The 72,089-nt window shown below is 41.9% G+C and overlaps 1 protein-coding gene across 2 annotated transcripts; it reads left to right on the top strand.

The window, feature by feature from the left end:
- The first annotated feature begins 1,503 nt into the window (after positions 1-1,503).
- Positions 1,504-52,099, top strand: GIPC1 (GIPC PDZ domain containing family member 1). 2 transcript variants are annotated; one of them, XM_081316703.1, is made up of 8 exons: positions 1,504-1,556; positions 11,902-12,224; positions 12,494-12,679; positions 14,926-15,106; positions 29,395-29,507; positions 29,991-30,072; positions 30,297-30,433; positions 52,002-52,099. In XM_081316703.1, the coding sequence occupies exons 2-8, from the start codon at positions 11,952-11,954 to the stop codon at positions 52,029-52,031; spliced, it is 1,002 nt and encodes a 333-aa protein (XP_081172829.1). In that variant the 5' UTR covers positions 1,504-1,556; positions 11,902-11,951; the 3' UTR covers positions 52,032-52,099. The 2 variants fall into 2 exon arrangements, with proteins under 2 accessions (XP_081172829.1, XP_081172830.1); XM_081316704.1 differs by lacking the exon at positions 52,002-52,099 and having other exon boundaries at positions 30,297-32,963.
- Positions 52,100-72,089: the final 19,990 nt, after the last annotated feature.

The following is a 72,089-nucleotide window of genomic DNA, read 5'->3' on the forward strand; positions in this document are numbered from 1 at the left end:
AGACTTAGTTCTCTTGTGGCTATGTAGGGATTCTAGACTGATCCCCCTTTTTGCTCCATGCTCTGGTTCTGCTATCCCTTCTACACCTACGCAGGTTTAAAAGATATATTGATTTCATTGGTTTTTCTTTTCCCTCCCCAAATCTAGTACTAATTGGGACCTTGACATATGTCCATTCTTTAAGGTAGACCCAAGTAGAAAGCCAAAGTCATATATGTTAGTACTAATTTTGTTTTTAAAAATTAGAACATAGAAATTTGCAACTCTGAATACACTTTCCTTCCCCCCACCAATATCTTCATAAGAACTTGGGAGGGACATTTCCCAGATGCTTTCTCAAATTACAGTACAGTGCATTCCTGCCCAGGACTCAGATTTCTTACACCTGATTGTTGTCTTGGTTGCGGCTTTCTCCTATTCTTCAATGTTATTCCTTCTGTCCATTACACATATATATTACTTCATTTAAAGCCTTTTTATCCTACTCTTCTGTTCAATAAAGTTGCCCAGTAATAAGAATGAGCTGCTCAAAGCCAGGTCCTGACAGATGTGGAAAACTTTGGTTAAAAATATTTGGTTATCCTCAGGCCTTGAGTTAAACTGGGTGATGAACCCTTGTATAGTATTCTGCTTGTTAAATGACTGCTATTTTTTTCCGGAGTTTTTATGTTTCTCGTTTTGATATTTTTCTCTTATATTGTAAGCTGTCCAAAGTCATAGCAGATGGGGTGGCCTATGTATTAATTTTTAAAAAAAAAATAGAGGGAAATGTGTGATGCTTCCTATTTTATGTTCTCTCTCACGAGAGATCCTAAAAACCCAGCTTCACAAGCCAAATCTGGCTCCACTGAAAATGAAATTAAATCGCTGCATACGCGCCGCTTTCCTCTTCCTCCACAGCCCGCCCGACAAGCAGCAGGTACAGATAAGGCAGGGGTCTTCAGACTTGGCCCTTTTATGACTTGTGGACTTCAACTCCCAGAATTCCTCAGCCAGCGATGCTGGCTGAGGAATTCTGGGAATTGAAGTCCACAAGTCATAAAAGGGCCAAGTTTGACGACCCCTGAGATAAGGCGTCCTCCCTTGGCTACCTGGTTTTCTCCGGCTCGCCCTTCTGCTTTGTCATTAATACTCTGTTGACTGTAGCGACCGAATTGGCCGGTGGAAGGCTACGCAACCACAAACGCCAACTGGGCGTTGTGGTGATGTTTCCTAGGGCGAGACGTTGCCCCTATGGTTTTCCTTGATGGTACTTTCCGTCGTCCCCTTTTCCAAGGTGGTACATCCCTTTCTCTATTCCACGCCTCAATCCGCTCCATTCACAGCACCTTGGCGAGGGGAGGGAAGAGGCCGGAGGAGGGAAGTTGCCATAAAGCCCAGGAATGTTCCGGGCTCAAGAGAGCCGAGCTCGGTGATTAGCCAGGAAAAAATGCGATGTGCTCCTCAATTGGTTGGGAGGCGGCGTTTTAGGTCCCGCCCTCTCTTGAGGGACAGGCAGGCGGTGTCGGGCTGTAGTTCGGCTGAGGGACGGGCCCGGAGAAGAAACGGACTGGGGGGTAAGAAAAAGGGGGAAAGAGGCGGATGGTTTCACGGAGAACTTCCGAGAGCGGGAAGGGGCTTCAGGCACGAAGGAAGCGTTGGTGGGGCTAAAAGCTGGAGAAGGACCCGGGCGTCCGAGCATCCGTTGCTCTTTCCCTACTCTTCCCCCCCCCGCCCCCCAGCAAGCTTCCTGCGTGTTTGCACATGTCGAAAACCCGGCCGGGGTTGCTTGGATACTCAATCCGATGAAGTCCATTTGCCCGCGAGCATCTTTTGGGGACAACTGTCAGTCGAGGCGGGAACCAGGAATCGGGAGAGCCACTGAATGGAAGTTGTAGATTGTGTCGGTTTTTTGCACTTTTAAGTTTCTTTTTTCTCACGCTTTTAAGGGGGCGGGGGCGGGGCACGGATACGGATAAATTAAAGTGAGCGTCCATGGTGTAAATTCTAAGCAGATGTCACGGCCCTCGGATTACAGGCAGTGAATCGAGTTAAATCAAGGAGGGAATCTTAATTAGTGGCTCCTTTAATTAGTACCTACGTTCAAAATGTAGGGAATTTTCTGTTTAGCTTTTGTTGTTCCTCGTACTTGGTGGCGGGACGGGGGGGGGGGGAAGAGAAGAATGCACTGGCAATACTCTGTTCTCATTGATGGGAGGATTATGATTGACCTTCGTTTTCCTTTAATTGTTGGTGTAAGTATAGAGGTAACTTGGTAGCTACACCCAAATGCTGACTCGCAGAGGAAACCGACTTTCCTGTCTTTCCCAAGGAACTGAACAGAAAACCAAACTTAGGATTTGGGTTAATTTTTCTCAATGTGTTCTGCGCAGCTTTCCAAACTGTTGAAAATTCCCACTTCTCTTTTTTGTAGATTATCCTTTCACTGAATTCTGATTGGATTTGTAACATGAATTGCTAATCTTAACAAGGATTCCCTCTTATAATTATGCTGTTTCAGAAATTGAATAATGCGTATAGCCTAGTAGCCATTAAGCAATAATCCATGGTTTTATTTTACCCTGTATGCTAAGGTGAATTACATTTTATTTAGGTAAGGTAAATAGTACATAGTTCTGACTTCAGATTTCCATATCATTTGACCGGTATCTTACATCAACCCAATGGTGGTCAGACCCAGACTGTAGCCAGAACTAGACATTAGTTGGGGATTGTGGGTGATTTATTCTTGTGATGTCATGTTTTTAATCTCTGCCTGTATAGAGGGGTATGTCCTTCTCTCAGAATCCTTTCTGACTGGAGCACGATGTAAGTTGTAGTAAGTAAATAAATACACAAATAAATGTAACCTAACAATGGAATATAAAAGGACTAGTCGTCTACATCTTGAACAATCACTTAGCTTTTAAATACCAAGTTCATTATCTGTTTGCCAGAAAATCATGCAAATATCTAAAATTATTTCTGGAAGATTTCCAATAAAGATTTGATAGGGCTGTCAATAGTTATGGGGTAACCTTAGCAGCCTTCTGCCAAGTGCTTTTTTTTCCTTGCCTTCTCCTGTCATCAGTTTTTATCCATATTAACCTCATTAACCATTTAATGTTCTTTTCTATTTGTTATCATTCCAAATTCTTTGAAATTTTTAAGACTTTGAAGTCAGCAAAATATTTAGGAAAGATGTATCAATATGATATAACTTTCTAATAATGTGCGTGTTTTATAGCATATATGCTATGCTATGTATTCTTGTATGGGACGCGGTGGCTCAGGGGGTTAGGACGCTGAGCTTGTTGATCAGAAGGTCGGCAGTTTGGCTGGTCGAATCCCGAGTGCCGCGTAGCAGAGTGAGCGCCTGTTACTCGTCCCAGCTTCTGCCAACCTAGCAGTTCGAAAGCATGTAAAAAATGCAAGTAGAAAAATAGGGACCACTACGGTGGGAAGGTAACAGCGTTCCGTGTGCCTTTGGCCACATGACCACGGAGACGCCCTTGGACAAGCGCTGGCTCTTCGGCTTTGAAACGGAGATGAGCACCGGCCCCTAGAGTTGGAAACGACTAGCACGCATGTGCGGGGGAACCTTTACCTTTACCATGTATTTTTGCATATAGTTATAATGCTCCTAATGAGCTCTGTGTTCTATGCAAATGTCTACAAGATAGCTCATCTTTTCTCTAGTTTCCCATCCAATGTCTATTTGCTTGTCATGAAGAGGTCATTCACCATTAATCCCTGAGTAAAAAAAATACAACTACTCTAGCCCAGGGATATTATTTGTTATCTTTCCTCTGATAATTAAGGGAGCAACAGTTTAGCATGAGCTCAGTTGATATTTAGCCATCATTTTTAATATTTGTTTTTAAGTAAAACAAAAATAGCTTGGTTGAAACCCTGAAATGTTCCTTTCCTACTTTGCATCACAATAAGTTGGTATAGCTAAGACCTTTGCTCACATATGTTTTAATGACCTAGGAGGTCCTAGGATAAAGCCACAGCCATAATGTTCTTATCGTATTAGAGAAAATAACAAGGCTAACTAGGCTGCAGCTCTGCTGATAAGCAGTTGTATGGTAATTATGGAACAGACTGAATATAATAAAGGAAAAAGAATTTTTGTATTTCCATAAATATTCTGCCTAAATAATTTAAAATATTACTATTCTTTCACTTTGTTCTTAATATGTAGAAGTTATTTATTTGTAATATATTACTCCTAATAATTTTGCATATTTACAATTTCTGCATATTAGTAAGAAATGGTAGTTTTTCTATTTTGTGTTTATTAATGTGCTTATTAATAAAAATATGCATTGATATTGATGCAGTTTTATTAAGATCTGTTATTTCTCTTTCTTTATTCCTTGAGGAGTAATTAAAATATTGAGTCCTAAAGGAGTCACCTTGTTTATAAAATCTAAACGTTAGTAGTAATATTGGTCACAACATCTGGTAAAGTTACCAAGTTTTTAAAATAAGGATAGCAAAGTAGCATATTTCAAAGGGAATATATGTTCATGCACTCCTAACTCGGAAGGAAAAGCTCTTAAATTTAGTGAGACATCTCCATGTAAATAAGCAGGCAGGAATAGAATGCTGGGGATAGACAAAAACTAAGGGTATATTTCACTAATAGCTGGAGATGGCAGCAGAATGAATGTTTAAGATCCAATTGGATTGAGAAACCCATATTGAAGCAGAGTTTTTAAAAGAAGAAAATAACAGTTTTACTTAATACCTAGAACAGAGGTCCCTTTTGGGGTACCTTTTGGGCACCGGGGACCAGTTCCGTGGAGAGAGGTTTTTCCGAGGACCGGAGGGGGCAGGGTTTCATGTACTGTCTGCATCCTACGGATGGGGCTTTGCTTGTTTGTGCGGACCGGTTTCTGACAGGTCACAGCTGGTCATGGACCCCTGATCTAGAATATGCATTAGCCATAAAAAAGTGATGCTGGATGGCTAGTTATCTAGTGATCTCACAGCCATCTCTATTACAGATTTTAAGCAGGGACTTGGCAAACATCCTTTCAGCTGTTAATATAGGTAAGGTAATTCCTATTTGTCGGATTGATCTATTTGAAGCTTTAATTTGTTCAGAACTTAGAATTCTGAACAAATTCATTACAGATACATTTCTTCAATATGGAATGTCATCAAGACTGAGTGAACAGCTTGACAAGAAGTTCATGAAACAGTTCTTGATTTCTTTAACTTCCCAAAATTATATCTGCTTCAGGCACCCCAAATCTTGAAATTCAGGACTGCTGTATAGAAGTTGAAGGCTGGAGGCATAAATGTCTGCATTATGGGGGGATATGTCAACACTCTGTGTCTTCTGTCTACACCAATTAATTCAGCACTTTGGAAACTTGACCTGAAAAAAGTATTTAGAGTTAATTTAAAAATGTATAAATTCCTATAGTTCTGTTGGATTTTGTTTCAGAATGTGGATGTTGTTATGTGCAGTTTTTAGAAATTGAAGCAAAGATCTAAATTTGGCGAGAGGATCTTGGATAAAATGGGTTTAAGATAAGATCTTGGTTTGTGTGCCTGAGTTTAAGAAAGCAGCCAAGGAGGCTGTAAGTACAAAATACTATTTTATATCTAGGACCTTAAAATGGCTGGATATGTATACTGGAACTTGCAATATGAAATGAGACCAAATTCTGTTGGATAATTGTGATGTTATTGGAGGGTAAAAAGGCAGTGCTTAGATTGTGCAGTGCTTTCCCTGTAACTTGGCTGAATTCTTTATGTGGAACATAGTTTGGCTGTGTTTCCTTGCCGTCCCACCCTCTAAGGAACTCCCTGAAGCCAGTTTCTCTGCTTTGAATCAACTTGCATAGGTGTTCTCCACCCTGATTTGAGAATAGACAGATTGGAAGCTTTTTTCTGGAATGGAGCCTACTGTGACACTTGCAATTCTCACTGTTGGGGGGCACATAGCTTGCAGCTGTGCTGGTTCTTGTGTCCTGGTAATTTCTCAACAACAGTAACCATCTTTTAAGGAAGGAGTCATATATTTGGAACAAAGATGTGGTTTGCCTCTATTATGGTTGACTTTGATTCAACAGTATAGTAACATATAATTTGTTTTCTATTTACAACTGCCAACACAAAATCTTGACTGTCTCTGACATTGTTTTAAACATTGGTTTATTCTATCTGGTGGTATTTACTTACAAGCTGTCTCTGTGGTTTTTTTTTAAGTTGGTCTTTTCTTAACTAAAGGGAAGAATTCTGGAATCCTCAATTATTCCTTAGGAATTATTGTAAAGTAGTGATTAAAGGAACCCCCTGAAATCAGGGAATGCTGGAAAACATGTTTTAGAAATTCGTATTATGGGAATGATAGTGGTATAACAAAGAATGAAATTAAAATGAATGCTCTAAAAGTCTAAGAGAGTAAAGCACAGCTATGTGAAGCCTCCTTGACTGTTTAATGCAAATGTTGTGTCATTGATGCAGATGTTCCCAACCCAATTTTGTGGATCGGCATCAGTCTGTGGCATGCCAGAGACCAGGCTGTGCCCCATCCTTGGGATGCAGGCAGCACACAAAACCACACCCCCTCCAGTCTGTGGAAAAACCTCTCTCCACGGATCCAATCCCTGATGCCCAAAAGGTTGAGAAAAGGTAAAGGTAAAGGTTCCCCCGCACATGCGTGCTAGTCGTTTCCGACTCTAGGGGCCGGTGCTCATCTCCGTTTCAAAGCCGAAGAGCCAGCGCTTGTCCGAGGACGACTCCGTGGTCATGTGGCCGGCATAACTAGACCCCAGAGGCGCACGGAACGCTGTTACCTTCCCACCGTAGTGGTCCCTATTTTTCTACTTGCATTTTTGCGTGCTTTCGAACTGCTAGGTTGGCAGAAGCTGGGACGAGTAACAGGCGCTCACTCTGCTACGCGGCACTCAGGATTCGACCTGCCAAACTGCCGACCTTCTGATCGACAAGCTCAGCGTCCTATGGATAAGCCTTTCAGGAAAGTTTATGGTGGCACTAGAGGGGTTGAGGCTGTGAATGAGCATTAACTTATGTATGCAGAAGAAAAGTTTTGGCTGAGAACTCAAGTTAGTTGCAGCAACTGTTGTCTTGTAAATTCCAATGAGGAATAGAAGTGTGCACCTGAAAATCAATATATCAAAATAAAGGGATCGTGTTTGAAAAGAAGACAGGGTGAGTGAAAACTGCAAGTTATACATAAATGATAAAACTAAAACAAATAGATTAATTTGTTTGCCCTGTGTAAGATATGCATATACTGGCAGAAAGATTGTGGAAATATGTGATCTGTTGTGAGGAATGAATGCTTGTCAGGGAAGAATAGTGTATGTCTCTGGGAATGTGCTTTTGATCACTTTGCAAAGTGAAAGGGTATTGAGAAGAAATATACAGCAGTACTAAACTGAATGCTGGACAGAATGTGTGTAAATTTAGAAGGGATGGGGTCAAGAATAAATGAAGGATGAAAGAATGAATGTGGGCCGAATACAAAAGTGGGTGGCCAAAAAGGAAGAAGCGCTTTGAAGTAGTCATACAGAGAGATTGAATAGCACTGGGTTACAAAACAAATATATGAAAAAAAGAATTGATATATTTCTTTTTGGGATGTTTAAAGAATAAAAAGTGATCTATGTATGGACATGATGTGCATTAGCGATTGACTTTGGAATAAACCAGATTGAGCTATATTTCCCTTTCTTTTATCTCATGTCTTTCAGTTGCTATTCCTTTGCTTTGTTTATAATATTGATTACTATGGAAGGGAAAAGTGTATAGTTACATGTGTGTGTAAATGTACATGGTCTGGAACACAGACTAATAAATACAAGCCCAAATTAAGATTCAAACAATGGCTTCTTATATAGCGAGTATAAAATTAAAGCAACTACTTAAGAGTGAAAATGTAGCTATGCCTGCTAGTCTGTATATTTTTTTCCATTGTTCTAAGGATCCTTTGATGTGGTGCAGGAGGAGTTAAATATATTAGTACATAAGAATAGATCTCCGCTTTCAGTCTAGTATCTTATTTTCTTCTCAGAGTCACTGATTTGAGATGGGTGGCTATAGAAAATTTTACATCTAACCAGATGCAGTCAATATCTTAGTTCAAGTATATATGAGTAAGACAGAGTGAAAAATCTTGGACACTCCCACTGCCGATATGACATCTCTCACTTAAGGAAATGTAGCCTTTGACAATGAGTGAGGGGCAGAGGTTCCCTTCCTATAGTTTGTGGCATTAGGGCCAGGTTGGTCTATTCCTGCATGAGAATTAATTGCTCCACGTCATTGTTATCAAGTGATCAGCATTCGTGTGTGAACCAGCCCAGGCTACAAGAAGCAGGCCACTTATCTCGTGATTAATTATCTAAAGGAGGAACTGTAATTCACAGGAAAATACATGTGTTATATGTAACGAGTCCCAGATTAAAACCCAGGAAACGCCAATAAAAAGGCTCAGCAAATAGCGCGATTTCTTTGCTCAAACCCTAGAGGGCTACTGCCAGTCACAGAAGATGCTGTGTAGGGTAATAAAATACTCTAATCTACCATTATATCTCATTCAGAGAACTCCTTCCTGTGAGTTTCATCCATATAATTAAGGTTCTCTGCCAAGCCTATATTCTTTGAAAGATATGACCATTGTTTTTTGAGATGTCTCGGGTGTTCAATTTTGCTTGTATTCTGTAAATGTGGAATTATTACTTAACTGTCTAACTTCAACGTGCCTTCCTTCAAAGCATTTCTGTTTTTCAATTATGGTACTGCAGTTTCCGTACTGCTATAAGTGAAATGCAGTCCTTCCTTCGTATTTAAAGTGAAATCTTCTTCCTGTGCCTTGGCTGGTACAGTTTTGTGTTGATATTCAATGTTAAATATATATTTAAGTGCAAATCATTCTTTTGTCATAGTACTATAACACAAGGGTACCTATACTGCCTCTTATTCAATGCTAGACAACTCATGCCCCATTGGGACATTGTCTCAGAGATATTTCTTACCTAAACGGAGAAATAAAATGAGCACATGTGGGGGGGGGAAGCAGTGAGAAGCAGGAATGATTTCTGACTTCCTGCCAGTTTCCTCACTGAGTTTCCTTTTGGGAAGGTGGCAGGAAGCATCAGAAATCTTTTTTCCCCCCCGCTCTCTTTTCCTTCTCCTTCCCTTTCTTCCCTCTCTCCCCTCTTCCCTTCCTTCCTCCTTCCCTCCATATAATTTTGTCATTATCTTCCCTTCCTTCCTTCCCTTGAATGCATGAGACATGCAGTACAGTAGGGTGCATGGGAGAGTGTGTGAGAGAGATGCTCTGTCGGTTAGGTAGCGCGTGGGAGGGGGCACAGCACAGGTCAAGAAAAGTGTATCAGGTGTTATGAGAAGTGCTGCACAAGTTGGGGAGAGCATGTAAGGGGTGGTGCAGGTCATGAAGGGAGCCTGAGGATTCTTGGGAGTGCATGAGAGGTGTCATGTAGGTCAGGGTTGGTGTGTGTGTGTGGGGGCAGATCAGAAGGAGTGCACTGGAATGTGCCCAAGGTGCTATGCAGGTTGGGGAAAGTATGTGGGCCAGAGAAGGTGTGGGGCACAAGGGTTGCCATGCAGGTCAGGAAAGGTGGGTAGTGGTGCATGGGGGATGACTTCGGATGGGGAACAGTCTGAGACAGGAAGCGTGCGCAGAGGGTTTCCCTTCTGTACAAGGACAAGTATACTTCATAACTGGTTCACGGTTCAAGTGAGCTTTAGATTTTTATACTGTTAAACAAGCGCTTGATATGATTGGAAGTAAGGACCCAGAGTCTGGCAGTCATAATTCATCTTTGCACTTTTGTGACATGATGAAGTTCAGGTGTTGAGAAAAATCCATTTGCAGATAAAGTGATTCCATGTTATGCTCTTTATTTCTTCTTCTTCGAAACTTATTCAGATCTTCTTTTATGAGCATTTGATTAATCAAGAAATCTTTTAAGGCAGGTCACAGTTATAGAATTAAAACAGAAACTTATTTCTTCATCATCTGAACTTACTAGCTATAATTCTCATATACAAGTAGTCCTCGACTGACAACTGTAATGAACCCTGCCCATTACAGGGGGTCATTAAATGGGTCACCCACGTGACTGACTGACTTTACAACTTTCTTTGTGGCGGTTGTTAAGTGCACCCATTGTTCGCTAGGGACTACTTTTGCCAAAAAACAGAAGTACATGCCATTTTTTTAGCAAAAATGTTTTAAAATACAGTCACTCAAATAACTGTTATATTTTCAAATAGTCATTAATCAAGATCATCACTAAAAATGACTGTGACGTGTACCACATAAACACATGCACTTTTGAGTTTACTAAACTGTTTTTCCTTCTTTCTAATGTGTGAACATAGATAGACTCATTCCTTTAAGTTGGAATCTATGGCACTTGTGAAAATAATAAATGTGTTGGGCATATGTCCACTGGGCACCGTGATGAATTTATAGTTTCCATATATCATAGAAAACAAACCAGTTGCATGTTATGTTTTTGCAAGAATAGTTTTCATTGATTACGATGAGAAGCTTCTGAAGAAGAATTGAAGAAATATTAGTTCTTTTCTCAGGTTGATTATGTGCTCCCAGCCCACACATTGCCATATTATGTGACTGGTAAAATTTTATGCAAGTCTGTTGCATAAATCACCTGTGAATTTACCTGGCCTTACCTGATAATAATATAACTTACTTGACAATAATATAACTTTTTAAAGATTAAATGGCTTTGGCATTTAGGACCATCTGATTCCTGGGATTTATCAGCCCTTGTTTTGAAGGGGTGTCACAGCCCCAGATAGACACTTTGTACAATCTGGGAGTCCTCCTAGACTCACAACTCATTCCAGAAGCATGTGGAAGTCACAGCCAAGAGAGCTTTTGTGCTTTGTGTTGTGCACCGATTCCTGGACCATTCCAGTTGTTGATCACTGATGCTTAGGTCAACTCCTGAATGGATTACTCTAATTCTGTATACATAGAGGTGCCCTTGAAGAGCATCTGGAAACTGCAGTTGATGCATGAGTGATTATGTATGCTCCTTGTTTAGCATACATTACACCTCTTGTTATGTGAGCTGTATTGGTTGCAGTACCAGTGCAATACAAAGTTCTGATAATGACCTATAAAGCCATACAGGGCGTAGGACCGAGTTATTTGAGGGACCTCTTCTCCCCAGATATATCTACCCGCCCCATTAGATCTGACAGAAGAGGCATACACTGGATCCCATCTATAAAGGAATGTCATGTGCTGGAGCCCAGGGGGAGAGCCTTTTCTGCCATGGTACCCATCTTTGAAACATTACACCCTGGAGATTAGATTAGCCTGATCTTACCGGTCTTTTTAAAGGCCATGAAGACATTGTGTTTGGGCCTGTTTGATAATTATATTGAATGCTGTGATTGTATCAAGCACAGAAAATCACAAGTCCAGGCAGTAGTACAGTGTTCTTTAAAAGAATCTGAACTACTAAATTGTCAAAGCAAATTGGCGGTAGATAAGAGTCAACAGAATTCAAGGTGGCTGGCTTTGTGGGCGCAAAGGGACAAGACTGATGACACATTGGAACCCCTCCCTCAGGCTCAGCCTGGTCATCTACAATAAGCAGCTGAAAAGCTTTGTATCTCAGCTGCTTATTATAGTGGTTTTAATGATTTTAACATGGCTGAATTTTTTATTGTTTTCTGGTGTTATAATTGCTGTAAACCACCCAGTCATGTATGTGAAATAGATAGCTTTATATTTTAAATTTTAAAAGATTTAAAAGCCTTTAAATAAATAAATGTAAATATTAAATATATTTAATTTAAATATATTAAAGAAATACAATTTTAAAAAAATTTCACTGTAATTAATCTCATCCATATCTTATCTACCTCTAGGTCAATATCTTGGTAGCTGATTCTTACTAGTGGCTGGACGCATTTCCCTCATGCCGCTTGGACTAGGCCGCCGGAAGAAGGCCCCCCCTTTGGTGGAAAATGAGGAAGCTGAGCCCATCCGCAGTAGCCTGGGCGGGATGGGGGTGGGTGGCATGGCAGCCCTTCAGCCTGGACTCCCCCCTCCACCGGCCAGCCTCCGTCCTCGACTTGTGTTCCACACCCAGCTAGCCCATGGAAGTCCCACTGGTCGGATCGAGGGCTTTACTAATGTCAAGGAACTATACAGCAAAATTGCAGAGGCCTTTAATATATCCCCAACTGAGGTAAACACATCTTTTGTATTAACTGATTACATTGCACGTTTGGTAGATTTTATATAAGACCTGATCTATGGGGAAATAATTTTGGGTGAACTGAGGATGTTAATATATCTGCTTGTTGTCTAGATACATATCGTGGAATCTAGATGATTGCTGGTGATCAAAGGTCTCCTGGTCCTTTATTGCACAGATTAAGGGAACAGCTATATCCTGCACCCTCAATATCTCAAACGATATCAGATTCTTACTGTTTGTCCTTGATCTCTTTCTAGGTGATGTTCTGCACTTTAAATACCCACAAAGTGGACATGGATAAATTATTGGGTGGTCAGATTGGCCTGGAAGATTTTATCTTTGCCCACACAAAGGGCCAGAGGAAAGAAGTGGAAGTGTTCAAATCTGAGGAGGCCCTGGGCCTGACTATCACAGACAATGGTGCAGGCTATGCTTTCATCAAGGTAATTTTGAATGGTCACATATAGCCTCCTGCTGAATTCTTGCTTTGCTCTTTGGGGTGGTAGGATTCTGGGTTTCTTTTTCTCTGTCCATTGTTTTGCTTGCTCTGTCCTTCAAAAAAACTGTAGTTCTGAAAAACAAAGGTTTTCAATTGCTTATAGAAATCCAATCTTAGCTATTTTTTTTTCTTCCTTTTTCATCTTTCTGAGAAAATGTTTTTTTTTCAAAGTGAGCCAAAAATGATGTGATTTCATAACAAGGCCTTTCATGGATAACATATTTGCTGAAGGCGTGCGAAATTATCAGGTCCTATATTTTTTCAATCTCTGCTATACAGAGATAAGTGGGTTTTTAAAGTTTAAAGCAGCTACAATGAGGCTTTTTTGGGTCTGGTTTTAGTCTTTCTCTTTTTTTTTCTACTTCTTTTCAGGTAACTACTTCCTAATGAGCTTCTAAAGACAGGAATTATTTGCATTGACTTCATGGGCTTAATCCACACAAAAGACATTGTGATTACTGATTGTTGTTGTTGTTAGTTGTGAAGTCGTGTCCGACCCATCGCGACCCTATGGACAATGTTCCTCCAGGCCTTCCTGTCCTCTACCATCTTCTGGAGTCCATCTAAGCTCATGCCTACTGCTTCAGTGACTCCATCCAGCCACCTCATTCTCTGTCGTCCCCTTCTTCTATTGCCCTCAATCTTTCCCAGCATTAGGCTCTTCTCCAGTGAGTCCTTCCTTCTCATTAGGTGGCCAAAGTATTTGACTTTTAGCTTCAGGATCTGGCCTTCTAAAGAGCAGTCAGGCTTGATCTCCTCTAGGACTGACCAGTTTGATCACCTTGCAGTCCAAGGGACTCGCAGGACTCTTCTCCAGCACCATAGTTCAAAGGCTTCAATTCTTTGGCGCTCAGCCTTTCTTATGGTCCAACTTTCACTGCCATACATTGCAACTGGGAAGACCATAGCCTTGACTATACGCACTTTTGTTGACAGGGTGATGTCTCTGCTTTTTAGTGTGCTGTCTAGATTTGCCATTGCTTTCCTCCCAAGGAGCAAGCGTCTTTTAATTTCTTGGCTACAGTCCCCATCTGCAGTGATCTTGGAGCCCAGGAAAATAAAATCTGTCACTACCTCCATTTCTTCCCCATCTATTTGCCAGGAATTGAGAGGGCCGGATGCCATGATCTTGGTTTTCTTAATAAGTTTCATGCAGTAAATATATAAAACAGAACATGGACAGTCTTCTCATTCAGTTCTAAGTTGTAGTGTCAGGGAAAAGGAATGATATTATCCTGCTTTACCAGATATTAAGAAAAACATAGTTTTAGAAGATCTGCTGCCATAAATTCCTGGGGATTAATACACATTCATCTCATTCATCCGATCTTTTTTTTTCTAAGACTGTGTCTAAGGGCGTAGTGTTAGTGACATGGCCTTCTTTCAAGGTGTGAATTATTGTGGGGTTGTTGTTTTTAGAAGAAATGAGTAAAGTAGACTGGTTGGGCCACTACTTGTCTTCCCTGTGAGTCAGTTGTAAGTGTAATTATGAATCACGTTTCTCAAGTAGAAGTTGCAGGTTCAGCTCTGGATTAGCGTAATGCATAACCATTATTTTAGATCATCATACATCCTAAGGTAAAATAGAGAGTTGTTGGGCTGCAAGGTTTACACTTACTATTGAGCTTGATTTCTTTCTGCTCATATATATTTAGTAACTTGAAGGCCTGATATAGAGACATTCTCTGTGCAATTCAAAGAAATGCCAGGTTGTGCACAAAGCAAAAAGCTCCGTAACTAGGGTCTTGGCAAAGCTTTTACCAAAAAAATAACCCAGTAAAAGACAGGTATTCAAGAGAAGAGTAGCTCTTCCATTATGGTTGTTCTGATTAAATGCTTTGTCACTTAGTCAGGAGTGTGTCTCTTGTTTGGGGAACTAGGATTGTAAGGTAGAGGTCCCCAACCTTTGGGGCACCAGGGACCAGTACCATGGAGAAAGGTTTTTCCGTGGGCCAGAGGGGGTGTGGTTTTGAATACTGCCTGCATCCCAAGTATGGAGCTTTGCTTGTTTGTGCGGCCCGCTTGCTGGCATGCTGCGGACTGGGAGTTGGGGACCCCTGTTGTATGGAATGCTACTTTCATCTAGGTTTTTTGGGGGGGTTGCATTTCATTCTAAATTTTTCAAATTACCTAGCATCCAGAATTTATTTGGTTTGTATTTGCATAGTGATTGTTCACTTCTTTTGGCAGAGAATCAAGGAAGGGAGTGTTATTGACCGAATCCAAATTATTAATGTTGGAGATATGATTGAGTCCATCAATGGTCAAAGTCTCATTGGTTGCCGGCATTATGAGGTTGCAAAAATGCTCAAGGATTTGCCCAAAGGTCGCACTTTTACTCTGAAGCTGACTGAACCCCGAAAGGCTTTTGGTATGTATATATTAATAATGCTACTAATCTACCGATTGTTGAGAAGTGAAAATATGCAGCTATTTTTCTAATGCAATGTGTTATTGCACATTTTTATTTCAAATTGCCTTGAGATGATTTTATATAGGAAGCAATATGAAACTGGATTTAACATAATATTAGCTCTAAACCAGGGATGTCAAACTGCCGGCCCGCAGGCCAGATGCGTCATGCCAAAACCGCGTCTACCCCAGCTCCAGCAATGGAGAAAAAGTTGCCATACATCGCAACACTCATGTGACATGGCAAGTTTGACGCCCCTGCTCTAAACTGTCTCAGGTGAAAAAATAGGCAAGTCAGAGAAAAGCAAACTAGCAGTACACATATTTTCTCATTGACATTGTTTATTAAAGTTATAGTTTTGTCCAGATGAATTATATTGTCAGAAATGTTGTGATGGCTGGGCTCTTTTCAGAGTTGATCCTTTGGATCACCGGTTGGAAATGAGGAAAATGAACTCAACTGACCATAAGGTTTGCTTAATGAGAAAATTGACAAAAACAATTAAATCACAGGTATATAATATTTTTAAGAGCAAAACTGATCATTTCCTTGGCTTGATTTTAAGAACTTAAGCAGAGTCAGGCTGGTTAATCTTTAGAAAGTAAACCATATGGAAATAGTTGGGTAATAAGCAAGTTTGGGAAGTTGGAAAAATATTCTAGAAGGATACAGCGGCAAATCATTGTTGGTATTGTTGCCAAGAAAACTCAAGACTTATCTATTTTAAGTTCTGTATAAAATAGTGTTAACAGCAATGTGGAAGAATGCAGGGTGTCTAGTTTTGGATTGTTCTAAAATTGCCAGTAATTTGTTTGTAATATGTAAGTAATTTGAATAGTTGGCAAATTTTAGCAGCATAATCTAGGGAGCTCCAGGCATTTTTTTAAAAAAAATAGTTTGGTTGTAGATGTATCCCCTTAATTTATCTATGCTCTGTATTCTGATGAGTAAAGTTGCTGCTCTGTTCCAACTGCAAAGTTATATAATTTCTGTTTAGTCTTCTGTGTTATATCCATGTAGGAGCAAAAAGGCAGTATGTGATATAAAGCTTAAAACAGGGGTCTTCAAACTTGGCCCTTTTATGAGCTGTGGACTTCAACTCCCAGAATTCCTTAGCTAGGCACGCTGGCTGAGGGATTCTGGGGGTTGAAGTCCTCAAGTCATAAAGCCAGGTTTGAAGAGCCCTGGCTTAAAATAAGGCGAGAGATACAGATGTAGCAATGAAGTAGCTTCCTGATATATTAAAGTATTTGTTTTCCCTTCATTATTTCACCAGCACAAAGAACTTGGGTACAATTATACTGGAGTTACTCAAGACTTTTCTAACTAAAATTCTCATTAGGACTTGATTTTCAAAAATGTGGAATTGCTGTAAACACAAACATTTCAGCCCATTATGCTGTTTGTTCAAAACATTTTAAAGAATTCTTCCCAAATCTGAACGCACCTGTTGTTTACATGGGTATGCCAGTAGTTGTAGCGAAACTTACCAGGAAAGCTTTTTATAGGCCATCTTCTTCAGGGCTTTCCTCTGAGTTTCCGGTGTAACTCAAAATTAATATTTTTGAGAGCTTTCTTTGACAGACATTTGTGTTTCATGTTTTTCTGACTTGATGTTTTTTTTAGCAAATAAAACATTTTAAAGACTTAATTCCGTGGACCTTTCATGGCAGGTGAACTCAGAACTCTCTAGAAGTTGGCAAGTCTCTAATTTAATAAGATAAAGTTCATATGGAATGTGTGACAGGGTTCATTAACTTCAGTAAGCCCAAACTTAAATCATATTTTGGCTTGCAGTATATGAATGTCTGCTTTTGTGGTTTCTAGTTCACAGGTTCTTCTTTAGTGTTTTGAGTTGAACCCAGTCAATTATTTATTTAAAAAGCCATGATTACCAGCACTGTGACTTAGGGCAATGGATAACAGGGTAATAGATAACGTAGCCTATATTTGAGTCCTTTACTATTGATTATTCCTTGTTTTATAAACTGAACTCAGTCAAGGATGTAAATGTTGTTTACAACATTTACATCCTGTGTTGAAATACATATAGCTAGATTATCATCTCAGTAATAATGAGATTAGGAAAAATTGCTGCATTGAATTTAATTCAAGATGTCATTTTATGAAACAAATTTATATGGCTGCCCAGGTCACACATGGTGACTCTTAGGCAGCTTACAACATGGTTTATATCAAGGAACCTGAGGTAGTTCCTTAGTGTCAGTGAGTTATTTTTACTGGCACTCAACTTATAGGGCAAGTGGAATTTGCCCTCTTAAGCAGCATGTGGGCCACATCCACAAAACTCCATTACTGTGTTTCCATTCCCTCCCATTCCAGAGCTTGTAAACAAAAAATCAGGCAATCAAATTTTGCTACACCTACAGTATTCCCTTACCTTGCACCCCATACAGCTTTAATACTCACAATTCTATACTGTAATTAGTGGCTCTCTCTGCTGAAATATCAGCACTGCTCCCATTATCCAGCATATGAAAAGTGTTCTCCAGTTGGCAAGCCTAAGCCATGCATTGCATTTTGTCCCCTTTTTCCATCACATCATCAATAGATTGAACTTTTTTTACAAGCCTTGACAACATTATAGTTTGACTGGTTAACTATTTGTCCTATTAGCCACTAGTTGGGCTGGTTGTATGTCTTGGTTGGCATCTAGCAGTCATCTGGGTTCAGGCAGATGCAGCTTGAGTTTGAGAAAGGAGTTTAGCTGTTGAACTAGCCAAAGAAGCTGGAGCTTTCCTGAGAACAGCAGCCACTGGAAACGGAACGCCCAACCACACAGGTACAGGAACGGAGTCCTTTAATTATACTTTTAAGTGCTTGTGTTAAGCTTGGCATAGGTTTGTGAGTTTCAGGGCTTCACGCCTCCTAGGTTGACCAATGCAAGGAGCAACCAACCTGTTTAAAAAGAATGCATATAGAAATGTGAGTAGTGGGTTCCCTTGAAGCCAATACAGCACAAGGAACTCAAGAGACCAGACTGAAGGAACAGTTCCGTAGGAATTCTGCAGAACCAATTTTGCCGTGTCCAGCTTGGGACTGGGTATATCTTTTTTTAAATTATTTTTACACTACGTCTATGGAGATTCTAAGTCATCCAGGTCATGATTGTCCCAAAGGTGGGGTTCCCCCCCCCCAAAAAAAAGGCAACTAGACTTTCTTGGCCTTTTTTGTTCTTTGAAAAAGTTACATTTTTCATTCAAGAAGCTTCTTCAGTTCTGAACTGAAGAAGCTTCTCGGATGAGAAGCGAAACTTTAAAAAAGAAAGTACAGTTACTTTTTGGGGAAAAAAGCCCTTTTGGGACTTTTCCTGTAGTCTAAAATTTTCTCACTCGCACAAGATCGTCAGCTGTCTCATTTTTAAGGATCTCTTTTCCAAATATCCTATAAAACAGGGCTTTTCAACCAGTGGTACGGGTACCACCTGTGGTACATCGGCACCTGGCAGGTGGTACACGACCATCTTAGAAACATGGTAATGGGGGAGAGGAATGAGCTGAACCGGTGGCAGCACCGCACAAGTCTGAACGAGAGACGGCTGGAGCTGCAGGGCTCAGCGGAAGCGCCAGGATCAGCACCAGGCTCCAGCTGGAGCTCGGTGCTGATCCTGGCACGTCTGCTGAACCCAGAAGAAGCGCCAATCAGCTGGAATGTTGCAGCATCCCCAGGGTCTTGTGATTTACATTCAGATGCTTGGCAACTGATTCATATTTATGACGTTCACAGTGTCCCAGGGTCATGTGAAGTGACCAAAACCTGCTGCAACCACCCAGCAGAGGGGAGGGGGGGATAAAAACCAAACACCTCCCACATCTCCGCTGCCAATCCTCAACAGAAATGCTCACAACATTGAGGGGAATGAGCTGAACCAGTGGCAGCACCACACAAGTCTGAGCAAGAGACGGCTGGAGCTGCAGGGCTGTCAGGGCTCAGCGGAAGCACCAGGATCAGCGCCAGGCTCCAGCTGGAGCTCGGTGCTGATCCTGGTGCTTCTGAGTCCAGAAGAAGATCTGATCAGCTGGAATGTTGGTTATGACGGTCACAGTGTCCCAGGGTCATGTGAAGTGACCAAAACCAGCAGATGGGGGGAATAGAAACCAAACACCCCCACCCCACCCCCGCTGCCTATCCTCAACAGAAATGCTCACAACAATGAAAACCTCGGACAGGAGGAAGAGCGCCGCTGGGCGGGCAGGCAGGTGTCTTGCTCAGCTGTGGCTTGGGGGGCACTTTTTTCAGTGCCATTGTAACTTAAACAGTCACTAAGCGAACTGTTGTAAGTCGAGGACTACCTGTACTTCATCCCTTTTTTTTTTTGGTCATCAAGTTTTTGACACCTTGCTAGGCGACTGGTGGTACTCGGATGTTGCCATATCCTAAAAGTGGTACAATGGGTGAAAAGGTTGAAAATCCCTGCTATAAAACATACGGGGATATGTAGGGATCTGCTCTGGGAACGTATTTCCTCTAATTTAACCTTCAATTAAGAGCCTTGGTGGAGCAGTGGGCTAATGCCTCCTTAAGTAACACCAGCTGCCTGCAATTATTGCAGGTTCGCATCCCACCAGGCTCAAGGTTGACTCAGCCTTCCATCCTTCCGAGGTAGGTAAAATGAGGACCCAGATTGTTGGGGGCAATTAAGCTGACTTTGTAATAATGCCGCTTGGGGGGGTGTATGAAAGCCCTAATAAGCAGGCATAGACATAGAATGAAGGCTACTGCTAAGCTTGTAAGCCGCCCTGAGTCTTCGGAGAAGGGCGGGATATAAATGGAATTAAAATTAAATTAAATTAAATTAAATAAGTCATTCTTTGAGAATATCTTCCCAAATTAAGCTGTCAGTGGGTCATACAAATTTAAGGGAGGGAAAGGAGAAAGGTTCTTAGAGATCTTGCTATGGGACTTCAAGTACAAACGTTGCTTGTCTCTTACCATTCATGATAGAAAGGATTCAAAGGAGAAACAGTCCTGCTCTTTAAAAATGATGAAACAGTATGTAAATAATGCTAATATCTGAAGCGTTAGGTGGTGGAATGACATTTCTGGTACTTGATCAAAGACAGGAAGGATACAAAAATACGGATACTTTTCTCTTAAAGTTCTCTTAAAGTTGAGAAATCCTATAGTACATCTGCCCCATTTAGAATTACAATGCAGCAATATTTTCTCACCAGCAGAGGTCAGGATGGCATCATCCAGTAAGAAGTTGTCTCTCTCTTCCGCCCCCAACCCCCCTTTTATTCTGCAACAGAAAGAAATGTTTACTCTGAAATGGTCAGCCTTGCCTGGTAATAACAGAACGAGACATCCTGTTTCACGCAATCGGATGGAGCAGATACAAATAGGAACAGTCTTGAGTTGACTATGTTAGTGACATAGGACTATTGCTGATGAATGTGGCCAATACATTTTTAAAGAGGAAACCTTTGAGAGAAGCTGTATGCACATTTTTAATGAGCTAGCGAGAGGTTCCCCGAGGATGGGGCTCCAGCATGAGTCCAAAAGCTCAGAAGACAAAACCTCTGGTCCCAGTGACTGACCTAGATTGGATCCTGTACGTTTTTGAAAACAGAGCATCTCAAGACCCACTTCTCATCTTCATTCCCTTTTTCTCAGATAGGCGGGGGGGGAAAGTCAACGGTGAAAAAGAATTTTCATTCCCTTAAACCAGGGGTAGGTAACCTCGGCTCTTTTATGACTCGTGGACTTCAACTCCCAGAATTCCTGAGCCAGCATAGCTATGCTGGCTCAGGAATTCTGGGAGTTGAAGTCCACAAGTCATAAAAGAGCCGAGGTTGCCTACCCCTGCCTTAAACCTACATTTGATTGCCCTCCTCTTACTCAGCAGCATATACTAATACATGCGTGCACAGACTTTTCTTGGTGCCATGCTGATTACATTTGGGAATTTGGCTGACAAAGCCAGGGAAAAAACTGTGGGCCTCTGCTTCTCAATCTGGAACTTTTGTTAAGCCCTGAGGAAAAGATAGCATGGTTAGCAAAGGGTATAGTGGCAACCCATTGGGAAGAAGGATGGGGCAGTAGCGTATAGATGTCCCGCAGAATTCTGAGATGTGATCTACATTAGCTGAGTATGAATTGTAGCTTTGGGGTGAGGCATGCAAGAAGCTCCTTTGGTGAGGATGTGTGTATTTGCATGTGTTTATTGAATATTCTCAGGTGGTGCTGAGTGTCAATTTTTGCTGTCATTTAATTTCTCTGTCCTGGTTCTATTTGTTGTTGTTAGCTGCGAAGTCATGTCCGACCCATCGCGACCCTATGGACAACGTTCCTCCAGGCCTTCCTGTCCTCTACCATCCTCTGGAGTCCATTTAAGCTCACGCCTACTGCTTCAGTGACTCCATCCAGCCACCTCATTCTCTGTCGTCCCCTTCTTATATTGCCCTCAATCTTTCCCAGCATTAGGCTCTTCTCCAGTGAGTCCTTCCTTCTCATTAGGTGGCCAAAGTATTTGAGTTTTAGCTTCAGGATCTGGCCTTCTAAAGAGCAGTCAGGCTTGATCTCCTCTAGGACTGACCGGTTTGATCGCCTTGCAGTCCAAGGGACTCGCAGGAGTCTTCTTCAGCACTACAGTTCAAAGGCCTCAATTCTATTAGGCTAGTTATTATACAAATTATTTGGTCCTGAGTATTTTCTAGAACCTAACCTGTTTCATTTAATAGCACCTGCTACATGATCACTTTTAGAGTTGTGTATTTCTAGTTCACTCAATATTTATAATGCTTCCTAACACTACTTCTAGTTAAGTGTTCAAGTTTCTCAGTACATCTGGATTTGCTCTTCAGCTTATCCATCACTTCAGTTGGCCTCTACTATTGCAGATTCCTTCCTACTTGAGTGACTCATCGGATGGTTCTGGGAAATGTGATGGTTTTTGACTGTTCACTTTACTTCTTCATTGGCTGAAGCTATTGTGCTGTATGTGCATCAGTTTTTCACTATACTCCTGCCGAATGAATATTTGCTAGTCTGCAGGAAAATTGTGTTTATTGCTTCTTCATCCATTACTCCTGTGTAAAGGTGGTTAACCAGGAATAGAATGGATACCTTTTTCAAATGAAATCTCTTATACTGTTTGGTTTTTTTTAAGCTAACCAATTCAATCACGTCCGGGCAGGTATCTTTGACTGTAAGAGAATTGAGCTATGAAATGGAGGTGTAAACAGAGGAAGGCAATGGGGAACCTCGGAAGGAGGCAGAGAGAAACCACGCCCTGAACTGTATAAAAGGGGAATGCGTGGGAGGGCTGGTTTGCTGAAGGCAACCGTTTGAATAGCTCCTATTTCATGGTTCGTGTCTTGTTTTACTCTGTTTTATGTTAATAAATTTGGCAGGCTTAGTTCCAGCCTCTTGCCTTCTTGTAAAGGGGTTGTCCCTGCCTTTTCTGCAGGGCCGGTAGTAGGCTGGTACAGAACATATCTCTATACATACAACCATATTTAAATATATCTGCCTGAATATATATTTGCAGCAGTTTGTAAGCATAAACCAAATTTCTACATTTCAGTAAATGCCATAATTGTTTTAATAGAATCTCTGAGCATCTCATATTTTAACATTTTAAAATCTTCTTTCTCCTTTTTCCTCTCTCCTTTCCTTTCCCATATTCTGAGATGTGGTCATTCTGAATCTGGTAATTGATAGTAAATGAAAAGCTGGTGACTAACAGTGCAATGAAAAACTGGTAGCTACAGTCTGAATTAAGGCCAGGGTAAAAGTAATCAAGGGGAGATTTTCTTAAGTCTTAGGAGATACTGCCTGTCAGAGGGATCACATGTATCTGTGGAATATAACAAGGCCCCTGTAGCCATCATATGTTCATTCTGTGGCAGAGCTCTTCTTTCTGTGATTTTGGTTTCCTTGCAGCAGTGTCATCTTTCTCCATTACCATTTTTAACCTTCCTTTCATTTAGCCACTAACCCTTTACTAAAAGCAACAGAAAAATATCTTAGAGAAACCACAAGAGGAAGTATAGGCCTTCTGTTCAGATTCTTGCATCAATGTCTTTTAAACCAACCATGGGTTATTAAAGCAGCACATTATTTTTAACCATAGCAGGTCTTTTGAGTAAAACGTTCTCACCACAGGTTACATAAATACCGTATGTTAGGGTTAGAGGAGAAGTATTAGAATTCTCCCAAAATGAATTAAATTTGGATTCCAGCATGCCCAGTTTCAGACTTGCCCAGGAATCAATGCATTTCAATACACGTGGAAGCCGTTCCCACCCCAGCTCCAGCAAGGGTTAAAAAGTCACCATACGTCTGAACATGTCACAACTTGCCTTATACCAATCACATCTGCACACTAAACTAAAACCGAATAAGGTACATTTTGGCTAAATAAATATGTGAATCCCAAACATTGACCTAAGCTGTGATTCCGGTTTAGCCCCAATTATTGAGTTTTCAAAACAGCAATACACCACATTTTCGTGTAGTTTTCAGAGTAAAGCAACACATCACATTTTGTCGTATCCTTTGTTTCTCCCTTTGGATGAGTACTGTCCTGGATACTTGTTGGCTGTCAGTAAATTGCAAAGAAAAGTTGTTGCTTGGGTGCCCAGCTAACAGTAAAGGCAGAAACCAAGCCACAAATGTTATTGTTGACAAGTATGGATTGCACTGGTCTCCAAGGGGTTCCATTTTGTAGCAACAGCACAGAATTAGGGAACCAATAAGAAAATGACCAGGAACATTCTAGACCACGGGTGTCAAACTCGTCACATCACGTATCGTGACTCTTTTTGCATTGCCGGCAATGGGGTGGGCGCAGCTTCAGTATGATGAAACCGGCCCCTGGGCTGGCAGTTTGACACCCCTGTTCTAGACCAAACTTACATTGCTAACAGACTAAGGAAACACAACTCACTTAACAAACGTCTCTCTTAGCAGCATAAATTTTGGGCTCAATTGTTGTCGTAAGTCGAGGACTACCTGCACTGGCTTGTTTCGCTTGTGATATCTTCCCCGTGGCATGCTCTTTTATTAACTATTTTACGGTCTCTGACTTTGGCAATAGGACCCAGATTGTTGGGGGCAATAAGCTGACTTTGTAATAATGCCGCTTGGGGGGGGGGGCGAAAGCCCTAATAAGCAGGCATATACATAGAATGAAGGCTATTGCTAAGCACATTGGTTTGTGCTTAAATTGTAAGCCGCCCTGAGTCTTCGGAGAAGGGCGGGATATAAATGGGATTAAAATAAAATAAATAAAAAATAAGAAAATGCATAACCATCTCCTGGCATTTTGTGTCCTTTGGAAGAACAGATAAAATAAAAGCAGCATTACCGCTGTGCGTGCCTACACAAGCAAAGCACATAAATGGTGTTGACTTCCAATTCCTGAGAAGTGGCCTATTCAAGTGCATGATTAGTTAGTATACATAACACACCTAAAGCTCACGCTATGTTTTTCTCCTCTCTGGTTACATACAGGAAGAGGCCAGAGAGGGAAGGGCTGTAGAATGTCATATATGTTTTGCAGTTTGCCAGCTCAGCCCCCACCCAGCACTGCTAGATAAGTTTTGGAAAGAATCCTAGATGAAATACTAAAGAGCTGCTATGAGTCGCTATAGGTAAGGCCAGACGAGGTGAACCCAGTGGACTGAAAATAAGTAAAGATTTTAAAAAAAAAAAGCACATTGATCCCTAGAATCAAGACCAGGCCTGTTAATCTTTTCTAAATCAGGAATTACGCTGTTAGCTGACACAAAAACGGGACAAAAGTTCAGGATCATGATAAGTAAAGTGACACTATAGATTCATTTTTTAAAGGAAGATCTCTGGAGGCAAGAAAAATAAATGCAAAACTTTCACCCAGGGATATCCCGTTACCTTTTCTTACCGTTTCAGATTCTGAGTTTGTAATTACATCAGTAATATATCTGGCCGCGGTTTCTTCAACATTTGCTCTGTCTTTGACAGAGTTTCTCTAGTCCACAGGTCTGCAACCCGCGGCTCCGGAGCCACATGCGGCTCTTTCAGCCGTCTCCTGTGGCTCCCAGTCCTCTGCCATGTGCAGTCCAAAAAAAAGAAAGTGGGACTAAAAAAGTTCAACCAATCAATTCAAATATGCAGGGTAGGTGCATATCTCGCCTTGGCTCAACTCTTCAGTCAAACCCATGCACGTGCGCATGTATGCGCATGCGCACACATTTTCTGTGGCTCCCAGTTTTTCCTTTTGTGAGGGAACCGTTTCCGAGTGGCTCTTTCACTGTTTCAGGTTGCTGACCCCTGCTCTAGTCTCTAAGCAGTTCTGTGGTGGGGACATGAAAAACTACTCTTCAGCCCAATTGCCTGTTCCAGATGTGCCCCCCAGATATGATTTTAAAGTCTGCTTGGCACTTGATAAACGTACTTACCCAAAGATTGCTGTAATCCTCGCATCGACTTTATGATGTTTATTTTGCAGTCTGGCAACATGAACTATTCTTGAAACATCATGCCGACGCATTTATGTCTTGTCCAGCTCCATTCCTAGAATAGCGTGTCCTTCCAATCCCAATTGGAACTTTAACCTGCCAGTTCTTTTTCCAAGACCACACACACTCAGTGCTCCGTCCCATAATTTAGAACAGATGTAGTGCTTTCTTTAGGCAGCAAGATACATCTGAAAGCTTCGGAATTTGTTTCACTCCCTTCCTAAAGCTGCCCTAGAGTCATTATTGTACAGGTAGTCCTCAACTTAACAACAGTTTGTTTACTGACCGTTCAAAGTTGCAACGGCAGTGAGAAAGTGATTCACGACTGTTTCTCACATGACTGTTGCAGCATTCCCGTGGTCACGTGATCAAAATCCGGACACTAGGCAATTGATTCATATTTATGACGGTTGCAGTGTCCCGGGGTCATGTGATCAGCTTTTGCGATCTTCTGACAAGCAAAGTCAAGGGGGAAGCCAGCTTCGCTTAACAACCTTGTTACTAACTTAATAACTCCAGTGATTCACTTAGCAACTGCGTCAAGAAAGGTCATAAAATGGGGCAAAACTCACTTAACGAATGTCTTGCTTAACAGCAGAAATTTTGGGTTCAATTGTGGTCGTAAATTGAGGACTACCTGTATACCAACCAGTTTCTTTTAATGTGGTGATTTGAATTAGTATGAAGATTACTTTTTAAGGAAAAAATATTTATGTAAATGTTTGATACAATCGAGTACCACAAATATAATAAAAATAATTCTCAACTTTTTCTCCCTTTTCGTGAATACTTTATTGCTTCAGTGGATAACTAGCACCAGTCACTAGGTTTGAAAATTAATGTTACAGTATATTTCTTAATTTGCTCTCCAGTGGTTGCAGAAGAAAAAAATGTTTTACTTGATAGATTTGAAATCACTTCTGTATCTGCCCTCCTATTGCCTATTTTTTAAAACTTATAGTCTGGCTTCACAATCTTTTCTTTTAAGGATTAATGGGACAGTGTTCACCTATTGAAAGTTATATTTTCTGCTAACCCGAGAGAAATTAAGGAAAGAGGACAGAACATCCCATGTCGGAGGGACAGATAGTAAGCAAAAACTTTCTTAAACTACAAGTAATGGTAGAAAAATTCTCTTTTGGGACTGGCATGTTCAAGGCCTATATTCAGAAGCCATCTTGTCTGGCAGATATTTAAAATCAGATTCAGAAGAAACATGTTTTTGCTTGGTTTAAATCTTGTTTCTAGATAACTTTTATAGTAATCTAATTAGGGTAGAAATGAAAAATGCCAGAAATAGAACATTCCTCAGCCTTAAGAATATACAGACATGTTTGCCTTTATCGTTTGTATTACCGGTAAATTGTGAGGGCATTCTCCATAAGACAGTTACAATAGCAGCAATTTGCCAGAAACTAGTTTTAATTTTTGAAAATGAGTTACTAAATATTCTGTTACATGTACAATTAAGGAAGAACAGTTCCTTTGCGGATTTCAAAAGAGCTTATGACTGGGGAGAGGGGAAGGAAAAAATATTGCCTCAAGAACCCATAGAAATACATGTTAAAAGAGAATGACTGTGTAAATGGAATATTCTCAGTTAGATCCTTACCAATCATGCTAAATAGAATTGCAGAACAATATCTGATATTATTATCCCCTTTGAAATGAAATGTTCCCTTTGCAGTACAAAATGTGTTGGGTTCATCCTTTTCTTTTTCTTTTTTTTTCAAAAAAGGATTATTTATATTGTAATGTATCTGGAAGCCAGAAAATAAATTCTTCAAGTATTCTAACAGGAGTCACTTTGAAATGAGTTGTTTCAGGTTTATTTTTTTTTAAAAAAGGTGTTCAGTCAACCAAACCATTTTTTAGACAGCTACATGCAGAAGGCAGGCCCTTAATTGCTACTAGACTGAGTACAGATCAGTGATGGCAATGGAGATACAAGAGATTGCAGAACAAGGGAAATAGCAAGGAGATTAGGACTCTTACAGCTCATAGTTTCACCACATCAAATTTTGTTTATAGGAAGTGAGCAAGGACACATTTTAGTGCCAGTTGTATTCCTCTCCAGCAAGCCTTGGCAGTGGTAAAGTTATACTTATCTGAAGGATCCGTCTAAATTTGCCTTGAAGTTGGAAAGAATCTGCTAAGGCTACCCAAAGGAAATGGGGACTGCAATTTGTCAAGGAGTACACATTCTTTTCATAGAAGATATGCAGTGATACCTGGAACCACGACAAGTAACTTGTGCAAAGTCTTTGTGACGGCTTTCTTTAAATATGCAAACATTTCCATGTATTGCATCTACTTAACTTTTTTGGTCATGCTTCCTTTGGTTAATTATAGAGCTGGATTTTGGCCTTTTTCTTTTCCGAAGAGATGTGGATCCGTTGGCAAACTATATATTTCCTTTTTGTTCCACTGGAAGCAGCACACTCTTCTAATTTACGATGTGTGCTCCAGGAACAACTTATCCGTTAAGTACAATAGGCCTAGGGCCCACAAAAAAGTGACTTCTCCAATTTAGTAATGATGATGTGCAATAGACATAATTAAACTGCAACTCTTTATTATTACAAAATAGTATTTAGATTATTTACCATTCCTTATTTCTTTGTACAAATATGACAAAAATATTGAATTCATATAAAATATAATTTGTAATAGCATTTTTAATGGAAGGAGGGATCCATAAAGGCAAAAGTGCTGTGGGACCACAAAAGTCATTATTTAGCTTGATGGGTGCCACATCACCTTTGGCATAGGTCAGGGGTAGGCAACCTTGGCTCTTTTATGACTCGTGGACTTCAACTCCCAGAATTCCTGAGCCAGTGTGGCTGGCTCAGGAATTCTGGGAGTTGAAGTCCACGAGTCATAAAAGAGTCAAGGTTGCCTACCCCTGGCATAGGTACTCCAATTTGTCCTTAAGGTGATGTTCCCTTTTTAAGTACACTCAGATTTACAATAGGCCATGCCAGCAAGAATTGTATAATTACAGATACTTACTGGGGTACGTTAACTTGATTATTATCATCATTTCCCTATTTGGAATGAGTGAGGAATGAATGTAGAAGACCTGCATTAGATAGTAATTTTTTTCGAAGTATCACTTAAAAATCAGATTCCCTGACATTCCACTCTTCCAATTCTGGGTATATTGTCCTATGATTGGTATTGCAATTCAGATACATTTTTATGTTTCAAAGATCTTTTCTTTTCTGTTTTGATTGGTATATGTTGTCTCACATGTTTTATTCCAAGTAGCCTTCCCAATTCCAATGACAGTCTATTTCCTATGTGTGCACTTACGTTTTTGAAATATGATTTTATAATGCTCTTTCCAGGCTATTATAATTAACATTTTTGAAGCTGCATTTTTTTACTAGCAGTCACTGATATTAAAGGATTCATTGTTCTTGGTTGGGGATTTGGACTCCTGATATTCTTTGAGTTTAAATTCATAAACATTTCACTAAAGCAATAATGTAAAAACCTATCTGTCTGGGTCAGGGTCTATGTATATAATGGTGTGTCTATGATGTTAACAAGCGAACTGAAACCCTAATAAATATGGGTCAGCAGTGGCACGCCCCAGAGTTAAAAAATAACACTTGTTTATGAACACATAATACTGACTAATGATAAATAAGCCTTTTTTCTGCTGTTCTTGCTTGGGGACATGCAAGTAAGCTTTGCTGTGTTGGTTTTTAAGCAGGGGTTTCTGTTGTGCAAACCAAACAAAGGCTCAGCAAACATTTTCTTATTCTGTTCTAGACATGATAAGTCAAAGGTCCAAAGGAGGCAAAAACAGTGGATGTGCTCAACTTGGCACAGGAAGGGGTACTCTGCGTCTTCGGGCCAAGGGGCCAGCCACCGTAGAAGAACAGGTGTGTTCCATGGTCCCAACTACATTGGTTAGAAAGATAAGTAGCTCTGCTGAGAAAGTGGAGCCCTTTCTTCCATCCAAGGATAAGACAGAGCAGATAGCTACAAAGCTCTGTTGAGAAGGATGTCCTGTAACACACCAAGCATCACTTCTGCTGCCTCATCTTTCTGTGCCTCACTTTCCTTCCTCATTTCTGTGTGGCAAAAAAAAAAAGTGGTGGGAACGACAGAATCAGCGGCAAGCAATAATAATAAAAACAGGCTGCTCTACCAAACTTACATTTGCAGATCTTGGATCAGAATTCTTCCCCCTTTTGTATTGTTTCTTTTAATTCGTTTTTCCTATCTCTGTTTTGCTGCACTGTAACCACCATCAGTTCTGTCTTACTGGGCATAGTTACCGTATATGGATTGGTTTTTTTTCAGTTAGCAGAAGGGGAATATTGTTGCTATTTTGGTAAGTATGATTTTTTTTCTTTTCACAGCCCTCTGCATTTGAGGAAAAGGCCATTGAGAAGGTGGATGATCTTCTGGAGAGCTACATGGGTATCCGTGACACAGAGTTAGGTAAGCTTTTTTTTTTTAATCTGGATCCTAATTTGCTAAGGCAGCCGATCACAGCCTATTCCTACCTGTTTTTACTCCTGTGCTTAGGAATATAAATAAATGTGAGGGTTTCCTTGTGTCCTTCTTTAGATTTATGTTTAGTTCTATAGGCTCTATGCATATAGCCCTATAAAGTGTTTGGAGATAGAATTAATGCTTATTTCTGATTTTTTATTCCTCTGCAGCTGCTACCATGGTGGAGTTGGGCAAGGACAAGCAAAATCCTGATGAATTTGCAGAAGCATTGGATGAGCAGCTGGGTGATTTTGCCTTCCCAGATGAGTTTGTCTTTGATGTCTGGGGAAGCATTGGAGATGCCAAGGTTGGGCGCTACTAGGACTGTAAACATACTAGACCCCCCCTCCCACAGAAACTATGGACAGACTGGTGGTGAATCTGGAACACTACAGCGCCCTCACCTTGGATGCTGGGCCCACTGATTGGAAGGAGCCCTAGAGCAATAAGTAATGTGCATTATTGACTGGAGTGTAATGTGAACTGGGGGCAGAATTTCTGCTGCTGTTGCTTGCTTCCAGCCCCCTCTTGTTGGAAATTCCCTCAGCCCCTGGGTACAACCAAGCCATTCAGTTTGCTCTGTTTCCTACTCTGAGCTAGGTGCTACCAGTTGCTTCATACAGTTTGCTATTTCTTAGAGCGGTATGGCTGCTGCATGTTGGATTTCTAAGTTTATTCTGGTTTGAGAGCAAACATAACTGGAAAATCAATTCAGATTTAGGTGGATGACAAGCAGCTTTTGTTTTGAGAATCAGATACTCTCCATGGGAACTGAAGGAAGGACGGACAGAGTTGGCTTTTTCAGTTCTAATAAAACTGGAGGAGAGATCCTAGCTCTGCATATTTCCTCTGAGCAGGTTGGTGCCTGAGGAGACACATGTCCTAGTTCTTCTGAAAGCTTGATCACCCTTCACCAGTTCACCTGTCATTTGTGTTGGTACGAGGCACATACAGACAGCCCCTCCCTCCAGTATGAAGTATCGCTGCTGATTCGGCTAGGCATCAATTGCGGAACCTGATCTGGCCTCAAGTATTGTGGCTGGAAAATAATCCACACACAGTCAGTCACTACAGAGAGCACATAAAGCATACGTATGTAACATCTAACCCCCGAGTACCTGTCCTTATGGATTGGGCCTGGCACATGCTGCTGTTTGAATGTTACAGTCTCAGAACCACGTGCCGTTTTCAGCCTCATCCACCCTGCCCTTTTTAACTCTATATTTGGGCTTTTAATCCCTGGCAACTCGTGATGTGTGGATAGTACAAAGGCTATTGTGTGTGTTCTTTCAGGGGATGGAACTGTATTGAATATCATTAATTCAGTGACATTTTCTCCTCCACCTCACTGATTCTAGGATATTCCATTTCTAGGCTGGCTATAGCAAACTCTTCTTTTCAAAAGTAGGGTTTTTTGTGGGGGGAGGGGGGTTTCTCCCAAAATTTGGGGACTGTTTCCAGGAGGAAGGGCAACAGCAGAAGTCCCTTGTTGTCTTTCTATGGGCATACCCTTCTTAATGCCTGTCTGAACTAATTTTGTCCTGCTGACCTACCTCCTAGGGTTGGCCCAGTTAATTTCTTGTTATTTATATTCTTTCAGCCATGTGCTCCTTCTCAAATTCTGGGCCTCTCCCCTGTGCCACAATCCATTACTGTAATTACCCAATAGTTAATAAGACCTTCACATACACCTTACAGCCTCAGCTCACCTACTGTATCTCTAAAACACTAATTCCAGGTAAGGTATAGAGCAGAGGTCTTCAAACTCGGCCCTTTTATGACTCGTGGACTTCAACTCCCAGAATTCCTCAGCCAGCATGCCTGGCTGAGGAATTCTGGGACTTGATTTCCACGAGTCATAAAAAGGCCGAGTTTGAAGACCCCTGGTATAGAGCTTGCAGACCTCTAGATTGTACCTCGAGCGCAGAGCATGTGAGGCTCCTGCTAAAAGCCTTGCCGTTTCTCGTGTCCTGGCACTGGAAACCTCTTAAGGAAATCAGGCCCCATGTCCTCCTTGGGCATACTTTTGTATTCTGCAAGTAAATTGTCTTTAAGATAAAATATATCAGTACTATTAAACTGTGTGCACGGTGGTGTGTTTAGAACAGTTTACTCCTAATGAACAAACCGATAACAGTGGAAAGAAGGCAGCGAGCCTGTGGAAAGGGTTGGAGAATCTGTATTACATATTGGGAAAAGAGACGTATCCAGAGCGGTACGGAAGAAACCAGCTGCAGCCGACGGAGTTTTGTCTTCATTTTATTTTAGCTTTTTTTTTTTTGCGCGGCCTTCCCTTGAGAAACTTTACTGCCCTTTCTTTTTTCTCAAGCATTGGAAATTTCTCTCGTAGACCCGTGCCCTATAAACAGCTGCAGTTTAAAAAGGATGTGCATGGGATGGCAGCGGTATTCTTTCTCTCGAGTTGGCATATATCCCGCTCACGTGGAACAATCTGTAGATGACTGAAAAGGATTCTATAGGTGAAGCTGAACCAGAGGATCTGTTGCATGGAGCCAACAACAACAAACAGAGCCTTGGTGGAGCAGTGGGCTAATGCCTCCTTAAGTAACACCAGCTGCCTGCAATTAGTGCAGGTTCGAGTCCCACCAGGCTCAAGGTTGACTCAGCCTTCCATCCTTCCGAGGTAGGTAAAATGAGGACCCAGATTGTTGGGGGCAATTAAGCTGACTTTGTAATAATGCCGCTTGGGGTGTGTGTGTGTGTGTGAAAGCCCTAATAAGCAGGCATATACATAGAATGAAGGCTACTGCTAAGCTTGTAAGCTGCCCTGAGTCTTCAGAGAAGGGCGGGATATAAATGGAATTAAAAATAAATAAATAAATAAACAATTGCATTTTGATAGGTCTTCTGGGATTCTTCCGCAGTCCTATGCGATGGACTTGGGGTATTTAAAAGCTTTTTCCCCCACACACATACATCCTTCCTTTCATACTCTACATAATATGAGTCAAACATTAAAGTTATTGGAGATTTTCTGAAGAATCTTTTAAAGATCGTATCTTTTAGAATGCCCTCGGTCTTTAAATAGGGAAGCATTCATTTCCAGAACTGCTTTACAAAGATCAACAGCATCGTGATCTTTGACCACAGGCTTTCTAATATAAGTCATGACACGTATGTAAAAAGGATAGGCAAGAGGCAAAACGCAGATGCTGACTCCCCAGCGTCTGCCAGCTTGAAGAGAAACCATTGCAGGAGACTGGTGAAAATTAAAATGAGTATGGCCCAAATCAACTGAAACACTCACCCCCCCACCCCACCTAAAGCAGGGGTCTCCAATCCCCTGTCTGTGGACCAGTACCGGGGCTGCGGCACGCCAGCAACCCGTCCACACAAACGAGCAAAGCCCCATCTGCAGGATGTAGGCAGCACACAAAACCACACACACACACACACCCAGTTGGTGGAAAAACCTCTTTCCACTTAACCGGTCCCTGGTGCCCAAAAGGTTGGGGACCTCTGATCTGAAGAAAGAATAATACTGCTTCCCCCTCTTTCCTGCATCCTTTTAAAGTGGCTTCTGCTAGAGGGCCTTCTTATTACTCGGCTTTTCTACTGAAGGCACTCCCTGTCCCATAGAGGCTACAATGCAGATGGATGCTAGGCTTTGCCTCAAATGCTTCTGCCAGCATTGGAGTGGGACTATCAGCTGTGCCTTTGAGAAGCCCAGAGCAGGAATAAACATACCCTGTTGCTAATTAGGTTTGGGCTAGGAAATGGGATATTTCCCCCCATGGGATATAAAGAACAAACAATGAGGTGGGAAGAGTCAGTTTGTCCATTTGTTTCAGGATGCACAAGATGAGATGGAATTCAGGTCTAATCAGATTCATTAGGCTCATGTGCCAGATGAAATATTTTTCCATCTGTCAAGAGACTAGCACAGTAGAGGAAGGCTGGGAACACCACAGCTTCTAGTCTGCTTCTGAAAACATTGAGGTGGGGGTGGGGCAAGGACCCCCTATCCTTCCCCTTTCATTTTTTTAAAATCCCATTTATATCCCACCCTTCTCCGAAGACTCAGGGCGGCTTACAATCTAAGCACAAATCAATGTGCTTAGCAATAGCCTCCAAAATGTGTTCTAAGAATATACTAAAGCATTTGGGATAGTGTTTATTAAACTTGTCTTCACACTTCCTGATTTTGCTTTATTTGCGATCTACTTGGGTCCATTTAAATTTATGTATAAAGACCAAATTTGAAGACTGCTGGAAATTGGTGGGACTGTCAAGTGTTGAGAGGTTGTGTTAGAATTAGCCTGCTCTCTACACTCCCAACACCAAGGACTCCTTGCATAGATGCATGGCTGTAAAAAAAGCTTTGCTCCAGCTAAGTGGCTCACTCTGAGATGGGCTTAATCCTCATGAACAGTCCTTTTCACACTTCACAGCATTGTCTTGGTTGATGCTTAGCCAGATGATATGTGGGTACCAGTTGTCCCAATGGATTTCACACAAATGAAAACCATCCATTTGCAGGAGCCCAGAACGGACAAGTGCTTTGGGGCAGTTTTTAATCCAGAGCCACTGTTGAATAGCCTCTCCACAGGAATAGCACAATTCCTATTACCTTCAGTATGCCGGATGTGAATTATAAAATTGATAGTTGAAAAGGCTGAGTCTAATGGTGTGACATTCTTTAATGACCACAATCTTTTCAAGAAGAGCAACTGTTTTAGTGTCTTATATGGGAAAAAAAATCTAGTGGCACCTTAAAATGTTACAGAATATCATGTACAGTAGATCTTTTTAGATCCTAGCTCACTTCCCATTTTTATTTTTGCCATTCCCTCCATGGGCTCCCTTGTCCCAAACGGCACCTCTGCCAATATCATATGTTCTCACAGAGCTGAACTCTGTGCATCTATGATGTAGAGTAGGTAGCCTGATGGTTTAGACCAGGGGTCTTCAAACTCAGCCCTTTTATGACTCATGGACTTCAGCTCCCAGAATTCCTCAGCCAGGCAGGCTGTCTGAGGAATTCTGGGAGTTGAAGTCCATGAGTCATAAAAGCCAAGTTTGAAGACCCCTGGTTTAGACCATCATAAGGACATTAATTTAAAATTGCCAGAAAACTGTTGGAAGAGTGTCTAAAGACTAGGTGACTATATGAGAAAAGACTCTGGCGTTCTGGTTCCATCTGTGACCATCTAGATATAAGAGGAAGTTCTAAATCACACAGGCAACTCATATTCTTTTCATGAGGCTGGGGTAGGGAGCACAGAACAAATTCCAGTTAGTCTCATGGCTGGGAACCTTTTTTTTTAACTGCAACAGCCTGTAACTCTTTTACATGATGATGAATGCCACAATTAATCTTGCTTTGTAAAAGGTAGCAGCAGCAAATTTTATTGTGTCCTCAGAATATTTCCTTCCACAATAGTGCAGGAGGAATTTAGGATTCAGTGGGAATCTGGTACATGATAGGTTAGCGCTGTAACCATTCAGATACCACTTGCAAGCCCCATTCCTCAGGACTGTGAAGGCAAGGAATCACTGCAACTTAACACTGAGCATCAGGTGGAAAATATTTCCTTGCAGGCAACCACCAGCTTGGAAGAGATTGATAGATCCTGCGTGATAACTGAGTCACTGAGCACATTCCTAGTGGATTCTATTTTTTTTTAAGGTCTCTCATATAGATTACCTCTAAATGCTAGACAAACACACAACACAGCTGACACAGAATACAATCCAGATGTGCTCAGCAGTTGCCTGATTTTTAGTCTCCCAGATGGAATTGGCAAGCAACCTGCTCACAATTACTGCCTGCTGTATTGGGTTACGGTTTCCATTCCCAAAATCTGCCTCCATTCTTATTTTTCAACAGCCTGTTAAAATATGCAATTTGAACACTAGCCACTCTGTTCCTTGCGGATAAATGCAGTATATAGATTTCATGGTTTGGTCATGAGAATGGCACAGGCCCTAGGTCTCCTGCTTGAGCAGGGGGTTGGACTAGAAGACCTCCAAAGTCCCTTCCAACTCGGCTATTCTGTGAAAATAAACAGCCGAAACCCTCACAAGTTACACATAAGAAAGCTGGTTCTAAGAACTGATATTTGATTCTTCCCCCTGAGTTTTTTTTCTTAAGATGCTAATATTTTTGAAAAGAATAAGAGTAGGTAACATTTGTAAAATCAGCAGAGGTACAATTTTTCTGCCACAAAACAGTACCTGTGGCAGCCAGCCTATCATGCAATCGAAAGACGGGCATAACTCATCTGCTCCAATTGAATTCTGCCTTAAAAGTGTAAGTTTCATTGACTTGGATGAACCTGTCTTCATATTACAGGATTTAGGGTTTCTGATGAGATTGATCACCATCAAAATTAAGGTCCAGGAGAGCTTCAATCATCAGCATCTTCAGCTTGTTAAGACCGTCAGATATCTGTTCAGAGAAAAAGTTGCTTTTTTATTTTTTATTTTTTTTTTAGAAATAAGTAGGCGAACATTCCTAATACTCATTCCTTCTCCTATTTTACTCATAACAACAACTCTGTAAGGTGAATTGGGCTGAGAGTGACTGGCCCAAAGTCACCCAGCTGGCTTTTGTGCCTAGGTAAGACTAGAACTCACAGTCTCCTGGTTTCTAGGTTAGTGCCTTAACTACTGTACTAAACGTGGCTCTTCTTTTTGAATCCTTCCTTGATCATAAACCAAATCTCCATCTCCATCTTCCAGGAGGACTATCAGCCCTTCTTGACACAAGCAAAACAGAAATTAGGTTGAAAAGATGCATATGCTGTATTAACTAACGCAGACATGGCCACCAGGTGGGGCCACTAGATACATTTCAAGAGTAAGGTGGTAAGCCAAACCTTATAGAGATCTGTCCCAATGCACATATATCACCTGAACAGTAAGCCTGCTTGCACAAGTCCTAAAGGAACTGCCTTCCCCTGGGGCAATCTCGTATTCAAAGCTAACACTAAATTAAATTCTTGTAGCTCCAATGCCGCCTGTTTATTGTGAAGCTGACAAACTGATCTTGGAGCAGACTTCAAACCAGATTCTACCTACTGTACAATCAAAGAATTCAGCATGAAATCACGCATCTACTTCAAGGCCCCATGCTTACACCTATACAGAGAGCGAGAGAGAGAGAGAGAATCTCAGCTGACCTTGGTATATAGCAATGGTGTCAAACTCGCCGCATCACGTGATGTGTCGCGATGTATCGTGACTTTTTTCCCCTTGCCGGAGCTGGGGTATTATGCATCCGGCCAGTAGGCCGGCAGTTTGACACCCCTGGTATATAGTCTCTAGGCTGCTTGCTAAGCCTTGGCTAGAAGGATTGGAGGGGCTCAGGTTGAATTTAAATAAAGCTTGTTAGGTCCCAAAGCCATCCATTCCACTGGCTATTTGCAAGAGCAGCCAATCTGAATGAGAACAAAGCAAATCATAGTTCTTTGGAATATTGAAAAAAACAGTTGAACATTCTTGCTTGTAAATATCATACTTAGTTCAAAGTTTCCTCAACCCAGTGAAATGCAGGTCCATTCAAGACTGGTTTCTTACACAATAAATAGTTTAATCTGAACAGTAATTGGGAACTGTATCCCATTGTAGCTTCGGGGCATTCTTTTGTGAAAGACCAAGGTAACAAATAGTACCAAATGTTTTTTTAAAACAAATTCTACCCATTTACTCATTTTCTATGCATATACATCAGTTCAATATTCTTTATATAAGGGAAGAAAGTCTCACTTCCAGAACAGCCCATCACTTTTGTCTCTTCTAATGTTCAAGGCATCTTTCTTACAAAATAATGACTTTTCATTAGTAAAGGCAGACATACTCCCAACATCCTTTGAAGGGTGACTTGCCAACATTACACACTCTTATTTTATCCTAGATTGTAATTTATAGTAGTTTGAATGCAATGAGATGCACACCACCTTTATGTACACAGCTTTTATGTACATATTCTACATTACTGTAATGTTTTGTATTTATATTCCGGCACTTAAGTATGGCACAAGAATGATGCAACAGGTAGGACACTGCCAGGGAGCAAAAGTGAAGTTTTGTTCATGTAGCCCATAAAATACTTCAGGAAAAGTCAGCTCCACAAAACGATGTTTGTGTTTTTAGGAGTCATGGTAAATGTCTCCAAGCTGACAACTGAAAAGGTGGATGCTGCTTCAATCTCTTTCCTCTGAAGTCCAAAAATACATTTTGCCCATCTCCTCCTGGTTTTGCTCCAAAGTTGGCTCCAGGGACAAAGCTCATGGCTAAGTGTAAGACTTTGATCCAGCTCTGGCACAGATAAAGCATAGGCTCATCTTGCCAAGTTACTCCTAGATTTATGAGGTGGAATGAGACAGCAAGATGCCATGTCTCTTTGGGTCTGAGAGACGAGAAGCCCTGCCTTTAGGAACACTTCCCATTCTGGCACTCACACCTGGGTTTCAGTTTTGGCAGAAGGATGAGGGAGGGAGGGAGGGAGAACAGTACTCCTAAAAGGAGGTACACCAGACGGACCTGTTCTCCACAAAGTTGCTGACCCTTGCCAGGATGTCAAAGGAAAACATTGGTTTGCAGGCTGTGGGTTTAATGTATTCCGTCTCCTCCCTAGTAATGATTCCAGAACAAGAAATCTTAACTTTCCTGTAATGAGTGCAAAGAAAAGGCATTTTCTTCTCCCAGAATAGACTCTCTGGGGGGACTTTGATAGACTTGTCATTGCTCCTCATTTAGCCAAGACTGTGATCCAAGTGTCCATCAGGCTTTAACAAAATGTAAAATGGGATAACTAGTATTGATGGTGTCTTGGGAAGGAAGGAAGGAAGGAAGGAAGGAAGGAAGGAAGGAAGGAAGGAAGGAAGGAAGGAAGGAAGGAAGGAGGAAGGAATCTCAAAGGGATGACAAAAATGAACTGAATGTGAAATATGACAATTTGTGAGGAAAGTTCCTTATATGGACATTCCTCTCAGTCCACAAAACAGAGCAATACAGAATCTGTCTCAAAGGAGGAAGATGCTGGAGTTTTCATTCTGTTGTGGGGGTTTTTTGGGAAATGTAGCTGGCTGTTAGGAATTGAAAAGAAAGGTATCTAACAGCCTGAAATTGATGTAGCACTGAATGCCTTCAGTTGGCATTAGCAGCCATTATCTTACTTTCTTCCCCTTGGCACAGATTATAGGAGCAATGTCAAAGGAAGAAGAATATTTGTCTCTTTCTCACTTACTAAATGAGAAATGCGAGGGCATTTAAGTCATCTAGGCTTCTTGAAACACATTTCCAGATTATGAGCAACTTTGTAAGAAACCAGGCACTAGCCTTGAGCCCATGCAAGATAAAACTAAATCCTAAATACCATTCCCTCTATTCAGCGCACATAGAAGTCTATGTTGGCTAGATTTCTTCTTGCTTTCTGAAAGATTTTACTCATAAGTTGGGGAAAGGGGCTTAGATACCTTTCTTTTCATTACCTAACAGCCAGCTGCATTTCCCCAAGAAATAGAATTCTTTATTGGCCAAGTGTGATTGGACAAACACAAGGAATTTGTCTCCAATGCATAAGCTCCCAGTGTACATACAAGCAACAAGTGATAATTGTAGTGTATGCTGGGCTCGCATACACATGTAGCAGCCGCATCAGGAAGTGCGGAGCTGGACAGCTCCGTGCAGGAACTACATTCGGCGGAAAAGCCGGATTTAAAGGGATTGGCCGCCTAGCCGGCGGGAAACCAGGGTTCAAACCTATTGGTCAGGCATTCGCCTGGGCAGGTATAAAAGCATGCCCAGGTAACCATTGTCCGGCCGTTCAGACCACGCTACCACCAATAAAGTTTATACACACACCTACACCTGCGTCTCATCAATCCGCGAACCCAACTTAACAATAATCATAAAACACAATCATCATAAGTCATAGATACAACACTCAGTGATAGTCATAGGATACTAAAGCAATCAACATAAATCATAATAGGATACTAAATAAAAGGAATCAACATAAATCATGAGATACAACATTATAGTCATAAGAATTTAAGGAAATAGGTAATAGGACAGATGAGAAGGATAATTAATGCAGCCCCATGGCATAAACAGTGTGGTGGGAATTATTTGTTTAACAGGGTGGGGGGGAGGGGGGAGGGGGGAGGACTGTCTTTGTGTCTGGTTGTTTTGATGTGCAATGCCCTGTAGCAGCGTCTTGAGGGAAGAAGTTGAAACAGTTTATGTCCAGGATGTAAGGTGTTTGTAGATATTTCCACAGCCCTCTTTCTGGTTCATGCATTGTACAGGTCCTCAATGGAAGGCAGGCTGGTTGCAATCATTTTTTCTGCAGTCCTAACTATCTGTTGAAGTCTGTCCCTGTCTCGTTTGGTTGCTGTGCCAAACCAGACAGTTATAGAGGTGTGAATGACAGACTCAATAATTCCTTTGTAGAATTGTATCAGCAGTTCCTTGGGCTACAATTTGTATTTACTCCTGTCCTATTCCAAGGCTGACAGAGCTTTAAACATGGAAGAAGTATTAACATTTTCAGAGCTTTCATCTGGGAGCAAGTCATCCTGACATCCCACTAAACCCTTGATTAAAGTGCTATTAATAATAGTGCATAAAAATTGCTTAGGAATAGGAACTGCTTTCTTAGCAGTGAGCCACCCAATAATTCATCTGTTGTGATTCAGGGTCAGCCTGTGGGTTCGGCAGTTGGGTCGGACGACTCAGAGGAGGAGGAGGAGGGGGGTGTTGAAGAGCTTGCTGAGGGGGTTGGACAGCTTGATGAGAGCCCTCAGCCAGGCCCCTCTCACCTGGTCACGACGCAGACCCAGCTGTGTGAGCCTGACAGCGTGGATGAAGATGACCCACAGCTGGCCCTGTTCAAGGATGCCCGACGCAGGAGGCAGTCAATCAGGAGTAAACAGAGGAAGGCAATGGGGCTCCTCGGAAGGAGGCAGAGAGAAGCCACGCCCTGAACTGTATTTAAGGGGGAATGCGTGGGATGGCTGGTTTGCTGAAGGCAACCACTTGAAAAGCTCCTGTTTCTTGGTTCGTGTCTTGTTCTATTTGTTTTTGTAGCAATAAATTTGGCAGGCGTAATTCCAGCCTCTTGCCTTCTTGTAAAAGGGGTTGTCCCTGCCTTTTCTGCAGGGCCGGTAGCAGGCTGGTACAGAACATCATCTGCTTTCATGCTTCTACCATCAGTACAATCTGCAGAAATTAGTTGATGGTGATACTATGAAAACATTAATCTCCTGGCTTGTCCAGATCAAGGGCACTGACAAAAAATAGAAACAAACCAGGCAGGTTTTTTTTTCCTCTTCTCCCTCCCCCACCCCAGTTTGGGAACCCTCCCCACAATTCTAGGTAGCCTATAACTACTAACTGGAAATATTTGAATGTTCTCACACTGCAGGAATCCTTTGGTTTATGGTAAAGATAGCTATGGCATTACTTCTTAAAAACAGAATTAGCTTTATGATGCAAGATCAGTAGGCCTCCAACCAAGGCGCCTCTTCTCAATTCCAGCTAATGCCTAGCCAGTCCATGAACAACCTCAAGCAAGGATGAAGATGGCCAAAAGATCTAAATTGAAGCCAAAGTTAGAATTATACTACATTTCCACTGGGACTTTCGAAGACAGATGGATGGATGTTGGATGGATAGATGGCATTGCAAGGATAGAAAAGAGAACACTGCCCATATTATTGCAGATGAGTTGGAAATAAAGTGTGGGAACACATGGTAGCCAACCACAAGGAGGAGTAGCATCAAAGCCCCACATAGAAATATTTATCCTACTGCAAAAATTCTGAATTTTTGATTCTTAGGGAATCATATCTGCCTGTCAGGATTCACCCCATGTAAATACATAGATTATATCAACTCCAGTTCCACTGCTAATGTTTTTTCTATACAAATGTAAGAAGGAGAAACATTGCATTGAGTCTACTTACTCACAGAAGACTGTACTAAGCTGGAAAAAAAGCTAAGTCTTCCAGGTCTCACTCTTATACCAAGAGTGAAAATCCTGTGTTCTTCCAGAGTTTGTTGGACTATAACTCTGATCAATCTAGTCAATTTAGCTAACATAGTGATAATGGAAGCTGTAGTACAACAACCTATGGAAGTGGCAAGATTTTCATGAACACTATTTCATTTTGTCAAGTGAAATAACCATTAGGTCAGTCATTAATATGGCCATATTGTCAATAATCCTCACCTCTAGATCTTTATATGGCTCAAAACCAAAGGCTGTAGCTTTGATTGGTTTGTGTTTTTTCTTAACTTTGTTTCCATAATCTTTCTCTGATTATTATTGTACTCAGTAGATAATCTTTCTCTCAGATCATAGAACAAATCACTGAACTGTACAGATCAGTAAGCATTGTTTTGCCTAACAAAGCAAGCTACCAGCTGATGAGATTTTCTGACCATTGTTCATTATCTTTCCCCTATGTGACAGAATGGTTTTTGATATCTCATCCTATCCCAAATTGAAAACCTGCCTCATTCACTCTGGGGTATCTCACATCTATCACTCCTAGAATAGCCAGTGTGAGATAAACAATGATGGCTTCTTCATATGGTATGTCTTACCTCTCATAACTCTCATCATCTTTATTCCCCTTCAGTAGATGGTTCCAGTCATTGGTTTAAGGTGAGATACAAGGAAGATTGGGGTTGCTTGTCCTACATAATTCCTTCTCTATACCAGAAGTCCCCAACCTTTTGGGCACCAGGGACCGGTTACGTGGAGAGAGGTTTTTCTGTGGACCGGAGGGGGTGTGGTTTTGTGTGCTGCCTGCATCCTGCAGATGGGGCTTTGCTTGTTTGCATGGCCCAGTTGCTGCCATGCCGCAGACTGGTACTGGTCCACAGAAAGGGGATTGGGGAGACCCCTGCTCTATACAACTGCATTATCCAACCCTTTCATAGTTTAGAGTTCCATGGCGGACAATAAGCATCGTGTGTGGAACTGACCAGGAGATTTTGATTTCAGTCGTAATCTGGGAACATACATGTAATAAAAACTGATAGAAATGGCTACTCAACCTGCTTCAAGAATTATGAGAAGAAAGGCAAACACATTTGTTTTTATAATATAAAAATCCAGCAACTTACTGTGGGTAAGGCGTTAAGAATATGAAAATGTCCCAGTGCAATTTGACCGCAGGTCCATCAAGCCTGGAAGTCAGTGTCCTATGAAATGACTTGGGAACTTTAAAACAAAAGTTAAAAACTGGATAAAGAAGACAGGGATATGTATTGCGAATGATAGCTCAGAAAATGGCCAACTTACTAAGTTGAAGTATGTTCTGATGCAATCATGAAGAGGTTGGTGAGATGTGGACTACAGCATTCAGTTTCTCTTTATCAGGCGAGTGCAGTTTTCCCTGAAATATGTTGCCTTCTCTAGCAGCTCCTAGAATTCCTGACCAGCACTTCCAACATCTGCCAGGGCTTGCAATGCAGGCTCCAACAACTGGAGGGACATAGGTAGGGAAAGCTGGGTGATGGCACCCAAACAGAGCTTATTCTGACCTTGTATGGATATAAATCTGAAAACTCATTATTCATACATATCATTCCAGTGTTTTAAGTAGATTTATAGCAAGCACACATTAAAGGCAATGAATTACAGTATAGGCACGGTTGAAATGCAGATGAAGATCATCTCAGTCCAGAGCAGATGTGGGTGGCAGAAAGAGATGAAATGATGAACAAATTGCAAGATATTTAAAGAATGCCATGCTAAAAAGAGCTAAAATAATTTATAGCTTAGCCTGGTCAGACCGCTATTGAGCCTCGGTGATCACCCTTTGATAATTGAGAATCCCGGGATGGTAAGAAGCAGAATGCTCTGGGATCTCTTTGGATCAGGTTGCATCTAGGCTTCAGTAAATGCCAGGATATTTTAGGATTTAGGGGATTGTGAAATGAGCTACAGAGATGAGTAGAGCAGTCAATGCTAGGCAGGATGGGCAGGTAGACTAAGAAGTGTTTGAGGACAGAACTAGAGGTGCAGAAGAAGCAAACACCCTCTTCTCTTGAATTCAGCTCTACCCTGGAATGTTCCCCTTCTTTGCTTCCCCTGTGGGCCCCTCTGACTTGGATGAACCTGGATGAAGACGGGCAGAAAGCTAAAAAGTGCAGCATTTTTCTCTGTAAGGGAAACCACTCCCCTCATTTTTCCTCTTATTTATCACAGGGGCATAGTCTATGATTGAGAAAGAAACCAGAAAATAGTCAGGCAATGGTCACTTTTTAAAATCATTGGGAGCTTGCTCCTTCATAGGCCCAGCATCCATACAAACACAGGTCACTTGCCTCTCTGCTGCTGGGTGTGTGTGACAAGCTGATTGTGCTCATTCTTCTGAGAAAGGAAAGCCTCTGGAATAAGAAGCACTGCATTGGCAGACATAACAGGACAGAAAACAACCTGTGTGACTAACAACCCAGCGTATGAATCCACTGAGTGATATTGACTGGAAATATTTAGAAAAACTGCCCTGCCTGGTCCCTCCTCCCACGTTCAATCATGCCTCCATCCACATATGTATGGAGAGACTCAGTTCTGGAGTTCTTGTTTGTGGGGAAATGGAAGGACATATTGATTGCACCTCCATGTTTGCAAACATCACGCCTTGATCTCTGGAGTGTGATTGGCATTTACAATTTATTGGCTTTGAAGCAAAAATGGGTGGGCTTGAACTTCACGCTCACTGCTCATCGTGGTTTGGGGGGAAAATTTGTACACCACTAATTATTTAGAAGGCTGCCCAAGGAAGTAGCATTACTGGCAAAGGTGAGTTCGCACTCTAGATGGTGGAAGAGCCAGCCTTAGAAGAAAAACATACATTATCTTGGCGTTTGGACTGATGTTCTTCTTACAGAGGTGGAAATACTTGGGTCGAACACATCATAGACCCAACTTCAAAGAAGCCCTGTGAAATCTCCTAAAATTAAGGATACAATTCAAGAAAAAGAAACAAGCATTTTAAGGCTTACAGATTCTCGTAGAAGGGATTTAAACTATTTACAGAACCAAAGGCACCTAGAAATCCTTAAACATTGGATGGAATGTTCTTTAGCTATAAACAGTAAATATGTTTTAAGAAAATGGAAGAGTTTCAATAGTTTTTCCAAATTTGCAGAATCTCTGGGTTACCAAATACAGAGGAACCATACATATATGAGGGTACAGTTTCAAAGATATGCTTTACTCTAGCAATATTCCAAGCAAAGTCCCACACAAAAATTACTCTACCGAGTTGCTGTGTCAAGCAACACAAGTCCTTCTTCTGAATTGCAAATGAAGATGTCATGTTGTTACCTCACTTTATATGTTGGCTCTGAGGTCTCTAACACAGAGACTTCATTGCCCTGTGTTAATCCCCAAATAACACAGAGAGCAGAGCTGGACCTGATATCTACACTGTGTGCAGTATTTCATGTACGTCCTCAATGTATTAATCCTCAGAAATCAAAGTTCATAGTAATCTGGATAGGATAACAAACTCAATTTTGTCTGGAACTACAATTTCAGCCAGATGCAAAGCTCTCCCTCTCTACTCCTCTCCCCTGTGGCATGCAACTTCTTCACATGAGCCTGAACACGATGGAAGGCTGCTTCTTGCAAGAATCAGGTGCTAAGAATTCTTGTATCTCTACTCTGAGGAGTATAGGTAGCCCTCGAAATGACCATTTGTTTAACAATGGTTCAAATTCATGATGACCCAGGAATGTTGGTTCTCCTTAAGCCTGAGATTCCTCGGTGAAAAACTAATTGGTGGGGAGCATGTGGGGTGCAGTTTGGAAGGCTGGCTGGGAAACAACTGTTTTCCTTGCTGAAGTTCCAATCCCCTGGAGGAGTTCTGGGGAATCAGATATATTGCAGAGTCTTTCACACTTTTCTGCACTTTTCTTACTTGATTTACCTTTCTGCCTAAATAACCAAAGTGCATACCAGTAAATCTTACAACTCTGGCAACTTACAATAAACATCCAGAGAATAATTGCTTGAAAATTACTGGGATTAATTTCCAGGACTTTATGCACCGGGCAGTCTCCTCATCAATCTCTGCATCTAGGTCGGAGCTGACCCATATATGCCACTCACTTTCATCTAGCAAAAATAATAATAATAACGTGACGTTTATTAAACTTCAACAAATACCCAAACAGTTAAGTGGCAAAATGAGGTAAAAGGCAGACAAAGGGAAAAGAAGAGAACTAATCTCTTCATAATGCTCAGAGGTTATAAAAACATAATCGCTGAGGCTTAACTGGAATGTGTTGTCTAGGAAGGGTCAATCAAACCTAGGAAGAAACAAGAATGGCAAGAAAGAAGAAGTTTATCCTAATGAGGAGAACTAACAAGACAGGCAAACTCTGGCAAAAAACATGTAAGTGATTTAATACAGAAGAGAAAAGGGATTGTTCAGTATGTACAGGTAGTCTTTGATAGTAATTGAGCCCACAATTATGGTCATTATTTTGTGCCTGTCATTAAGTAGGTCACATTGTGGCAGCCTTTAGGTGAACAAGGCAGCCATAAAGTGAGCACCACAGTCATTAAGCAAATGCCACGATCATTAAGCATACCCATTGTTTACTAGGGGCAGATTTTGTCAAAAATCAGAACCAGCAAAAATGTTGTAAATTGTGGTCATGTGACCACAAGGCTATGTAAAACAGACATAAATGCAGCCCAATTGCTGAGTGGCCAATATGCAGTTACATGTCTGAATTGGGTGGCTGTCAGAACTTCAAATCTGAGATGTAAGTACCTTTTGGGAGGATCCATTATAATTTTGAATGGCCACTAAACAACCAAATGTAAGTCAAGGACAACCTGTAAGGCAAAAAAAAAACCCAACAACCACGAAAGGGACAAGGGATGTTTTCAATATGCAGGAAGCAGAAAAGCTGCCATTAGAATGACAGTGGTCCTCACCATGTGGATGGGGATTGAACAGAAACTGAAGGAATTATTGGCCTGTGCCTTTATGAGATAAGATAGGGCAGGGGTCTCCAACCCCCGGGCCCTGGAGCAGAACTCGTCCATGGCATGCCAGCAACCGGGCCACACAAACATGCAAAACCCCATTTGCCAGATGCAGGCAGCACACAAAACCACACACCCTCCAACCCGTGGAAAAACTTCTCTCCATGGAACTGGTCCCTGGTGCCCAAAAGGTTGGGGACCTCTGAGATAGAGGACAAACGCCTGAACCAGAAGCAGAACTGATCTTGGGGAGAGAATTGGAACAACTAAGTCAATTTGAAATAATGAAAGAAGATATTCTGGAACATGTTGAGAGACTAGCGTAGTTACAGATCACTGGGGTCCTGGTGTCTCCACCCAAGAACCCTTGAAGAATTCAAATGTGAAATTGTTAACCTCTAGCTAAAATTTTATTATTTATCATTCCAATGAGCCACGGCGCCAGATGACTGAAAGGTATCAAACATGACAGCAATATTTAAAAAGGAATGCAACAGTTCTGTATAAATGATAATCAAAATAAAACTGACGTAAGGAACTGAGCCTCGTTGAAAGAAAAGCTGCACAGGTTTTACAAAGATACATCCTGCTTTGCCAATAGTTTAGACTGTTTTGAGTGTTGATGAATGAATGGAGGTGATCTTATTGACACAGTTTGGATTTTTCAAAAACCCTTTGACAAAGTTCTTCACCAAAAGTTTTTGAGTAAACTTAGTCACAGTGAGGACTTCCTTTCATGAAACAGATAAAAAATTACTATGAATTGAATTGAAATCGTTTTTTTTAAATACTTATAATAATAATAATATTGGAAGGGACTTTGGAGGTCATCTAGTCCAACCCCCTGCTCAGGCAGGAAACCCTATAACATTTCAGACAAATGGCTGTCCAGTCTCTTAAAAACTTCCAGTATTGGAGTATTCACCACTTCTGGAGGCAGGTTGTTCCACTGGTTAATTGTTCTAACTGTCAGGAAGTTTCTCCTTAGTTCTAGATTGCTTCTCTCCTTGATTAGTTTCCATCCGTTGCTTCGTGTCCTGCCTTCAGGTGCTTTGGAGAATAACTTGACTCCCTCTTCTTTGGGGCAGCCCCTGAGATATTGGAACACTGCTATCATGTCCTCCCTTGTTCTTCACTTCCTTAAACTGGACATACCCAATTCTAGCAACCATTCCTTATATGTTTTAGCTTCCAGTCCCCTAATCATCTTTGTTGCTCTTCTCTGTACTCTTTCTAGAGTCTCAATATCTTTTTTACATTGTGGTGACCAAAACTGGATGCAGTATTCCAAGTGTGGCCTTACCAAGGCATTGTAAAGTGGTATTAATACTTCATATGATCTTGATTCTCTCTCTCTGTTAATGCAGCCTAGTACTGTTTGTTCAAATCCTCCTGTATCTTAAGCCTATTTTCTGGAGTGTTGGCTATTCCTGCCAGCTTGGTGTCATATGCAAATTTGATGAGTCCCACTCGTCCAAATCATTGATGAAGATGTTGAAGAGCACTGGGCCTAGAACAGAGCCCTTATACAAATTATATCACAGTAGTCTTCTGGTCCACTTATTTTGTCACTTCGTCAAAGAATGCAATAAGATTTGTCTGGCATGATCTGTTTTTGACAAAGCCATGTTGCTTTTAGTAATGACTTTGTTTGCTATAAGGTGTTCGCTGATTCATTGTTTGATTATCTTTTCCTGAATCTTCCCAGGTATTGCGGTCAGGCTGATAGGTTTGTAGTTTCTTGGATCTATTTTTTTTCCTTTTTTGAAGATGGGAACTACATCAGCTCTCTTCCAGTCCTCTGGCAGTTCCCCAGTGCTCCAGGATCTTTGAAAAATATAGTTCAGTGGTTCTGAGATCACATCTGCCAGTTCCTTGAGAGCCTTGGGGTGTAATCCATCTGGTCCTGGTGATTTGAACTCATCTAGGCTGGACAGGTGCTCACCATTTTCTTGCCTATCTTAACTTGTGTTTCTAATCTGTTTTTTATGGTAGTGTTTTTGATAGGTTGGACTGTTTTTTCCCTTTATGTAAAGACAGATGCAAAAAATGAGTTAAATAGTTCTGCTTTCTCCCTGTTGCTTGTCACCTTCTTGCCACTTTCCCCCACTAATGGACCAATCATTTCCTTAACTTTTTTCTTGTTTTTCACATGTTGAAAGAAGCTTTTTTTGTTATTTTTGACTTTGGTCGCAAGCCTTAGTTCATTTTGAGCCTTAGCTTTCCTCACTTCATCTTTGCAGGCATGGGCTGTTTGCTGATATTCTGCCTTAGTTATGTGCCCCTCTTTCCACTTTTTATACTTGTCCTTTTTATCTTTCAATTTACCAGAGTGTTCTTTATGCAGCCATGTTGGTTTCTTTTGAGAGCTGTTATTTTTCTTCTTTGTTGGTATTGTGCTAGCCTGGGCTTTTATTATTTCACTTTTCAAAATTTCCCAAGCTTCTTGAATTGTTTTCCCCTTGAGGATTCTCATCCATGGAATCCTTCCCAAACTCTCTCTAAGTTTATTAAAATTAGCTCTCTTAAAGTCAAAGTCTCTAGCTTGACTGTGTTCTATTGCTTGTGTTTCCATGATGTTGAATTCCAATATTGCATGATCACTCCCCCCGCCCCGAAGGCTCCTGTAGCTTCAACACCTTCTATCATTTCATCTCTGTTAGTGAGGATTAGATCCAATATGGCTAGTTCCCTTCTCTACTTTTTGGGAGACAAAGTTGTCTGCTAGGTTTGTCAGGAATCTATTTGATCTTCCACTCAGTGCAGAGTTTGTCTCCCAGTTGATATCAGGGTAATTAAAATCCCCCATTACTATTGTGATGTGCTTCCTACATATCTTAGTTAGCTGACTAGCAAAAAGTTCATCTATTTCCTCTGTTTGTTTGGGTGGCCTATAGTATAAACCTATAGCGATGTCATTCCGCCCCCCCCTTTTATATTGACCCAAATGCATTCAAGACAGTTTTCATCATTGTTGTGCTCTATTTCTGTAGAGATGTAGTTATTTCCTATATAGAGAGCAACTCTACCTCCTCTTTTGTTTGGTCTGTTTCTTTTAAATAATTTAAAACCCTCTAGCTGTGGGTTTCATTTGTGGGTTTCATCCTACCATGTTTCCGTAATGGCAACAGTATCATATCTGCCCCCATTTACCTGAATTTCTAGTTCACCCTGTTTACTGTTCATACTCTGTGCACTGGTGTATAGACATTTGAGTTCTTTATGACTGACCCTGTGTTTACTTTCTACAAAACCTGTGTGGTGCCTGAGTTCCCCTATTTTCTTACCACCTGTTTGGTTAGTGCACTTTGTGTGGCACTTGCTATTAAAAGCTTGATTTTGCTTGACAGAAAGGTTGATATTCTTGTCCACACACACATCTATGTTACATGCACTGATAACCTATAATTTTTATATTGCTGGGGACAGGAATGTTCTGTATCAATTAATTCACTGTCCCCATTGTTTAGTTTAAATACTCCTCCAGAAAATTTGTGAATTTATTGCCAAGTAACTCAGTCCCTTTCTTAGATGGATGCAAACCATCTCTTTTGTACATTTTTTCATTGGACCATCTACAGACAACATGACTAATACAATCAAATCCTTCCCCTTTACACCACTGCTTTAGCCACATGTTGCTATACGCTGGCCTTTTCTATTTTGCTCCTTATACACTCTGAAAAAGTAAGCCTACAGCCTATCCTGCTAAGTTCCTGCCCCAAGCATTGGAAATCATTCTGCACAGAGAGTATATCTTTTTGGGACAGATCATTAGTGCCAAGATGTACAATAACAATCCACATCACAGTCCTTGCTGGCATTCTTGACTATTTTTAAAAAACACTTCTTGTTCCTACTGGCAGTAGCACCTGGAACACACCTGACCTCTTTTGAAACCTGTGTGTCCTTTCCTAAATTTACATCCCTTATAACTGAATCACCAACCAGAAGGTGACTTCTCTTTTTGGATGCCTTTTTCTTCTTGCATGACTGATGTGTAGTACCTGATTCGCACTTCTCCCTATCAAAAACAAGTTCTTCATCTCAGACCACGATCCCCTGCTTATTTGAGTTATCATCACAACTACCTTGACCTGTCTCCTTAAGATCCCTATTAAGGTCAGCAAGGGCACTGTATCTGTTATGCAGGGACACAGCAAAAGCTTTGTGTTTATGGTTCATAGCTCTCACCCTGCCAGATACCACGGTTGTCCACACTGCCTTTCTCTTGCAGGATCTTTGTGATAAAGGGGGCTGATAGCATGGAGGCTCAATAGAGTAGAAGGGCTGAGCTGGACACCTAATTTCTGCCTGAAGAGCACAGATTACAGACCCTAGATAAATAATCTGTCCTTGTAGACTAGTTTACAGATAGGACAGTTTCCAATTCCTATTTGGCCAAGTGTAATTAGACACACAAGGAATTTGTCCCCAAGGCAGACATGTTCAGAACAGAATAACAGAGTTGGAAGACACCTTGGAGCTACCTCCAACCCCTGCTCAGGCAGGAAACCCTGTACCATTTCAGACAAATGGTTGACTAATCTCTTCTTAAAAACTTCCAGTGTTGGAGCATTCACAGCTTCTGGAGGCAGGTTGTTCCATTGATTAATTGTTCTAACTGTCAGGAAATTTCTCCTTAGTTCTATGTTGCTTTTCTCCTTGATTAATTTCCATCCGTTGCTTCTTGTCCTGCCTTCAGGTGCTTTGGAGAATAGCTTGACTCCCTCTTCTTTGGGGCATATTGGAACACTGCTATCATGTCACCCCTCATCGTTCTCTTCATTAGACTAGACATATCCAATTCCAGCAACCATTCCTTATATGTTTTAGCCTCCAGTCCCCTAATCATCTTTGTTGCTCCTCTCTGCACTCTTTCTAGAACCTCAAGACCTTCTTTACATCGTGGTGATCAAAAGTGGGTGCAGTTCCAGAAGGATCTTTTTAACCTGGATGAATGGTCAAGCAAATGAAAAATTCCATTCCATTAAAATAAACATAAAACAATTCTTGCTAGGATCCCCCAAAACACAACTTTGTACCCGTTGATGGGGCTGAACTGCCTGTAAGAAGGAAAAAAAAATCTTCAGATCTTAGTGGCTAATCTAATTAAAAAGTGTATTTAGTGTTCAGCAGCTGAGAGAAAGGACATCCCATGCTTGCAATTATTAGGAAAGATTGAAAATAAAAATGCCAATATTGTAGTGCTGTTATACTAATCTACTGTAAGTCTACATCTGGAATGCTGTGTACATTTCTGGTCAACACACTTGGAAAAAGGTTATAAAAGAGTGTGGGAAAAATTCAGAAGAGGACAAAGAAAATATCAAGAGTCTCAACTTCATCCCTATAGGAAAAGGTTAAAATCTTTGGAACTTGTTAGCTTGGGGAAAAAGGGAAAATAACAGAGGATATGTGTCAACGCTGCTAACTTTGGATGTTTTTGCACTGACAACAGATGAAAATGTAGGCATTTGTTCCTTTTCGCTTTCAGAGTTAGATGATGCTGGGGATGGGGCACGTAAATGAGAGTCCAGCTAGACATAACAACACTACACTTAGCATAAGAATCAAGGTTATTGAACTCGGAGCTGATAAAGAATTGGTGGGCTGGAGAGCTGGAGAGGAAACTGTGCTTCAAGCTAATTGGAGAATGTGATTTATGACTGTTAACTGGAGGAGGGAATTGTGCTTTGATACTATGTGCCCATGGGAGGGGAATTCGGTTTTAGGCTTTGATTATGTAAGTGCCGATATTATGCTACTCAAATAAAAGATCCTTTTAAGGTAAACAATGTCTTGAAGTTCTTTTGAAGAGTTTCATCTGTCGGAACCATGACAATATGATTGAGATATATAAAATGCAAACAAGAAAACGTAGGCTAACTGTTGTCCAGGGAAGTTGACTGGGAGATCTAAAATGGGCAGCAGAAAGCACTTCTTCCCAAAACACATAATTGCCCCGTGGAATTCATTACCATGAGGCACAGTGATGGCCAGTGCTTTTTTTGTAAAAGAAAAAGGTGCCGGAACTCACACATGTCACACAACCCACCTTGCCTACCCTACAAGGTTCCATCCAAAAAAGGTGCTGGAACTCCGTTCTGAGCGTTCTATGACAAAAAAAGCCCTGGCGATGGCCAATAACTTGGATGATTTTAAAATGGGATAAATTTGTAGAGGGCTATCAGTGACCAACAATCTAAAATACTGAATGACACCTCTAGGCATTATACCTCCAAACATCAGTTGCAGGGTAACATTAGCTGGAAGGAGTTACATCTCTCTTTCCTATTTGGGGGGAATCATAAAGGCTGTCTTTCTCACTCACAGCAGTTGACCACTGTGGAAAATGCTAAATGCAACTGACTTCAGTGGAGTTCATTCCATTCCAATTTATTGGTATCACCACCCACTGAATACAGCTAGTCTTTATGAGAAATTCATACCCAACCCTATCTAGAAGCCATACATTTTATTTCAAATTCTTGAGTCAATGCTTAAGAAGCAGGTAACAGCAGTGACCAAATGAATTTACACAAATTCATCTTGTGGGCCAATTGTGCCCATTCCTAGATCAGGAGGCACTGCTGATAGTCGCTCTTGGCTTAATCACTCCTTATCTGGCTTATTACAAAGTGCCCTATTAATTGCACAGAAAGTGGCAATAAATATAGTTTTGAACTTCTTACAGTACACTTGTATGACACCACTGTTTTGTGAGCTGCACTGTCTTCTAGTAGGTTTCAATGTGCCAGATGTCATTTTTAAAGCCTGACATGTCCTGGGTACTTGTAGGACTGTTCATCCCCTACCTGCAGTTTCTGCCTGTTCCATCAGATCCATCAGGGTGGCCCTGCTCTGTGAAGCAAGCGAAGCAGCTGGCTGGACCAGGCAATCTGCCTTCGCTGTTGTTCTCTGTCTTCTTTCTGAAACCTGGATGGTCCTGATTCTGCTGGCCTTCTGAAAGGCCTTTTCTCTTAGGCATGGCAGCTGGAATGTTAACCAAACCTGGCATGTGGTGTTTGTTGGTTTATGCTGTTGGGGACTTTCTCATGCTATTGGAAAGTTCTTTAGGGCATCTTAAATGGGTTTTTTCTTGGACATTGTTTCCTGCTGTGTTTTTATTTTTATTTTTTTCCTGTTCACCTCCTAGACTTTCTTTGGGGAAGAGGGGGTGGCCGTGTAAATTTGCGAAATAAATATATAAATACCGGGTCTTTCTAAGCACTACACAGAAAAATACTAGACATGGTCCCAGAACATTTTCTTCTTATTGGGTACCTTTGATGCAGAGTTGATAATAAATGGGGCAATCAGTATAAGCCACAGGTAGGCAACCATGGCTCTTTTATGACTCGTGGACCAACTCCCAGAATTCCTGAGCCAGCATGGCTCAGCTTGGAAACTCTCCCTTTCCCCTCAGCATGGCTGGCTCAGGAATTCTGGGAGTTGAAGTCCACGAGTCATAAAAGAGCCAAGGTTGCCTACCCCTGGTATAGACTCAGCCTTGTGAGTCACTGAGCCTTCCCTACTCACCCCTGATGACAGAGCAAACATGTCCTGGCAGCATCATTTTTTGCCATGGCCTCAGGAGGTTAGTCCCCTCAAGCCCTCCCCGGTCCAAGAGTGAAGCAGTCTTAAGTCATCCTGAGCTATACTGCACTGGAGATACAATGGTGTTTCCCTATTAGAAACAGCCTCCAATGACTGTTACAATGCTTTTTAAAACATTATTTGAAGGAGAATCTGAACAATGCTCATTAGCCATTTTACACTGATGAGGACACATTTCTCCTGTGCAGTTTCTGGCCAGCCTCATCTGGTTCATTCTCTTCTTACCTACTTAAAAGGTAGGATCCAGCTGTATTGCTCTGACGGTCCATTAGTCAGACTGCACTGTAATGTATTGGGCTTGTTTTGTTAAACACCACGTGGTAACGGCTGGAAGGCTGTTTGAGTGGGGAGCTAGCTAATGGCTCCCAGCGCCTCAGACAACCCGTCTCCAGTGCTGCTATTGGTTGCCCTTAGGGCGGCAATAGGTTGCTTCAAACCTATTGGCCGCCGCCTAGGGGCCAGGGTATAAATTGCTGGATCTGCAGCCCAGTTCTCTAGTTCAGATCCTGCAAGCAATAAACCATGATCTTTGCTGAACTCACCCACCTCGTCCTCATTCCTGCACAACGAACCCAGTACACAACATGCACAGTGCAGGCAGTTCTTGCTTAGTGATCACAACTGGGCAGCAGTGGGATTCAAATATGTGAACAACCAGTTCTCTGTGTGGATGCCACTTCCGGAAGTCCATGCTGGGCCTGGGGAACAAAAAACTAGCTACCGGTTCTGCCGAAGTGGTGCAAACAGGCTGAATCCCACCACTGCAACTGGAGCCAGAAACCCCATCTCAAAGTGATGGGGTTGCTAAGCAAAACATCATGGAACTGCAACGGCTTATGACATCACTTCCGATTTCAGTGATGATGAGGCATTGCATCACACAGCATTTGTGATCTTATTGCCAGCTTCTCCATTGATGCTGCTTGTCGGAAGCCAGCCATGCTAGGAAATTTGTACATACGAGGACTGGCCATAAAATTACTTTTTCAGTGCTGTTGTAACTTTAAACAATTGCTAAACAGGGCAGTTGCTAAGCAAGGTCTACCTGTGGGGGTATACTGGCAGCCGGTAATACTATAAATGTTTTGATTTTTATGGTCCTTACTAGTTTGGTGCAAGACAAAAACAGCAAAGGAGCAGAAGCATCCCCCCCCCCGCAACGCCTAGAACAGAGCATGGAGGAATCTGAAAGGTGATATTCAGCGCCGACATAGAAAGGAAATAAAAGGAAGGACTGAGAAAGGCTTATAAAGGTACTGCTTTGAGGTTTAATTCTAGTCATGATTGTAATTTTTTTTTTACTCAGCTCAGGTTGTGATAGAATGCAGTAAAAGAGGAAGGACATAGGAAAAAACTTAGAGGTAATGAAGAATCCTGAAGTCAAACTGGGTCCATTCCAAACAACAGTGGTGTGATTAACCGATATAATTTCTCTGCATTTGGTGATGTGTGGTGGAGAACCAGGAGAAAAATCAGCCGATCACTGTCAATATAATGGGACATGAATGGTAGCATTCAGTAAGGAATGAGAGGAGACATGCTACAGCAGGGGTCCTCAGCCTTGGCAAAGACTTGTGGACTTCAACTCCCAGAATTCCTCAGCCAGTGCTGGCTGAGGAAATCTGGGAGTTGAAGTCCACAAGTCTTAAAGTTGCCATGGTTGAGGACCTCTGTGCTAGAGGCAGGATACGGATAGGCAACAAGGTAACAGAAATCACACTGGTATCATTAAAACAGCATTTTAATTCCAAAGCCGAGAAGGCCCATGGAATACCTTGGATATTAGAGTGCTTTTGAAGGAAGAGCATTCTGCTTTGTGATAAATATGTCATCCTTTGTGATGGTGATGGAAGGATGGACAGACAGATTTCTGAACAACTGTTAAGATTCAATAATACACTGAGAAATCATGTAAACATTATTGGTGCAAATATATACAGTGGCAACATTAAGACCACCAACATTCAGTTCACGGGCTAGAGCCAATGTTCCAGAAACAGACAAGCTTGCTGGGATTATTTTCAGTTTTACAGCACGCTTTGGAAGAAATAATGCTCTACGTTTATTGGGAGAATGTCTTCATCCTGGTTTTTTAATTTTCCACAGAGCAAGAGATTGGCTCCAATTTTTATGATATAACTAAGCTACTATGTACCTTCCCACCTATTTGGATTTGTGTGATCTTCCTGCAGCAGTTAATTAAGTGGTCCACTGTTTCTTCATCTTCTTTGCAGAGGTGACATTTTCTATCTGTTGCTGTCTTCTCAATTCTGGTTTTGTGTGCATTTATTTTACAGCTTAAAGCAGATTTCTCTCTTCCAAGAACATGTTGCACATACAAGCATATCGCCTGCCTCATCACTTCCTTCTACAGGGAAGTTGGCTACCTTATAGCATCTGCACACAATAGTTCCTATTTCTTGACCTATACAGAACAAGCATCCCTCTGCAGAAGCCACATGGCACTGTCCTGTAATCTCCATTAGTAAATATATGGCATAAATATTAGGCAGAGTGAATGCATTTCTGTTTATGTTGCTTTGATGTACTGTATATGTACAACTTCTGCAATAAAGCCAGCTTTGTTTAAGATAACACAAAATCTGCTTTGTGAGGGCTTAGGAGGTGGTTAGTATTCTGTGCCAAAGCTTCTTGGGATGAACGATGATATTTTCCCATTCTCTTCCCACGCCTCTCTTGCTACACAGTTATATTTATTTTTCATTTCTCACGCACATGTTACTTAAAATCTGTGTACCGTGGATTTTTTCCAGGGTTGTCCAAGGAATTGTGTTCTCTGGAATCCTGGTTCATTTCCTCTGAATTGGGGCCATTATTGTGCATGTTTTCTAGGCTTATTTTTAGCAGTGACTTTTTTTCTAGAATCCATGTTTCAGTGAAAGGAGATTATAATCTGCTCCGAAGCACTGTTCTTCAAATCTTAGCATCAGGCAGTCACAGCCAAAGAAAGCTATCTTGATGATGCTTTTATCAGATAAGTGCTCAGAAGCACTAATAGATTTTACTAAGACATACAAATCTCTTACTTTTCATTTCTATCCCTAATCTGTGTCCCCATTTCTTCAATTCCCATTTTTCTTTTAACTTCTCAGTATTTTCCATTTAGTGGGAAAATACAGAATAGTTGCACGTGAGGACTTTTGATTGATAGAGCTAAGAGCTACCCTGCCCTGTCAGTAACAATAAACTGGCCAATTGGCTGTTGCCTGGATTTTGTCCCAATGATCTGCAAAACTCCCTGGAGAAGGGAGGTGGAAACTCAGTTTGGAATTGAATGGGACCAGGAAGGACTCTGCTTGTGAGGGAATTCTGCCAGAAGAGCCGGAGCCAGTTCCCATAAGACCAGCAAAAAGCAAAGATTATACACAAGAATATTCACAAGACAAGACTTCCTGAGAAAAGTAAAGTTGTTCCAACAAGTTCCAAAACCCAAGAGAATGTGCAGATGTTCTAGGCCAGGGTTCCCTAACCCCTGGTGCGTGGACCGGCACTGGGCCATGGCATGCCAGAAGCAGGGCTGTGCAAACAAGCAAAGCCCCATGTGCGGGATGCAGGCAGTACATGAAACCATGTTCTCTACGGTCCGCAGAAAAAACTCTCCATGGAACTGGTCCCTGGTGCTCAACAGGTTGGGGACCTCTGTTCTAGGCTACACCCTGTCTCTGAGCAGCTCTTCAGCTGAAAGGTTTACAATCTCCCTTGGAGACTTATAGCTATTTAATTATTTCCAGACAGGGTTACCAAAGAGGTTGTTGAAACGCCTCATGCTTGGGGTGGCTGCAGTTGGAGGGGTGGGCTCTGGCATAGACGTTCCGGCTTAGGGAGGGAATATGTTTGCTCTTTCGCTGGGCTCAGATCATGCCTATCGGCACATGAACAGCTGCAAGGTTCCTGGGCCTCCAGAGGCTTTTCACACTTCTGCTTCAGACACGGTTTCCTGACTATCACTGGAGACAGGCCATAACAAGTTTAACCACAGCCCAACTGAGCACTGACAGTCTCTAAACATGTCTGAAGGAGCTGAACCCAGAAAACATTTGATTTAATTCAGACAATGTGACACTCCAGATTTTAAAACTGACTGCGCTCCAACAAATAATCATGACCACAATTACGTAATGACAATAAACAAAGAGAATGTAGGGAATGTATATGTTAATTGGCTTTTACTTTTAGTAAACTTATCCATAGGATGGCAATCAGGATAATGGTGACCCAGAGACTTGGGAAATATGATATAAGGACAAGATTAGCCGTTCACCAGCAAACCACCCAAAAGCAACTTACCCAAAGAGGAACAGACAGCACTACTTAACCTAAAAAAAGACACCAGCATAATCATTCTGCCAGCAGACAAAGGCAACGCCACGGTGGTAATGAACTCATCTGACTACCATACCAAATTATCCAACCTACTCCGAGACTCCACATACAAACTCCTCAAGACAGATCCCACCACCTACCTGGAAAAAACCACAAAATCCAAAATAAAAGCCACCCTCATCAGTGAAGAGATCCAGCAAACAATCATTCCCAGAGAAAAATCATCCATATGTCCTAAGCTCTATGGTCTGCCCAAGATACACAAAGAAGGAACCCCACTCAGACCCATAGTCAGCTCCATAGGCTCACCTCTACAAAATCTAGCCAAATTTCTTGCCAAACAACTACAGCCTTATGCAAATTCCATCACCTCACACGTACAAAACTCATTCCAATTCATAGAGATCATAAGTAAACTAAACTTACAGCCCTGTGACCTACTTGTGAGCTTTGATGTCATAACCCTCTTCACCCAAGTGCCAATCAAAGAAGCCTTGACAGCTATCCTAAATAAATACAACCCCCCCAAAACACATCCTAGATCTGACCAACCACTGCCTATCAAACACATACTTCATCTACAATGGACAAAGATACAAACAAATGGAAGGAGCACCCATGGGATCACCTCTTTCACCTGTCATCGCAAACCTCTACATGGAACACTTTGAAACCCTTGCTCTAGAAAAATCCAACCACAAACCCAAACTCTGGCTCAGATACGTAGATGACACCTTTGTAATCTGGCCACATGGCAAAGAAAAACTGGATGACTTCCTCACACACCTCAATAGCCTACACCCCAAAATACAATTCACCATGGAAACAGAAGCTAACAATCAACTTCCCTTCCTTGATGTCTTAGTCTACAAGAAATCCAACGGCTCCCTAGGACACACTACCATAAAAAAACACACACACAAACCGTTATCTGAACGCACTCTCACACCACCACCCAGCACAGATCAACTCCGTAGCCAAGACACTCATCTCCAGAACAAAACACCTAGCTGACGAACAACACCTAAAAACCGAACTACACACTCTCACTAATGTACTAACAGCCAATGGATTCCAAAGAAACATGATTACCAATTTAATCCGAAGAGAGACACCCAAAAAAACCCAAGACAGAGAACAAGAAAATGGCAAAGCCCTCCTCCCATACTTAAAAGGGACCACAGACAGAATCAGCAAGATCCTCCAAAAACACAACATCAAAACAGCATTCTACACAGACAGAAAAATATCCACCATCCTAAGAAACCCCAAAGACATAATTGGGTTAGAAAACCAAGGAGTATACGAAATCCCATGCACCACCTGCCCCACCACATACATCGGAGAGACCAACAGAAGAATAAGTGCACGCATTGAAGAGCACAGGAACTCACTCAGAAAGGGAGAACAAACTTCATCCCTGTTCCAACACTTTAAAGCCACGGGACATAAAATTGATTTAAAAAAAACCAAAACTATCACCAAAATTGAACATTTTAACAACAGAATAATCAGAGAAGCCATTGAGATAGAAAAACGCCCCCACAGCATGAACAAACGAGATGATACCTCTCGCCTACCAGCCATTTGGAAACCCGCCTTGATTGACAGACGAGTCCCAACCACCAAGAATGATACCAGACCCAAACTCATGATAACATCACATGACATCACCACCACACAACCATTCAAAAAGCAAATCCGAACCCACAACGATAACGACACACAACCACAAAACAGAAACCTAACTACAGCTGCAACATCAACCACTTTAAACCCCTCCAAACCACACAATAAGCAAACTGACACCCACTATAAAAACATGGCACCACCACAAACACGGAGCCGAACAAAAGCAGCACAACTCACCAGTTCAGGTCTAAGGCTGGCAGCTGAGACCAGCCCATCCACTCAAAACACACCCCCACCCAATCAGAACACAGCCCCCATTCAAAACACACCCCCACCCAATCAGAACACAGCTAACCCACCACCCAATCAGAGCACACCTCCACCCACAGAACACACCCCCTCTGGCAGTTTAAAAAAGAGGAACAAACAGCCACTACCACATGCTTCTCCCAGAAGAAGGAAGCTGAAGCCACCAGCCTGAGGATGACGGATGGGATTCCGTCGAAACGTTGCTCCTACACCGTCAATTCTACGCGGGAAAAAACCCGAATGACCAAAGATCCATATATATATATATGTCTCAAATGCTTGTTAACTATTTTTAGATTACCTTGCTAGGCCCCAAACATGGGACAAATCTTTATTTCCTGTGTCAGCCTAACCTGAAGGCCATCGACAGGCAGTAGTCACACCGGTGACAGCTCATATTTGTGTAAATTTTAAATTCCTAACAAAGAATTAAGGGAGACTGATATGCATTTCAAACTTATTAGTTTTCATCAGTCAGCCATACCCTTCTGAGATTCGAACCTGGGCTGATTGCACATTAGGCAGTGCTCAAACAAATTTCATGAGACTAGTCTAGTTGACTACATTACATTGTATATTCATTTTTAATTATGGTTGGTCTTGAAACTATTTGGATAAAAATACACAATTAATTAACAGAGAGAGAGAGAGAGAGAGAGAGAGAGAGAGAGAGAGAGAGAGAGAGAGAGAGAGAGAGAGAGAGAGAGAGAGAGAGAGAGAGAGAGAGAGAGAGAGAGAGAGAGAGAGAGAGAGAGAGAGAGAGAGAGAGAGAGAGAGAGAGTGAGTTCTGGATTACAGCTCCAGCTGAGAATGGGGAAAATACAGCAAAAGGCAAAATAAGTCCTGCCAGCATCTTGGAATTTAACAAGTATGAGAAATAAATAAATACAAACATAAAAAATGTTAGGCTCTATTTCCAAAATGGTTTGTCAGATCCAGGAAAAAGAAATTTCTCCTCCACATCTACCTCCCGTGTGAGCTGCAGAATCAGCCAGCCTTTCCGATGTGCTGCTGAGTCACTCTCCCCAGGTGGAGTCAGCATGGCTCGGAGAGGGGGAGGGAGACTCATTGGGGCTGCAGAGAAGAAAATACTGCTAGACCTGCAATGGAGGAAAAGCCTCTGTGATTGTTTTTCTTAGATGCCTGATGAGGGAAGCTCTGAACTGTAAGTTCAGCAGGTGAACATTTAATGGCTCTGAACTGTCATCCTCAATCTATCAAGGAGATTTTTATATCTGAAAACCTGGCTAACTAAGCTAACCTGTCTTACATATACTGTAAATAAACATCATATCTCGGATAGGGAGTTAAAGATGTTCTTTTAACAATGTGCGAGCAAGGCTACCTCAGGGTTACGGGTGGCTTATTTTTCCAATCTTCAGTCCATCCTGTTGTAATCAGACCATTTATGAAACTTACTAGATCACTGTGGTGGTCTCTCATGGAAAAAAAGACAGAGTCTTTCCTGCCTCGGGATGAGAGCCCAGAGCACTGTCCAAAGCTCTCTTTTATTCACAAGGACAAACACTCATTGGATTGAGCTCATGTATAACAAAGAATCCCACTTCCCATTGGCTCTGAACCTGCAAGATACTCCCCTGGCTTGGTTATGACAGCTGTATCTTAATAGCCAACAATTAGCTGATTCACCTTGTGCTGAACAGGTGGTTTATCATGGCTTGTTTCAGGAGACTGAAAAACAATTGTTTCAGCTGCGCTTCTGCAGCCTGCAATAATTTCCCTACATCTCCTCCTTTTTTGTTTAACTGCCATACAGATCTTAAAGTAGGCGTATAACACCTCTTTCCAGGGTGGTCATAAATCATAAGTTTGGTAAGCATTGTATACAACAGCACAAACCAATCAGCAAACATATAACTCCAATTATGATGGGGACAATTTGTCGCACCCATCCAAAATCAGGTAGCCAAGACCATAACCAATCCCATGGATTTGTCACTGCAGAGCCAGTATAAACTAAAGAATTTTTCTTTAACCATCTTTTCCATAACATCAATTGTATGAGCAATATTAACATGAAAATCAAAAATATAAACACAACAGTGACTATGAATTAAAGCACACACCCCTCTTTTTGTGGCTAACATAATATCTAAAGCCATGTGATTCCACAATACATCTCTAATGTCTGAAACTTTTTGTTCTAACAATTTAAAGTCTTGATAGTTTGGTTAAACATAGCTACAATCCAATGATTCAAACAAATGCAAATCTCTATAATTCATGGCAACTTCTGATGGTGGTATAAGTCCTCTTGCCATTTGCATTCCAATCCTTCAGCTTATTGGACTTTGATCAAAGTTCACGTTTCTTCTGTTTCTTAAACGACCAAATGGCAACTCATTCATTATGTAGATTGAAGGTGCAACACATATATATTATTTCTCCAGGCTCCTTGCTCCGGTTCTTTTCTTTTTTTTTTCCAATTGAACTGAATAAACATTGACTTCATTACACAATATACCCAAACAAATCCCAAATATTATACATATAAAATTAACAAACATTTCAATTTTAATTTCCTTCTCCACATCATTTCCAAGAGTTTTCTCCTTATGCGATACAGATTGTTCATTCTGAGGTGGAATTTCCTTTGGCATTTTGATTGTTATCCTTTGATTCTTTCGGAAATCCGGAATAGGATCGAATATCCCTTGATACCATGGGTTCATGATATGGTCTTACACACCTGGCTGGAATCCAGACTGGACCTGTTGGAGCAAGCACAGCAGCATATCCTCGCCCCCATGTTAACAAAGGCACAGGACCATGCCAAATGGGATCAGGTGGAGTTCTATACCAAACTTTAGCCTTTTGCACCTCTAACTGTTGACCAAAATGTCGGTCCACAGCTGTGGAGTCCAAAACTGAATCTAATTTTGAAATATTTAAATGATTTAAAGTAAATAAAGTTAAAGATAACCATTCCTGCAACACTGGTAAATTAGTCACATTTCCTCCTTTTTTGTTTTTATGTTTGTCAAGAGCCTCCTTTAATGTCCTATTTGCTCTTTCTACTATTGCTTGACCCTGAGAATTGTAAGGAATACCAAACTTATGCAAAATATCCCATTTATCACAAAATTCTGCAAAAGCCACACTGCAATATGCAGGTCCATTGTCTGTTTTAATTTGTACAGGTTTTCCCATTATTGAAAAACTTCTAATACAATGATTGATCACATGTTTTACTTTTTCTCCTCTTTGAGGAGAAACAAAAATATACCCAGAACACGTATCAATAGAAACATGTAAATATTTCCAAGGAGCAAAAGGAGGATATTGAGTAACGTCCATTTGCCAAATTTCATTTGCTTTCAATCCTCTGGGATTGACACCCATAGAAGGACCAAAAACATTCTGACCACAGGATGTACACTGCTTGATGATGGCTGTGGCTTCTGACATAGAGATTCCAAATTGCTTACACAAGCCTTTCGCATTCTGATGGAAATAAGAATGACTCTCCCATGGTGTAATTGTGGCCACCAAAGCAACTCCTGCTGTAGCCGCATCTGCCACTGCATTGCCTTCTGAGAGCCATCCAGGAAATGGTTGATGACTTCTAATATGAGACACATGTAAATAATATCTTCGGCTAGCTAATAACTGCTGCAGTGTAAGAAAAAGAGACAATAAATTGTCCTCCACACTGGGAGAAACATAAGCATGAGAAAGATTCTGAATAACATTAGCAACATATAAACTATCAGTAATTAAATTAAATGCTTGATCTTTAAATAATTGCAAAGACAAAATTACTGCGGCTAACTCTGCCCTTTGCGCAGACTTCTGAGGAGGGGTTATCTTCGTTTTCCATTGGCCTTTTTCTTTTTTATAACGAAGATAGGAGTGTTAAATGGACTTGTTGTGGGTTCAATATGACCTGCTGATAATTGCTCTGCTACTAAGTGATGAAGAGCTTCCAATTTTTCCCTTGGAAGAGGCCATTGTTCAACCCATACTGTTTGTGTTTTGTCCCATTCTAGTGGTAAAGCTGTTTTTGTGATGTTCATTTTAATCTTGTAATTTTATAACTGCATCAAACTGTTCTAACAAATCTCTTCCCCACAAATTAACATGAATTGGCAAAATCACTGGTCTTAATTTGGCTGTTCTGTTTCCTCTTTCCGTTGTCACTTGCAACCAACGCTGACTTTGGCGAGCAGCTTGAGAGCCACCCACACCCCACACAGACGGTGCAGAAATGGCTGGCCACTCCGGGGGCCAGTCAGATGAAGCTATGACTGACACATCAGCTCCAGAATCTAAAATTCCAGAAAAAGGCCTCCCATTAATAAAACAAATTTGCCTAGGTTTCTCCTTTTGTAAATTTTTTATAATAGCTAAGATTTGAGGATCCACAGTATCTGTAGAGCCAAACCCTCCAGTTCCTCGAATCCGCTCAGAATTTCCCCCAGGTGTTACATAAGGAAGTAGTATTAATTGAGCCACGGAGTCCCCTTTACTTGCTAATTGAGGAACTTTCACCATTATTTGAATCATAATTTGTCCTAAATAGTCCGAATCAATTACTCCAGGAATTATGTGAAACCCTTTTTTCGCTGCTGAGGAACGAGGAAGGACTAAACCTACTGTTCCTTTAGGCAATGGTCCCCAAAGTTGAGTTGGCATACAAGTCACAACATCAGGAAAATCCAAATTAATATCTTGCTGATTAATCAAATCTATACCTGCACTATCCTTGGTGGCTGTGGGAACGTTCTGAACAGACAATTTTTCACAAATAGTGTTGCCCTTATAACTTTGTTCATTTTGGCAACAAGCAGCTTTACTTCCTGGGCTAGCTGCTAGCCCGCATCCCAGTTTCCCGAAGTCTTAACATTTCTACATTGGTTTGCCCAATGAAATCCCTTCTTGCATCTAGGACAAGGTTGTTTCGGGCGAACTCCAGATTTATTATTTCCAACACTATTCCCTCCTCCTGGAGCTCGACATTGTGCCTTAAAATGACCAGGTTTCCCACAGTTGAAACAATTACCCGTTTGTTGACCAAATTTTCCTTTTTGCAAAGCGTTAGCTAAAGCACTCATATTCCACACCCCTGTTCCCACAGAGGAACATGCTCTTAACATATCTGCTATTCCATAAGTTGGTTGACTCACTATATTAGTTAGAGCTTTTTTACAGTCTGCGTTTGCAGCTTCATAAGCCAATTTCAACAAAAGTTCTTGAACTGCTTCTGCATTATCAATTTGTTTCTCAATAGCCTCTTTCAATTTATCAATGAATTCTGGATAAGGCTCAGTTGGCCCCTGTCGGACATTAGTAAAAGACTTAGTGGGTTTGCCTGACTGAGGTACTTTTTTATACGCGCTTATCACACAACGGCCAATTACAGGATAAGCAGCATCAGGAATTCCTCCTACTTGTTGTAAAACAGTGGTAAATCGACCAGAACCATAAAGTTGATCTGGAGTGTAAGCCCCTCCAGAGTTATTTCCAGCTACAATAGCATTACGCTGATATTCAGAATCCCAAACTACATACTGTGCCGGTGTTAAAAGCATTCTCCACAAATCCTTCCAATCTTGTGGAACCATATTATATCCTGTAGATATCCCTTCTATGGTTCCTTGCACAAAGGAGGAATGCAATCCTGTCTCAGTTATACTTTTCCTAATTTCTCTCAAAATAGAAAAAGGCAATGGCTGCCAACGATATTGCCTATTTCCTTGACCATCTATATCCACTGTTACAGGAAAAGCCTCCAAACCTTCTACTAATTCCTCCGGTGACAATAACCCTTTCCCTTGGGCTTCATCAAATCCTGCTCTAACTACCCCAACTGCCCCTTGACACTTTAAACTCTTTGTACTTGCTTCATCAACTTTTTTGGAACCCTCCAAATTGTTAATTTCAGGTAATGATGTATATGACTTGGATATTAACTTAATGTCCTCCGCAGCCTTTGGGGTTACTAAACGAGGCATTGGAGTTAACACATGAGGTAGTGGGGCAGAAAGTTCTGGTGAAAGGAACAAAGGATTAGAATGTGCTATTAAAGCTTCCAAAATTTTCTCCCAAAGAAGTAAATGATTAATTGAAGCTCTTGGTTCCTCATGTAAAATTTTCCCTATCCTTTTCCAATCCTGAACTTCTAAAGAACCTTGTTCAGGATACCAGGGACATTGAGCTGAAATAACCCTGAGTAAGTTTTCTATGTCTTCTAAACCTACTTGAGAAAAAGCAGGAAACGTATTCTTTAAGATCTGGCGTAACTCCTTCGCATGGAGTGTTTGTGACGCTGAAAAATCATTCCCCATACTTACTGAATATTCGGTCCCGTCCTGCAAGATCCGATGAAGTGCACTATGCCTATGCCAGGCGTAAGTCTGAGGGTCTCAAAGAATCACGTCGGGGTCACCACATGTGGTGGTCTCTCATGGAAAAAAAGACAGAGTCTTTCCTGCCTCGGGATGAGAGCCCAGAGCACTGTCCAAAGCTCTCTTTTATTCACAAGGACAAACACTCATTGGATTGAGCTCATGTATAACAAAGAATCCCACTTCCCATTGGCTCTGAACCTGCAAGATACTCCCCTGGCTTGGTTATGACAGCTGTATCTTAATAGCCAACAATTAGCTGATTCACCTTGTGCTGAACAGGTGGTTTATCATGGCTTGTTTCAGGAGACTGAAAAACAATTGTTTCAGCTGCGCTTCTGCAGCCTGCAATAATTTCCCTACAATCACAAATGGGAGAAGGAAAGGAAAATGTTCTGGTAAATATGGAAAAGACCCTCCAAAGAATATTTGTCCAATCTGATATGCTGAATTTCTGTAGGCAGTTTGGACTAGGAGTGGGAAGACCCAGGTTCAAATTCACCCTCAGCTATGGGAACTTACTGACTCCTTCTCAACCCAGTACAGATGAAGAGATAAAATGAAACGAGATCCCCATGGAAGCCACTTTATGCTCTTGAAGAAAATAGACCAGACATGTCAAACACAAGGCCCACGGGCCACAAATGGCCCGCCACATGATTGAATCCGGCCCGCACAACTCTCCCAGAAATTACAAAGGTTCGGCCCCCACCACCTTGGCGCCGGCCCGGCTGAGCACTTGCTCAGTAGGAGGCAAGTGCACGTGGGCTGGTGGAAGCCAGCACCATTTGCATCTCATTAGTCTCCTGCGGCTCCAAAAAAAAAGTGGAGGAGGAGGAGGTAGGAGGGAGTGAGGTGGGACGCCGGGGGGGGGGGGGAGGACGAGCAACACCCAGCCGGTGAGGGGGAGAGATGCCTAGGCAGGAAGGCAGACTTGAGGTAGCCAGAGAAAGAGCCACAGATGGCTCCTCTGCCGGGCTTCTTTCGCACACGGGCTCCTTTGCCGGGCGCTGCTGAGAGTGAGCAGAGGCGCCTGACCCGGATCCTGCAAGGCCCGGCTGAGATGCGCCCCCAGCAGTGGAGCCGCTCCAGTTCCTCTGCCGGGCTTCTTTCACACATGGGCTCCTCTGCCGGGCTTCTTTCGCGTGCAAGCTACTTTGCCAGGCGCTGCTGAGGGCAAGCCTGGCTTGGATCCTGCAAGGCCCGGCCGAAACGCGCCCCCAGCAGCACCAAGCAAAGTAGCTTGCACGCGAAAGAAGCCGGGCGCTGCTGAGGGCGAGGACCTTCCAGGATCCGAGCCGGGCGCCTCTGCTCACCACTCCGGCTCCTCTGCCGGGCTTGTTTTGCATGCGAGCTACTTTGCCGGGCACTGCTGAGGGCGAACAGAGGCGCCCGGCCCGGATCCTGCAAGGCCTGGCCGAAACGCGCCCCCAGAAGCACCAAGCAAAGTAGCTCGCACGCGAAACAAGCCCAGCAGAGGAGCCCGTGTGTGAAAGAAGCCCGGCAGAGAAGCCGGAGAGGCTCCACTGCTGGGGGCGCATCTTGGCTGGGCCTTGCAGGATCTGGGCCAGGCGCCTCTGCTCGCCCTCAGCAGCTCCCGGCAAAGTAGCTCGCAGGTGAAAGAAGCCTGGCAGAGGAGCCGGAGCGGCTCCACTGCTGGGGGCACGTCTTGGCCGGGGCCTTCCAGGATCCGAGCCGGGCGCCTCTGCTCGCTACTCCGGCTCCTCTGCCGGGCTTGTTTCACATGTGAGCTACTTTGCCGGGCTTCTTTCACACACGGGCTCCTCTGCTGGGCTTGTTTCGCGTGCGAGCTACTTTGCCGGGCGCTGCTGCCGGCGAGCAGAGACGCCCGGCCCGGATCCTGCAAGGCCCGGCCGAGACGCGCCCCCAGCAGTGGAGCCGCTCCAGCTCCTCTGCCGGGCTTCTTTCATGCATGGGCTCCTGTGCTGGGTGCTTGAAGTGCAAGGATCACATCCAGGCAAGAATGTTCAGCTCACAGAAAATGAGATTCTGGGCATATGCCTGAAGTCACGAGAGATCTTCCTGAGCCAGCCCATTTTGTTGGAACTAGAAGCCCCACTCAAAATTTGTGGTAAACAGCAGTATAACATAAAATTATGGAAGACCTTCACTGATTGCTTCAACTGCCTACCTATCACTGCCGAGGGCAGAATCCTTTAATTCCAGGCTGTGTTATGGGTAATTTTGCAGCTGCTGGGTTTCTGCTGCACAGGGTAAAGCTGTAAAATGGAAACTGAAGTGGGATCCCCTGCTGCCGGTGTGGTTTTGAAAAGCTGGCATGGGTACAGAAGTGAGATTATGTGTTGAATTGCTGTTCAAGTGTGTGTACTTCAGGGGCACTCCTAGCCTGGGGAAAGTAAGTCTCTGGTCCTTTTTTAGGAAGGTTTCCTGAATTTGAAGCCCTCTACCCCACCAAAAAGGACATAGAAATACAGGTAGTTCTCATTTACCAACCACAATTGGGACCAGCCACCCGGTTGTTAAGCAATGCAGTCACTCAGTGAAACTGCAACTGACTTAGGATCTTACTTCAGCTGCCATTTGCCACACAAACCTGAAAAAATTCTAAATGCTAGGATTGGCTGCAAAGTTACTTTGTCACCACTGTTTTAACTGCACTGTTGCTAAATGAGGACTACCTATCTTACGGCTATGCAATGCTCATCGGGGTGCCTGCAATGAGCCAATATCCGGCCCTACCCCACTAGGCTTTTTTGGGGGCCTCGAGGCCGAAGGGGGAAGTTGGCCCTCTGGGAACCAGGTTGAGTGGCACTCTGCCTGCTTCAAGTGCACCTACCTACAAGGGTAACCCTGGTGTGATTGCTTGATTTGCTGGTATAGTAGAGCTGAGCGCTAAAAACTGTTTTTGCCACCCTGCCTGCCCCTCAGGGGCACTGCTGCCAACTTTCTTTCATTTTGAGTAAGCTGCGCTGAGTGAGCAGCATTGAGCTGGCCACGCCCACTTGGTCACGCCCACCTGGCCACACCCACCCAGCCCCCCGAGGGCAACCATAATGCTGATGTGGCCCTCAATGAAATTGAGTTTGACACCCCTGAAATAGACTATACTTCATCAGCATTATCATCATCATGAGCAACCATTGCATTCAGTGCTTTTATTAAGGGTTGAACATACCTTCAGGGAGTCTTTGTGTCTAATGTTATTACAGACAGTAACCCAACACATATAATGAATGAGGTTTGCAGTCTGATCTCGTATTATATTAACTGTGATGTGGTATACTGTTGCTTCATTAATGGGTTTTCAAAGTCTGTGTCCTCTTCTGTGTCCTGTCTTTGACTCATCCCTAGCCTACTGCAGAGGCAGCTTAGAATATCTGTACTTGTTCTATTGTTGATAGCAGATCTTTCCTCTTCTCCCATGATCTATTACTGTATACTATTAGTGGTCCCGATCATATGGTCAATAGTTAGGCTCTGCTGGCTTCCATTGGCCATTTGAGACTGTTGCAGGCAACTTTATCTACTGTCTTCACCCCTTTGTTACTAGTCACTGTCTTTCATGGCTGTTTTGTCATGGACTGCAGGAGTGACCACATACCTGATTTTGTAGGGAGATAATAGCAATAGCATTTGACTTATATACCGCTTCACAGTGCTTTACAGCCCTCTAAGCTGTTTACAGAGTTAGCCTATTGCCCCCAACAATCTGGGTCCTCATTTTACCGACCTTGGAGGGATGGAAGGCTGAATCAACCTTGAGCCAGTGTGAGAATCAAACTGCTGGCAGTTGGCAGGATTAGACTGCAATATTGCATTCTAACCACTGTGTCACTATGGCTCATAATGCATATTAGCACATTCTGTAGTGCTTACCAGATTTTGTTCTGAAGTGCTTGTTTGGTCTACGTTACCTATTCTCCACCATTTCAGCCAAGAAGGGCCTTTAATGTAGTCATGCTTTCTATGTTCTTGTTATTTTGTGGTAGGCGCCATTTTGCCTGCTCCTACATGATTTCCCCTGCTTGAAACAGGCTATATCCAGGTGCTGCTGGCCATGGCCATTTGCTAACAGGACTGCCATTCAATTCACTGTTTTCTGTTTGCACTGTCTTGGAACTGGAGTGAAATGGTCAAGAGTTCTGTTTCCTCTTTTAGTCCAAGCAATACTCTTATGGGCAGGGGAAATGGAAGGAAAGGACTGGCATTCCTCACAATCCTTCCACTGTATCAATAGCCTGTCACTCGGGCTATTTCTGAACATGGGATGGTTCTGTTGCACTTCTGGAAGAGTACTAAACTCATGTCCAAAAATAACCTGGCTGACAGGCTGATGGAATGGATGAGGAGTGGGATGAAGTGAGAAGGAGATTGTTCCAATGTGCTACAAAAGCTTCATCCTGCACCTTATTCCATTTCACTGTTCTATTAGCTGGACTGTTTTTGGACATGGTTTAATGTTCTTCCAGAAAAGCAGTAGACCCCAGTTCAGAAATAGTCCAAATGACAGGTATCTAGTACAGACAACCTCTTAGGTGATAACTTATCAACATGTTCAAAGAAGAAGGTCAAGACATAATTTTGATGCCTTGTGAACTGTGTGTGCTGACCTGGAAGATGTATTTAGTCCTGCTGGCAAAATTTCCCCCACCTTGTATAGAGCTACCAGACTGAGCTGCAAAAAAAATCTACATAATCATAACACAGCAGCAGAGAGT

Source organism: Vipera berus, assembly GCF_964194415.1.
Source record: "Vipera berus genome assembly, chromosome: 2".
In the NCBI taxonomy this organism is placed as follows: Eukaryota; Metazoa; Chordata; class Lepidosauria; order Squamata; family Viperidae; genus Vipera; species Vipera berus.

What these genes read in the sequence shown, in the direction of transcription:
- GIPC1 (XM_081316703.1), top strand. Translation starts at nt 11,952, where the DNA reads ATGCCGCTTGGACTAGGCCGCCGGAAGAAGGCCCCCCCTTTGGTGGAA. An exon ending in TTAATATATCCCCAACTGAG is followed by an intron (nt 12,225 to 12,493) that starts GTAAACACATCT and finishes ATCTCTTTCTAG; the next exon opens with GTGATGTTCTGCACTTTAAA. An exon ending in TGAACCCCGAAAGGCTTTTG is followed by an intron (nt 15,107 to 29,394) that starts GTATGTATATAT and finishes ATTCTGTTCTAG; the next exon opens with ACATGATAAGTCAAAGGTCC.